The 72,089-nt window shown below is 34.2% G+C and overlaps 3 protein-coding genes across 3 annotated transcripts; 1 reads left to right on the forward strand and 2 right to left on the reverse strand.

Moving 5' to 3' along the window:
- Positions 1-28,052: 28,052 nt before the first annotated feature.
- Positions 28,053-33,264, forward strand: LOC114195226. Its single transcript, XM_028085622.1, has 3 exons — positions 28,053-28,142; positions 31,293-31,438; positions 32,689-33,264. Exons 2-3 carry the CDS (start codon positions 31,389-31,391, stop codon positions 32,921-32,923), a joined length of 285 nt encoding a protein of 94 aa, XP_027941423.1. The 5' UTR covers positions 28,053-28,142; positions 31,293-31,388; the 3' UTR covers positions 32,924-33,264.
- A 1,009-nt stretch (positions 33,265-34,273) lies between these two features.
- Positions 34,274-38,314, reverse strand: LOC114194038. Its single transcript, XM_028084070.1, has 7 exons — positions 38,154-38,314; positions 37,939-38,074; positions 37,758-37,859; positions 37,008-37,132; positions 35,350-35,636; positions 35,187-35,271; positions 34,274-34,803 (listed from the first exon to the last, which is right to left on the reverse strand). The coding sequence occupies exons 1-7, from the start codon at positions 38,265-38,267 to the stop codon at positions 34,366-34,368; spliced, it is 1,287 nt and encodes a 428-aa protein (XP_027939871.1). The 5' UTR covers positions 38,268-38,314; the 3' UTR covers positions 34,274-34,365.
- Positions 38,315-38,962: 648 nt separating this feature from the next.
- LOC114193291 (DIS3-like exonuclease 2) lies at positions 38,963-45,262 on the reverse strand. Its single transcript, XM_028083024.1, has 7 exons — positions 44,667-45,262; positions 43,741-44,132; positions 43,587-43,640; positions 43,408-43,476; positions 40,318-42,591; positions 40,075-40,146; positions 38,963-39,754 (listed from the first exon to the last, which is right to left on the reverse strand). The coding sequence occupies exons 1-7, from the start codon at positions 44,779-44,781 to the stop codon at positions 39,395-39,397; spliced, it is 3,336 nt and encodes a 1,111-aa protein (XP_027938825.1). The 5' UTR covers positions 44,782-45,262; the 3' UTR covers positions 38,963-39,394.
- Positions 45,263-72,089: the final 26,827 nt, after the last annotated feature.

The raw sequence follows: 72,089 nt of genomic DNA on the forward strand, positions 1-72,089 counted from the left end.
CAAACACTCTCTTAGAACAACAGTAGTGCTCTGCTAGGATTTGAACCCCATTCGTCATCAAGCTAGCTTAGTCTCGTTTTCTAAGTCACGTAAGTGGTTTCTGTTCCTGCTCTTCCTCTCTGGTTTAGTTCTTCGTGATTACTGTTAGGGTTCCCTGTAGTAACATCGTGTTCCATCTGTATAGTGTTTCCAGCTCGCGAATCTGCCTAGAGAGCTATCGTACTCCCTTGCTTAGGTGTCAGAGCATTATGCTAGCATTTTTCCAAGTAAGGGAAGCTAGGGTTTCAAGTTTGGATGTACTTTGCTTGTTTTTCAACTCTGTTTCGTGCTTATGGTGTTTGTATGATGCTTAACATGATATGAATATATATTTCGCATTTCTCTAGATGAATCTGTGTGTTGGCCTGCGTGAACAATGGAGGAAATTTGATAATCTCACCCAAGCGAGTGGAGCTTGCCTAAGCAAGAGTATCAGAACCCTCTCAGATGCTGCGCGAGTTGTCGCTCAGGCGACGAGCTCCTGTTTTGAGCGAGAGTTCATCTCGCTCAGGCGAGGAGGTATCGCCTAAGCGAGAGAACGTGACAGCACCACTGTTCCACTTTTTGAGATATCGCCTAGGCGAAAGGAGCTCGCTTGAGCGAGGCCTTTTAGCCTGAGCGAGAACTGGGCGAGAATATGCTCAAGTGTTGTTTTCTTCTCTGTTCTTGGATGTTTGCCACATGTTTGGTTGAATTACTGTGATAAAGCATGAAATGAGTGATTTTGCATGTGTTGAATGGGTTATGGGTTGGAATTGATGAGTTTGGGATGATCTTGGCATGTAACATGAATGGGATGGTTGGTTATAAATGTTGAAGTGAAATTGGTATGGATAATGACTTTATGTTGGTTGAAGAAACATGATGTTGGTGTGGTCAGGACGTAATTCCACGAAGGTTTCGTGGTGGTGTCTCATTGGTCAGGACGTAATTCCATGAAATCTCTAGGTGAGATCTCATGGTGGTGCCTCATTGGTCAGGACGTAATTTCACGATGGTTATATGGTGGTGCCTCATGGTCAGGACGTAATTCCATGACCCCTGTTAGTAGGAGCTCATAGTGGTGCCTCATACTTAGGACGTAATTCCACGAAGTTCGTGGTGGTGCCTCATTATATAATTTAGTAAGGATTCAAGTAAGGACTGCATCCTGACACTCTAAAGAGTCAGTGAGTCTCACGTAGAGCGTACTGACTCAACTGGTGTGAGTAGCAGAAAGCCCTAGTCTTTGGCAGGATAATGGCCTTAGATGTTTGAAGGCTAACCTTGTGAGTGGTAGGGTGAAACCCATTGGCAATTGGCTCTGCAGAGCAGTAGAGGCCACCACAAGTGCAAGCATTCGGTGAATCCGACTAATTATATGTATCCGGATAAGTCGTGTCTTGAGTCTTAGTGTCTTGTTTGTGAGTCATCACATGTTTGGTTTATGAATGAATCTTTGGTTATCAAATTGTATGTAATGGTATGATAAATCATTTTCTAGTTTAGCTTACCCTTTCTGCTTTTCTTGTGTGTTGGGTGTATTTTCTCTTTTTGCGATGGTCATCAATTTATTGATGTGAGCAGATGTGAGAACTCCTTGTGGTCGTCAGGGCGATGGAGATTCCGCTGCATAGCTTTGACTTGAATCCCATTTCTTCGAGTTTCTTTTAGGGTTGTAGCCCATGTATTGTCTTGTCTGTGAGCTTTATTTTGAATATTGTTGATCCCTTACTCGATTTTGTATTGGCATCGTGGTGTGCTTTAGTTTCCTTCCTAAGTACGTTGGATTATTGTAAGGAGTGACAATATACTCTATGACTTTGCTCTTAATATTATTTTGTGTGACGTTGCATTTAATTAAGGTTAATATTTAAATGTGACATTACAATTACGAAATTACTTTTATAGACCTTCTATAAACCTCTTCCTTACCGAGAAAAATTGAGATGCACATGAAATTTTGATTTTTCACCTATATCAAAACATATCACAGATCTCTTGGGGTGGAGGGAGACAGTCTCCAATTGAGTAAGTTTCGATCACAAGGATTAATTATCGAGTTGTAGTTGAAGATTGGGAAGAAATCCAATATCTTCTTATGACTTGCACAAGTCGGAGGTTTTTTGTGACTATTGTTGAGACAAAATTTGTTGCATTTTCATGGTTTTGTCGCATCATTTCATTCTCCCACCTTAGCTCCTTGACACTTTGCATAATTTATTGTAGGACAATGATACTTTAACCCATTTTTTTTGACCCACTTTTAACCCACCACTTTAATCACCATTAGATCATATATCACATCACTAAAAAGAATAAAAAAAAGATGATCTAATGGTAATTAAAGCAATGGGTTAAAAGTGGGTCAAAAAAAGTGGGTTAAAATATCATTTTCCTTGATTGTATGACTGGTCCCTCCTGTTCCTCCTATCATTGCTCTTGGTATTCCTAGTGATCATTAATTATTGGTTGAGTGAAGTTCTGATCAAGTTTTACCCTGCATGGTAAACACCAATTTGTTTCAGTATAAATATGAGTGAAGACAAAAGAATAATCAAAACCTATTTTGACTCGAAGTTTATTATCTTTATGCCAAAATTAGTTTTGTCCCTTGATTATGAGAGTAATATGAGAGTAAGTATTTTATTCATAAACAAAAATGTTTTTATTTTCAAGACAAGAAAATATTACATTTATAAAGATAAAGATACAAAGACGTATAAGATGTCGATTTTTTTCCTTTCTAGCACATTTTTCCATAAAATATACCAATATAGCATATTGTGCGTAATATTTAAGAATTAGCACATTTTTCCTTTTTTGGTCAGAATTTGGTTCTTGGGAAACTGAATTCTATCCTTTGTTGGCCTTTTATTTTGCTTTTTTACCCGTAGGAATTTGGTTCTTGAGGAATCGAATTTTGTACTGATTTATTTTCTTTTACTTTTTAAATTTAATATTAAAATGATACAAAATTTAATTTGAATTGTTTAATTTGATTTTTTATATTATAAGAATTTATGTTGTAATAATTTATAATGTAAAAATATTTTTTGAAAACAAATAAATTCCAAAAAGTGAATATTAATATTTTGAAGTAAAATACTTTTGATACCTGTAACAATTTTTATTAAGAAAATATATTTTCTCTTCGATTATAGTTTATAAATTTCAATTCAAAAACACATATATTAAAAACATATTTCAAATTACAAGAAAACTAATTTATGTCAACCAATTTTTTATCAATTATTTATTACGATATTTTAAAAGTATAATTTTAAGTTTATATTTAAAGTTAATAACTATTATTTTATTTTTCAATATAACTATAAATTTTTCATTATTTATTTCTGTCCAAACCAAAATACTTTATCAATTTGTAACTTTAATTTAAATTTTTTTAAATATTCAATAAACAAAAAATAAATTATAACACCACCTTAAAATCAATATTATAATTTGTTATTTCTATTATAACTCATAAAAAAAATCCTATCTTCTAATATAAAAAAATAATACTAAACAAATTACAAATAAAATCTTAAGATTTAATTTTACATTTTCAAATAACACCTAAAAAAAATATTAATATATTTTTAATGCATCAAATTTTTTCCTCTTTTAATTCCTCCAATTTGAAAAAAAAAGAAAAAAAAAATCCAGTTCAAAACTCGGTTTCCAGAAACCAAATTTCGACTAAGAAAAGACAAAACTCAGGTCAGAATTTGGCTTCCTGAAAACTGAATTCTGACATGCAAACCAAAATCGTGCTAGTTATGTAAATATAAGACACATTGTGATAGTCCTGTATTTTTTTTGTCGTGAACTGTGCTAAAGTGGAAAAAAAATCATAAGATCTCCCTCTTTGTTAGTTAATCAGATTTTTTTAAACAAATAGCACACTCCTATTTAATATTACCTACATAGCACACTCTAGATAAAATTTACAAAGACAGCACACTTTTGGTTTTGTGTTGGGAATTTGATCTTAGGGACTAGAGCAATGACTAGAGCAATTTTTTTTCAATTCAGTAAATGACTAGAGCAATTTTTTTTCAATTCCGATTAGAATTCGATTCTCAGGAAAGATTTTTTTTTTAAAAGAGCACTGTTCGCTCCTTTATTTACCAGCATAGCACATTGTACCTTAATTTTATATACATAGCATTGTTTTTATTGTAGTTGGGAATTCGGTTGTTCGGGAGCTGAATTCCAATAGTTAATGTTTTATTTTTTTTTTTTCAATTCCAAGTCAGAATTCGGTTCAGGGATCTGAATTCTGAACTTGGTTTTTTTTAAAAATAAATTAAAATTAATATTTTTAAATTTTTTTAATAAAATATATATAAGAGTTATTTTTTGTTTTCTTTTTGTAAAAAATGTTACATTAAAGGTTAAATAATTTTTTTTTTAAATAGATGTAGTACTGTGTTTTTAGTTAATTTAGGTATTATTTGAAAGAAAAAAATAATATATTTTTTTTTTGAATTTGTTGATTTAAAAATAGATTTTGTATTGTGTAGTAAGTTTTTTATGTGTAATTTGAAAATATAAACATCAATTTAATTTAATTTTTTTATAATTTGTGTAGTATTAATTTTTTTAATAGGAGTAATTGGGTGTTGTGTTTGGAATCTTTCCTTCGTGAACTTTCATTTCATTGTTGGTTCTGTATGTGGGGAGTAATGCTGGAATAAGTGGGGAGTTTTTCTTAATATTATGAACATCGCTAACAGTTTTGTTAATGTAAAATATGAAACTTGAGTGTTAAGACAAATGTTCGTTGTCATTGTATCATAGAAAAAAACTATTTTCATTACCACGAAATTGAAAAGCAGCTTTTTTGGATGGTGTAATGAAAAAATGTCCCTTAAAGTATGTATGAGGTATGTGAGGAGTCTTGTTGGATTAAGTTGTGAGTTATTCTTATTATTTTGAACATCAGTTGCAGTAATTCAATGGAAAGTATAAAAATGGAAAATATAAAACTTGAGAGTCAAGAGAAAAATGTTCATTGTAATCATATGGTAGCACAATAATATTTCTAAGACTACTAAATGTTAATTGGATAGGGATAATGGAAAAAGGTCTCATAACTAATGAATGAGGTAGGTAGGGACTAATGATGGATTAAGTGGGGAGTTACGATGGACATTTTGATCTTGAGTTATGAACAACAAAAGTAAATTATTTCCATGACTACCAAATTGAATAGTAGCTTATTTGGATGGTGAACATTACAAATTATCCCATAAGTAACGTAAATGGTATGTGGGGAGCCGTGTTGGATTAAATGGGGAGTTATTGTAAATTTTTTTATTATCGGTTGCAGTAACTACAAATATGAAACAAAAACTGTTACTAATGACCAAAATATCCAATATAACTTCCCACTTAATTGTTCTCCACTCCTCAATTTCAAAGATAGTGTGACTCAAAAATTCTAAAAAAAACCCCGTGGCCATATCACCCAACATTTAATGTCATGGTCATGGAAATAAATTTGTACTATGTTAAGGTTAGTGTGAGGATATTATGTTCACAATGAAATTTGATTTTTATATAAAAATTGGGTAATGAAGACCAAAATAGTCATCACAACTCCCCACTTACTACCTCTGTACTCCCCACTTACAAACAATATCAGTATTAGCACAATTTCAAAAAGGTCCACCGTCCACATAACCTAGTAGTGAATGTTGTCATACCGGCTAAATTTTTTAAGTACATAATGTACCATGCATGAATCATTCCATAAGTGGTGAGTATAAAGTAGAATAATGGGGAGTGGTGATGAATATTTTGGTCTAATGTGTACGGCTAAATTACAGGGTGAGAGTAAATTCCTGAATTATGTATCTTTATGAAGTGGTAAAATTATGTATCTTTATTCGCACACTATCCCAATAGCGTTGACAAGTCTTGTCCAAATTACAAGGTGAGAGTAAATTTCTGAATTAAATATCAGCCTTGGCACCTTCCAATAAAGTTGACAAGTGTTATCATAATTAGAAGGTGCAAGTGAGGCCATTTATTTCAAATATGCATAAGCTTTTACAGTGGTGAAAGTAAATTTCTGAATGGGCACGTTATCCCAATTGGAGTATCTTTCACCTTTTACAAGAGTGATATAATAAATCAGCTTTGGCACCTCCCAATATAGATGATAAGTCTTGTCATAATTAGAAGGTGCAAGTGAGACCAATTATTTGAAATATGCATCAGCTTTTACAGTGGTCAAAGTAAATTTCTGAGTTGGCACATCCCAATTGATGTATCTATTACCTTTTAGAAGAGTAATATAATAAATCAGCTTTGGCACCTCCCAATAAAGTTGATAAGTCTTGTCATAATTAGAAGGTGCAAGTGAGGCCAATTATTTGAAATATGCGTCAGCTTTTACAGTGGTCAAAGTAAATTTCTGAGTTGGCACGTTATCCCAATTGAAGTATCTATTACCTTTTAGAAGAGTAATATAATAAATCAGCTTTGGCACCTCCCAATAAAGTTGATAGTGTAACATCCCGGTCGGATATTACTAATTTAAGTAATAAAAATTAAGAAATATGATGAAAACCTCATTTATTATACTTCGCTTCCCAAAAACGCGGGAAATTTTATAACATTTATTAATCGGATGTTATCCAAAAATATCCATAATTTATGAAACTCCAATACAGTATCCAAATTCACAAATCAGTAAAACACTGTTTACAAATTTCATAAAAACAATAATGATAAAACTCCAGTACAAGCTTTTCCTAGTTAACTCTCTCTCCGATGCTATGCCTCATCAGCACCACCTGCAACATCATCTGCTCCCGTGTAACGCATTACACGATCATCGCCAAACACAAGCAGATAGGGTGAGCTCATAAACAATTAACATATAAGTTGATAAAAAAGTCAATATACACCCATATATTTTATTCTAGTTAATTCTTGGCCCAGACCTTAATCCCCAAGGCTTTTCAACCCTTAAAACAAACGAATAGTTAGTCTCGGATTCAGGGTTTATGATGCTCACACGAACCTGCCCGCTCGTGGTCATACCTCTACGAACCTTCCCGCTCGTAGTCCTGCTCTACGAACCTCCCCGCTCGTAGTCTTGCTCTACGGACCTACCCGCCCGTAGTCCAACACACGTGATCCACCAGCTACGTACCTCCCCGCACGTAGCATCTTTCAAGTGTGAGCACGGAACATACGAACCTACCTCGCTCGTATCCCCACACGAGAGTAACATGATATGAATCCCCCCGCTCATATCATCACGTGTTCACCACCATCCATGAACCTACCCGCTCATGGCACAGCATCCCCTGATCCAAGTTTCACATCACAACATGATAACGAAAACAAGCAAAGCACCCTACACAAGGTACATACTCAACCTGGTCTTAGGGATTCCAATGCTTCCACGAACCTGCCCGCTCGTGGTCCAACTCTACGAACCTCCCCGCTCGTAGTCCAACACACGTGATCCACCAGCTACATACCTCCCCGCACGTAGCATCTCTCAAGTGTGAGCACGGAACATACGAACCTACCTCGCTCGTATCCCCACACGAGAGTAATAGAATATGAACCTCCCCGCTCATATCATCACGTGTTCATCACCAGTCATGAACCTACCCGCTCATGACAACATCAAGCATATCCCAGACCAGGACCCACACCACAAACCATGCAAAACATATCACAATGCACCCTAGCACTACACCATCGCCTAGCGTAGCCTAAGCGACGTTGGCGAAATGGTAGTACAGACCGCCTGGCGGTTCCACATCACCGTCGGGCGCCAACACTTATAAGACATTCCTGTTTCATACTATCGCCTGGCGGTTCAGTCTACACCGCTAGGCGCTACACCAGTAATGTGACACTACTGGTTTTAGGTACTCTAATTCATTTCCTAGAATTCAACCATTTAATTCTCAAACATCCAGAAATCAACATACACATTCATATATTCCAAATTACAACATCACAACACATATGCATCTTTCAAGTATAAGCACACATTCCTCTCTTTTATAATTCATATATACTTACCTCTTAAATCAATTCCAACACACACTTTATTTTCCCCTTCTCATTTTTCCAACCCTTTGCATGCTTACAATTCCATTACATTTAAAGTATGATTATCATGTTCCCATACTTTTCCAAAGCCCGTCATGATCATGCAACACTCGATCATAGTGATATCATCAATAGTGGTCTTATTCCCACACTTATAACATCTTACATTTGAGCTAACATATATAGGTTCATATATTCAACATGTCTCAGCAAGCACTACCAAAAACATAGTCATCAATCATGCATCAATATATTTATATATATACATTCACCAATCAAGGCCATACCAGCACTTGATCACACTTAATCATCCATTAGTAATCATACTATTAGGGAATTCAACAACCAATCATGAGTGACGTATATCTCCCTCTTCAGGCATCCAAAATGAATCTCCACCGTTCAAAGTGAAGAACAACATGTTGTGAAACACCTTACAAAATTTCACCTAAATCAGACGGTTAACGAAGCGGGAAATGCAGTTTCACAAAAAATGCGCAGACCCGAAAAATCGGTGGCACCTGGCGGCATGAAACTACCGCCGGGCGGTTCCTGTTCCACGAAAAGTACGAAAAATAGCGTTTTTCGTGAATCAGACACCATGTCTCACTGGTATGGCGCCTGGCGGCCAAATGGGTGCCGCCAGGCGGTTCCTGCACCTGCGAACCTTACCCCCTTCACAACAACTCTAATTTCCATCAATTTCTGACTCTATAAGATCCGATTCTATCTCTTAGGATTACAATTCATCTCTAACACTTTCCATACCCGAATTCATTCACATTTTTCCATTTAGATGTGTGTCGTTTTCGAAATCCCAAATTCATCAACCTAAAAAGGGTGTTCTTAACAGTTCTCTCAAATTAACTCTAATTGATAGTGAAATTCCCCAATTTCTTTAGTCAAGTATTCAATTAAAAGTTAATGATCCCTTTCCTTCCATTTAGAATCCAATCAGAACACTCAAAACACCAAAATCGAACCAAAATTGGTCCGCGTCGCCTGGCGGGTGTTCATCACCGCCAGGCAGTTCAAGCAAAAACCTAGAATCTGGGTTGGTCGTCACGCGTCGCCTGGCGACACAACGCTCACCGCCAGGCGGTTCCTCTCTGGAACCCAAGAACAAGTAAAAGTTGGATGAGTCGCCTGGCGGCAGTTCATCGTCCGCCAGGTGGTTTCTGGAAAATTCCAGAAACAGGAATTATACACAGCAGGGCATTGTACATGCATCAATTTAATCATACAGTTCATGAAATTAAACAGTACGCAATTAAAGGTACAATTCCAGCTCCCCTAACCTCTGATCCTCGCTTCAAACACGGATTGCACGTGACTTTTAATTCAAACTCACCCTTGCTCTTACCTCACTCTTCCATAATGGTTTCCCACTCCAATTCTCCTCTACAATTCGTGCCAATCGCCCAGAAGTCTGTGATTCCGTATGCACTCTCCTGTCTCAGACCCTTAATCCCTTAATTATCCTCTCTCACTCTAATTCATTCCACCCTTAATTTAACTTAACCTTTTAAAACGAAAATTACAATAAAAGTGTGTGTTAATGTCTACTCAATATCCCTCACAGTGTATTTTCCAGCACTCACGGCTGCCTTCTTGGCTACTAGGTTTTCCAAACCTACCAAAGGAAAAACTGGCAAAAAGAAATTATTTAGTTCTCAACAAGGTTTGAACTCACGCCCATGCACATACCAAACCAAGGCCAAACCATTCAACCAATCTAGATTTCATGATAACTCCTACAATTCTATGAATTTATCATCACCCCATGCATTCAATATATAAACACACAAAAACGAATAATTTAAATAACACCCAAGTGGCACACATAGGACTCGAACCCAAGTCCTCACACACAATAAAATACTCTCAACCACTTGAGCTAGTACTTTTCCATATCATAGTTCCTGACATTAATTGCTTTAAATGTTTCTATTACCCGCCATAATTAAATAATTATTTAAATAACTATTTAATTTTCTCGGGTCTTACAGATAGGTCTTGTCATAATTAGAAGGTGCAATTGAGGCCCTTTATTTCAAGGATGCGCCAGCTTTTACAGTGGTGAGAGTAAATATGTTTCTTTGAACGCTATCTAGGTGAAGATAGTCAATTCTATTTAAGGTTGTGGTTCCTTAGTTTGAAAGTTGTGGAGTGCTCTAGTATAATAAGTAAAAATGGTTTTATTTGAGGAGCTGAATGCATATAATTCCTTTAATGCTGCTATTGATTTTTAAGATGGAAGGTTCTCCCTATGTTGACTTCCAAATGGGGTTACTCTTAACCATATGCACATCATCATAAGAAGTCATTTGATGGGACCATCTGAGCCCCCACTAAGCCATTTGTGGTACCATGTCCCTCCTGAATTTGTTGCGGAAGGCATTGATGAGTTCCTTTTTGTAAGGAATGACGAAGATCTTCAACATGCCATTCAGTGGCACTCAATGATTGTCCCTACGGTGACAATATCTTTTTATGTCAACTTCATGAAAGTTGAGAAGTGTGACAACTTTGTACCTATTTAGTTTTTTTTTTTGTATGTTGTAACATTGGTGTTTAAGATCATTGAACTTGTTGAGTTTATCTAAAGAAATTGTTGTTCACTATTTAGCAATGAAGCATTTGCAATTATAAAGTTTTTTCCATTTTTGATCTTCGAAATTGTGTTAAACATGGTAAACTCTTACAAACACATAAACACAACTTATTTCATATGTAATAAAATATTAAACTACATCTTTGTCCTTTTAATCATCGTAGTGGTGTCCAGTTCCACACCGTGGTCGACGCCTGTTTCTAGTGGGGTTCCTCCTACACACTTCAGGTCTAGGTTCTTCTACGTGTGAAGGTTGTGGTTCATGTTCCTCCTCAGGTTGATGATCATCATGCGCAACAGATGATGATGCTTCTGCATATTGAATGTAGAAGTAGTAAACTGAGTCTTGTTGAGGCTGATCCAATCCTTCTAAGAAATTTGGACTTTGAGGATATGTACGCAACCACGGTTGTGCAGAAGGTGGTGTTTCATCATAAGTTGCAAACATACTTCGTATGTCTAGTTCTGAGTTTGAAGAAATTGAATTCCTTCTTCCCTCCATACCTGATGGTGGAGGTGGAGTGTTGAAGTCATGCCTAGTTTGTTGTGGTGGAGGGACATTTACTGATGTCGATGCACGATGCATTCTAGAATTATTTAACATTTATGGAACTGACAAATACAAAAATGAGTTTAAAATGTACCATGACATGTACTCAATTGTGTGTTGAAGTGGCCCAAACATCGGTAATCCATTCAATGTTAAGTCATGCCGGTTATTCCAAACCTCTATCCATTGTGCATGTCTAGTAACTCAATTCTCATCTTGTCTCCCCCTCATGTCTAATTTATGTAGATGATCAAGGTTGTTGGGTTCTTCAGGGATCTCTTGTGATAGTCAAAATTGTAACTTCACCCTGTGTGACTGGTGCCACTCCACAATGGCAAAACAAATTAAAGTTGTGCATGACGTCCATATTGCTTGGTGCCGATATGCTTCAACATCAATAATAGAGCCCAAACCCTCACAAGGAACCCAAATAAACTACAAAAAAAAATTGAAAATGTTAGTCATTCATTTACAACCATTTATCAATATAGAAATGGTAAATGTTACCTGATTTTGTTGCATGTGATCTATCCTTGCCCGGTATCCGACTAAATCATTGTGGGGGACATTTCTGTAGTTCAATACTCGACCGCCGCTCCATTGACAAACTAGCGGGAAAGTTGGTCGAACTCTTGAAATGGGTGCAATAAAAGGGCATCTAAAGCCATGCCCATGATTGTAACAACGAAGCACATCCACTCATAGTCCTCGCATATACCTGATTTTGTTGCATGTGATCTATCCTTGCCCGGTATCCGACTAAGTCATTGTGGGAGACATTTTTGTAGTTCAATACTTGACCGCCGCTCCATTGGCAAACTAGCGGGAAAGTTGGTGGAACTCTTGAAATGGGTGCAATAAAAGGGCATCTGAAACCATGCCCATGATTGTAACAACGAAGCACATCCACCCATAGTCCTCGCATATACCTGATTTTGTTGCATGTGATCTATCCTTGCCCGGTATCCGACTAAATCATTGTGGGGGACATTTCTGTAGTTCAATACTCGACCGCCGCTCCATTGGCAAACTAGCGGGAAAGTTGGTGGAACTCTTGAAATGGGTGCAATAAAAGGGCATCTGAAACCATGCCCATGATTGTAACAACGAAGCACATCCACGCAATGTCCTCACACGTCCATCCGTTGCTCTGCACATCTCCCTATACAACACAGCCAAACACGTTGAACCCCAACTATATCTCTTGGTTCTTCGAAGATTAGTCAAATAGTTCAAGTACATTAAATGTACTTTATTCCCAGTCTTATCGGACATTAAAACCCCTCTAATAAGTCCTAATATATAAGCTCTAGCATGCCAATGAATGACCTCAATACTGGAATTTTCATCTATAGGAAACAAATTATCCCTTAACCATTTTAGTTTGATCATAGAACCGACAATTGATTCTCCCTTAACCGATATTATACCTAATAAGGTTTCACACATCTCGTCCCAATCCAACATAGTTGGACCAATGATAGGGGGTCCATCGACAGGAAGCCCCAATTGAAGTGAGACATCTTGCAAGGTTATGGTGCATTCTCCAGTTGGAAAATGAAATGTGTGTGTTTCAAGCCTTCACCTTTCTTCCAAGGCAGTCACTAAACCGTGGTCAACCTTTAGATGTCACAATTTAGCCACACCGCCAAACCCTGCTTCTTGTATTATAGGCACAATACTTGGATGAGGTTCAGGCATGGAGTGACAGTAAGACGACACAATGCTCCCTTCTGTGTCCTAAACAAAGAAGTAAAATATGTGATTACATAAAAACTTATGTGTGTTAATAAGAAATGAAGTTGACATACCCGAGAAGAAATGTATGCAGCCATATGCTCTTGTTGTCTCCATAGCAACATTTTTTTTTCACTCTTTGTAGGTTTCTGTCGATAGCAAGAATTGAAAATAATAACATTAAACATTTATAGACAATGCAAGACTTCATGAGGGAAAACATAGTCGTTGGATTACTCAAAGGAATGACATCCCTTAGATTGAGGTTGATGCATTGTCATGTCAATGGTCATTAATGTGAATCTGACAATCTGTCATGTGCAAAAACCTTTTTAGACATAATCTTGCATGTTATTTGCACAACATGATGGTGACTACAGCTTGTATGAAGGTGACTACACGGTGCACACACCTTTTCAGAATTCGGGTTCAAAGATCAAAAAATTCGTGAATACCAATAAATTTTATTCATGAGAAGATAAATTAACCAGACAATAGTTTCTCAGTTGTAAAAAAGGGTGGAGAATGAAGTAAAGTGAATGTCTTTGACAATTTTATTTGTGGTCTTAATGATGGGATAAATATTTTTGTCTGTTTAATTTTTTTGGAATAGAGGACCCAAAATTTGAACATGCAAAAGTTTTATTTGGATGACATTGAACATAAAGGTTGAATATTGTGTTGGGGGGTCATCCGTAAGTGGGGAGTCAACCATTAATATGTGGGGAGTGAAGTTGAAAATTATGTTCCAAGGTTGCAGTTTTTTAAAAAATTCAATAATCAAATTACGATCACGCAATATAGTCAATTACTCAAATTTTGTCTTCCAAATTCCATGACCTAAACACTGAATATTGACCATCGTGGGTCTTTGTGGCTATTTAAAATTATCAAAATTTGCAAGTCATCCGTAAGTGGGGAGTCAACCATTAATATGTGGGGAGTGAAGTTCAAAATTATGTTCTGAGGTTGCAGATTTTTAAAAATAAATAAAAATGGTATTACAATCACACAATTCAGTCAGTTACATAAATTTTCCATCCTACAATTTCCATTCACTAACAAGGGTTTTTGTCTTACTTAAAATTTGTCAAAATCCTCAACTCATCCATACATGGAGAGTCAAGTATTAATATGTGGGGAATAATGTTGTAGATTCTGGACTGCATCTTTTTTAAAATTTGAAATATCATATTGTCATCACACAATGTAGGGATTGATACACATTTTCCTTCATACAATTTCCATAACCTAAAAACTGAATATCCACCATCAAACGTGTTTCTGGTGCTTCAAAATTGTCAAAATCTTCAACTTATCCGTAAGTGGGGAGTAAAGAATTAATATGTGGGAAGTACCATTGTAAATTCTGGACTGCACGTGCATATTTAAAAAAAATTTAAATATGGTATTGTGATCACACAATTTAGTCTCTTAAACAAATTTTCCATCATATAATTTTTGTTATCTGTCGTGGGTGCTTGTCTTACTTAACAATTGTCTAAATCCTAAAGTCATCCGTAAGTGGGGAGTCAAGAATTAATACGTGGGGAGCAGTGTTCCAAATTATGAATTGCATTTGTAAGTGGTTAAAAAAATTAAAATATCATTTTGTGATCACACAATGTAGTCACTGACACACATTTTCCTTCATACAATTTTCCTAACCTAAACACTGAATATCCACCATCAAATGTGCATATTTAAAAAATAAATAAAATAGGGTGAACTTTTGGTGGTGACATTTAATTTTTTCTTTTTTTAAAGTACTGCAACTGATGACCAAAATATCCAACATAACTCTCCATTTCAACCATCACAACTGCCCACATAAGTCATAATTAACTTATGAGACTTTTTTTCATGTACACCATGCAAAGAAGATGCTATTAAATCAATGACATAAGTTTCAAATACGATAACAAATATTAATCCATACATAATGTCATCGAAAAATAGTTACTTAGTACTTAAAATAAGTTCAAGTAAACACAAATACTTTGTTACATTGCACACACTAAAGTCGTTAATGGAAATTAAGTACTAATCATAAATATTTCTAAACACACTATTCAGACTTCCCTAAACACATAAAGAGCTAAGTTTTAGTCATCGATATTATTGCCTGCAGCTGAGTTTATTGCATCCATGTTGTCACTTTCAGGAGGATGTAAGGTCACTGAAAGCTTCATTGGGAGATCATGTGGGAGTGGAAGGAAGAAGGCAACCATGTCGCGAACATCATCATCTGTGAGGAGCTTAATTGTTTCATACTGGTCCCCTTCTCCTAACACGGGCTTGTGAAACCATACATCTTTGACTCTTCTTCCCTGACTGCAGCAACGATAGCTTGCAATTTCTTCTTTCAACATCTGTAAATTCATAGTAGTAGACACATAAAAATCACAATTAATGCGACCTTCATAGTTAACAGCAACAAGAAAACTATTGTGAATGTTATTCTCGTGATGGATCACCATCCTTGTTTTGGTAATAAGCAACTATGGTTATGAGTTGAACGACCTAATAATTTATAAGCGGATTGGTTACTTGATAGTCAAAAAAATATCTTGACCCCTGCATTAAAGTGGGTTCACATAACAAAGTAAAGTGGGATAAAGCCCGATTGACATTCATCGTGCAGTGTGTATATTAACTATGCATGTGATGTCGGTATCACGTGATGACATTGACTAAAGCCTACCACTCATCAGGTCCAGTGCTTTTAATTTTAACCTGACATATCACATGCCAAATAATTAAAGCTGCAACACATAGGGAAAATCACTACATCACAAACCACTATGAAAAAAATCCAAGGTTGTTCTGCAAAGTGGATCTAAATCTTGTGCGTTCGATTAGTCTACTTTGAATCTAAACCATTAGCATAAACAAACAAAAATTGTCATTGTTGTAACCCACACTGAGCCATTCAGGCTATAAATAATGCCCTTCATCAATTCATTCATCAATCTAATCAAGTCAGTGCAAACTCCTACCCCCTAATGACATCTACAACATTCACTGCGTTGGTGTACTTCAATGGCAGCATCTATGTTGAAGATAACTATTCCGATAAATTCATTAGCTCCAACACGGCATGGGTGACCATAACAAATACCATGACGTTGTCCCAACTTAAGCAGGCAATCCTCAAGGAATTCAATTGTGCAACATTGGACGACTATGAAGTAGACTTACGTTATAAGTTACCGATCTTCATATCGGGCGACATTACACACTACTGATCTTGTACGATGTGTGGAGATGACGATGTTGAGTCCATTTTTTACATGGGAATGAACAAAAGCATGTCATCTTCCAGTTGAGATAATGGCATTTATTACAGCAAGGCAAAAAAAATGCAATCCTTGACAAAGTTTATTTTGATTTTTCTAATAACTTCAACATGTCCCTCAACTTAGATTGAGGTTTATATTTTCTTATTTGAAGTATGTATTTTTATTTATGATGTTCTTCATCAAATGTTTATGCAGCTTTTAATTTCAATGAATTTGAACATACAAAATGGGGGTAATGAAATGTTAATCTCTTATAAAATGTAGTCAAGTCACATGTTAACATTAGAGGTCGTGCCAGTCACATGGGTTCATAATAATTTGTGCCCCTCACATGGGTACATAAGAAGTCGTGTCAATCACATGAGTACATAAAAGCTCGTACCACTTACATGATAACATTAACTATCGTGCAAGTCACATGTTCACATAATAGAAAGTGACATGATAACTTTAATTTTGGTATAAAAGACTACCCTCACTTTCTAAACTCACAATCTTAATCTTGCAATTTCTCTTCGCTCTGAAAAATCATTGAAAGTCAGATTCAACCACAACCTCAAATGGAAGGGTCAATGTTTGTCTGTGTATACGACGATGGAGAAATCGCTAGTGACGCTCAAACTGGTGTCTACTTTGCATCTGCAAAGACAATCATGATCCGCATCCATAGAGGTTTCGGCTTGTCTAAACTTATTCGCATAATAATGGACAAGGCAAATAGAGATCCAAGGGATGGAGTTCCACTTATTCACTTCAAATTTCCGACTAAAGTTTGTGGCCAACATGTGACATACACAACCACTCAGATCCAAGATGACGACGACTTAGACGGCGCTTTCGAAATGATATAGGCCACCCCAACTGTTACATCTATAAAACTCTGCACCACCTACAACTCAGGTACGAGACCTTTTGAAAATATTTCTTTAACACATTTTGATGCACATCATCCACATCCAAACACCGAACCGCACCAAGAACTATTTGACTTTAACACTACCTACCTAGGGGATTGAGGAAATGATATACAGTCATATACCAAACTACTAACTGGTCCGTCTACCTCAAATATTTTTCAAACTCCCGCACATCACAACACCCAAAGGTCCTCTCCTCCAGCAATCATAGAAGTTGAAAACCTAGGTCTACCTACAACATCCTTAGACGCGTTTAGCGAAGATGAAGACAATATACTTTTTTATCAACATGATGACCATGACCAAACCCTAGATTGCCACCCCACACAACAACAACACCCTCACCCTCACCCTCAGACACATGTCCCCTATAACCCACCACAACACTTCCAATTATATGAAGAATACAATCAGACCCCACACCAGGAATTCCCAAACGCTTATGACCACCACACAATGTTGCATGACAACTTTGAGCATGATGTTGGTACACTGACCCAAGGAATGAGGTTCCAAAACAAACCATTGCACCTATAAAACCACACACTCAAACACAACAAGGTTGAGGGTGCAATGTGTGCAACACGTGTGTCCTTGGAAATGTCAAGCAATATTACGTACAAGGGATCAAGTATGGGAAATTAGAAAGGTTGAAGGTGTGCACACATGTGCCACACAACTCATAACGCAAGACCACAGGCACCTGGGCTCAAGAATAATATCTCAACATGTAAGACAAATGGTGGAGTCAAACCCATCCACACCAATTGCAACAATAATTTCTTCCATCCAGACCTCTATGGGATATAACACAACCTACAGAAAGGCATGGTTGGCGAAACAGCAAGCAATTGAATATGTATACGGAAACTGGGAACAGTCTTACAACCGATTGTTGTGCCTACTACCAGCAATGCAAACTTATTTGCCTGGGTTTGTATACAAGTTGAAAACCAGTCCAATTACAAATGGGGAGGAGGTCCTAGAAAACCAACAACACTTCCGAAGAGTGTTCTGGACATTCAAACCATGCATTGATGGCTTCCCATTTTGCAAACCAATAGTGCAAGTGGATGGAACCTTCCTTTACGGAAGGTATAGGGGCACCCTTCTAGTAGCTGTTGCCCAAGATGGGAGAAATAACATTTTCCCCATTGCATTTGCTATAGTAGAGGGTGAAACCGCCGAAGCTTGGTTTTTTTTGTTAAAAACCTAAGGACACATGTTACGCCTCAACAAAATTTATGCTTAATGTCAGACCGCCACAATTCAATCAGTGCAGCATTCAACAGACCCAGTAGTGGTTGGATTGAAGGGAATTGTGTGCAGGTGTTTTGTATTCGACACATTGCATAAAATTTTACAAAAAGATTCAAGAATACAACTTTGAAAAAGGACCTCGTCAACATGGGTAAGTTATTACATGTAAATTTGTCTTTTTCATTTTTTTGGCTGTTAATTTTTCACACTCATTATTAGAAAATAAATTCTTCTTATAATTATATTCGTAGTGTACGCATTGACGGAGCCACGTTGTAACTACTACAAAAACATCATTAGAGAAGACAACCCAGAAGCAGCAGCTTGGGTAGACCAAATTCCAAGGGAGCAGTGGTGTCTTGCATATGATCAAGAAAGAAGGTGGGGTCACGTAACAACGAATTTGGCTGAAGCAATAAATTCTATCCTGAAGAAGACAAGGAATTTGCCAATTTCATCCATAGTATTGGCCACGTACACCAGGTGCAACACATACTTCATAAAAAGAAGTAGGCAAATAACTACAATGGTCAATGTTGGTCATGTGTACTCTGAATATGCGACCAACTTCCTACAAGATGCGGACTCCAAGTCAAACACGCACCATGTCCTTGAATTTGATAGAAATACCCCAAGATTCAGAGTGGAGGAGATGGTCAATCCTAGAGAAGTACGTCCTGCAGGAAAATTTGTAGTCAGATTAGATGAAAGGTGGTGCGATTGTGGAAAGTTTCAAAAAATACATCTACCATGTTCACATGTTATTGCAGCTTGCAAGCATGCACATCACGACTTCAACATGTACATAAGTCCCCATTATAGGCTGGATGTCATCATGAAAGTATATGACAATTTATTTGGTGAGTTAAGACATGAAGAATATTGGCCACCATACCACGGGCCACAGGTTTGGCCTCATCCTGCCACAAAAAGAAACGAGAGGGGTCGTCCTAAATCAAGTAGAATTAGGACTGAGATGGACATTAACGAAGGAAGACAATCAAAAAAGTGTTCCTATTGTAGAACTGAAGGACACACAAGAAATCATTGTCCTAATAACCCTGCACTTAGATGATCCACATCAAACCACTTAGTTTATGTTGTACTTTTAATTGTGTTCAATAAATTTGTACTTGATTCAATTCAATGGTACATATTTTCTTATTATCTTTTATTGTTACTTATTTTACATAAACTAAAAACAAATAACAAAATTATTTAAAATACAATAATGAAATGCTTTCAAATTATTTTACTTATTTCCATCATTTTTAAAATATTTTTTACAAATTTTCAAAGTTTATAATATACAATTTTTTAAAATTATCAAAAATTAAAAGATAACTGTGATTTCAATATTTATAAACATCTATTAAAAAAAATTAATACTACACAAATTATAAAAAAAATTAAATTGATATTTTCAAATTACACATAAACAACTTACTACACAATACAAAATCTATTTTTAAATCAACAAATTCAAAAAGAAAAAAATATTATTTTTTTTCTTTCAAATAATACCTAAAATAACTAAAACCACAATACTACATCTATTTAAAAATATATATATATATATATATATATATATATATATATATATATTTAACCTTTAATGTAACATTTTTTACAAAATAAAAAATAAAAAATAACTCTTATATATATTTTATTAAAAAAATTTAAAAATATTAATTCGAATTTATTTAAAAAAAAACCAAGTTCAGAATTCGGATCCATGAGGACCGAATTCTGACTTGGAATTGAAAAAAAAATAAAACGTTAACAATTGGAATTCGGCTCCCGAAGGACCGAATTCCCAACTACAATAAAAACAATGCTATGTATGTAAATTTAAGGCACAATGTGCTAGACTGGTAAATAAAGGAGCGAACAATGCTCTTTTGGAAAAAAAATCTCTCAGGAAACTCAATTCTATACTGATTTTTTTTTTGTTTTTTTAAAGAATAGATGAATTAGGATTTTTGAATTTAAAAATAAATAGATTTAAGTGTTATTTTTTATTTTTGTTTTTCCAAAAAATGGTTGAATTAGAGGTTAATTTTTAAAAAAAATAGATTTAGTCTTGTGCATTAAGTTTTTTAGGTGATATTTGGAAAAAAAAATCTAATTTTATTTTCTTTTTGAATTTGTTGAATTCAAAGTAGATATAGTATTGTGTATTAATTTATTTTAGGTGTAATTTGGAAATATAAAAGTAAATCTTTTTTTTTTAATTTGTTGAGTACTATTTTTTTGTAATAGTAATTTTGGAAAAAAAAATTATGAATTATAATAGAGGTAATAATTAATTAATGTATAATGTATTAGGTGGTGTTAGACTATTTGTTTTTTCATGTTTATTGAATATTTAAAATAAAAAAGTAAGTGGAAGTAAGAATATATTTTTTATTTATATTTTTGTACTTTGATTTTTTTTTATAAGAATTTAATTGACAAAGTGTTTGTATTTGGACACAAATAAATAAAGTGAAGTTTATAGTTATATTGTGAAATAAAATAGTAGCTATTAATAAAATAATGCAAAAAGAATACAAAAATTACGTGAAAGGGTATAAGTATATTTATTAAAATACAATTATGTGAAAGAAGTAAAAAAAAAAAAAAAACCATTGCGAATTTGTAAACATAACTAAAAATCAAGGAAATTATAAAAATAATTTAAAACTATTGCATTATCGTATTTTAAATAATTTTTTTTATTTCGTTTTGGTTTTTGTAAAATAAGTAATTATAATGTGGGCACACTAAAATGTAATAATAAAAGATGTACCATTAAATTAAATCAAAGCTAAATTTATTGAATACAATTAAAGGTACAACATAAACTTAGTGGCTAGATGTGGATCATTTAAGTTCAGGGTTGTTAGGACAATGATTTTTTGTGTATCCTTCTGTTCTACAGCATGAATATTTCCTTGATTGTCTTCCTTCCCTAATGTCTATCTCAGTCCTAATTCTACTTGATTTAGGACGACCCCTCTAACTCCTTTTTATGGCAGGATGAGGCCAGACCTATGGCCCCCGGTATGGTGGCCAATATTCTTCATACCTTAACTTGCCAAACAAATTATCGTATACTTTCATGATGACATCCAGTCTATAATGAGGACTGATGTACATGTTGAAGTCATGATGTGCATGTTTTCAAGCTGCAATAACATGAGAACAAGGTAGATGGATTTTTTAAAACTTTCCACAATCGCATCACCTTTCATCTAACCTAACTACAAATTTTCCTACTGGACGTACTTCTTTAGGATTCACCATCTCCTCCACTCTGAATTTTGTGGTAGTTTTATCAAATTCAACGACCATGTGCGTGTTTAGCTTGGAGTCTGCATCTTGTAGGAAGTTGGTCGCATATTCAGAGTACATATGACCAACATTCACCATTGTAGTTATTTACCTGCCTCTTTTCGTGAAGTAGGTGTTGCACCCTATGTACGTGGCCAATACTATAGAAAAAATTGGCAAATTTCTTATCATCTCCAGGACAAAATTTATTGCTTTAGCCATATTTCTTGTTATGTGACCCCACCTTCTTCCTTGGTCGTATGCAAGATACCACTGCTCCCTTGGAATTTGGTCAACCCATGTTGCTGCTTCTGGGTTGTCTTCCCTAATGATGTTGTAGTAGTAGTTGCAGCGTGGCTCAGTTAGTTTATACGCTACAAATATAATTTTAAAAACAAATTAGTTAATGATAATGGGGGTTAATAATTAACAGCCAAAAAATGAAAAAGACAAATTTTTACATGTAATAACTTACCTATGTTGACGAGGTCCTTTGTCATAGTTGTATTTTTGAATCTTTTTGTAAAATTTTGTGCAATGTGTCGAATACAAACACCTGCACATAGTTTCCTTCAGTCCAGCCACTACTCAGTCTGTTGAATGTTGCATGATTGAGTTGTGGTGGTCTGACATTAAGCATAAATTTTGTTGAGGCTTAACATGCCTCCTAATTTTTTTAAGGAAAAGAAACAAGCTTCAATCGTTTCACCTTCTACTATAGCAAATGCAATGGAGAAAATGTTGTTTCTCCTATCTTGTGTAATAGCTACTACAAGGGTGCCCATATACCTTCCGTATAGGAAGGTTCCGTCGACTTGCATAATAGGTTTGCAATATGGGAAGCCATCAATGCATGGTTTGAATGTCCAAAAAACTCTTTGAAAATTTTGTTGGTTTTCTAGGACCTTCTCCCCATGTGTAACTGGACTGGTTTTCAACTTGTATACAAACTCAAGCAAATAAGTTTGCATGGCTTGTATGATTGTTCCCAATCTCCATACACATCTTCAATTGCTTGTTGTTTCACCAATCATGCCTTTCTGTAGGTTGTGTTATACCCCATAGAGGTCTGGATGGAAGAAATTATTGTTGCAATTGGTATGGACGGGTCTTAATCCAACATTTATCTTACATGTTGGGAAATTATTTTTGAGCCTAGGTGCCTATGGTCTTGTGTTATGAGTTGTGTGGTATATGTGTGGATGTGCTTCGTTGTTACAATCATAGGCATGGTTTCAGATGCCCTTAATTGCACCTATTTTAAGAGTTCAACTAACTTTCCCGCTAGTTTGCCAATGGAGCGGCGATTGAGTACTAGACTATAGAAATGTCCCCAGAATGATTTAGTCGGATACTACACAAGGATAAACCACATGCAATAGAATCAGGTAACATTTTACATTTGTATAGCGTAATCTAAAAGGTAAATAACTTACTAATATTTTCAATTATTGTTGTAGTTTATTTGGGTTTCTTATGAGGTTTTGGACTCTGTTGTTGACGTTGAAGCATATCGGGACCAAGCAATATAGACGTCATGCACAACATTAATTTGTTTTGCCATTGTTGAATGGCACCAGTCGGACATGGTGAAGTTATAATTTTGGCTATCATAAGAGATCCATGAAGAACCCAACAACCTTGATCATCTACATAAATTAGACATGAGGGGGAGACAAGACGAGAACTAGGATACTAGACATGCGCAATGGATAGAGGTATGGAAGAACCAGCGTGAGCTAACATTAAATGGATTACCATTGATGGGGCCACTTCAACACACAATGGAGTACATGTCTTGGTATATTTCAAACTCAAGTTTATATTTATCGGTTCCACAAATGTTAAATGATCCTAGAATGCATCGTGCATTGACATCGACAAATGTTCCTCCAACTAAACCATATGCGACGAGGCATGACTTAATAAAACTCCACCTCTACAGCGAAGTATGGAGGGAACAAGGAATTTTGTTTCTTCATACTTAGAACTAGGCATGTCAACTATGTTTGCAACTTATGCTGAAACACTACCTTTTGCACAAGTGTGGCTACGTACAACAATCAATTTACTACGTCAACAATCCATATGCAAAAGTGTCATCATTTGCTGCACATGATGGTCATCAAGCTGCGGAGGATCAAGAACCACAACCTTCACACCAAGAACAACCTAGACTTAAAGAGCAAAGCAGGAACCCCACTAGAAACAAATGTCGACCATGGTGTGGAACTGGACACCACTACGGTGATTAAAAGGACAATAATGTAGTTTATTATTTTATTACATGTGAAATAGGTTATGTTTTGTGTTTGTAAGAGCGAACCGTTTTTAGCATAATTTTGAAGATAAGTAATGGAAAAACTTAATCATTCTAAATGCTTAATTGGTAAATCACTAACAATAATTTCTTAAGATAAATTCAGCAAGTTAAATTATCTTAAAGACCATGTTAAAACATATAAATAAAACTAAATAGAAATAAAGTTATCACACTTCTCAACTTTCATGAAGTTCACATAAAACGATATTGTTGTCGTAGAAACCATCATTGAGTACCATTAAATGACATGCTAAAGATCTTTGTCATTCCTTACAAAAAGAAGTTCATTAATGCCTTCCTCAACAAATTCAGGAGGGACATGGTACCACAAGTGGCTTAGTGGGGGCTCAAATGGTCTCATCAAATGACTTCTTATTATGATGTGCATATGTTTAAGAGTTGCCCCATTTGAAATTTTACATAAGGAGAACCTTTCATCTTCGAAATCAATAGCAACATTAAAGGAATTATATGCATTCAACTCCTCATAGAAAACCATTTTTACTTTTTATACTAGAACACTCCACAACTTTCAAACTAAGGAACCACAACCTTAAATAAAAATAAATACCTTCAATTGGGATAACGTGCCAAGGAAGATATTTAATTTCACCACTGTAAAAGTTGACGCATATTTTAAATACATGACCTCACATGCACCCTGTCATTATGACAAGACTTATGAACTTTATTGGGATGTGCCAAGGCTGATTTATTATTTGACCCCTGTAAAAGCTGACAGATACTTCAATTGGGATAACGTGCTAAGGAAGATATTTAATTTGACAACTGTAAAAGTTGACGCATATTTCAAATACATTGCCTCACATGCACCTTGTCATTATGATAAGACTTGTCAAGCTTTATTGGGATAGTGTTGCAAGCCAGATTTAATATTTGACCACTATAAAAACTGAGATATACTTTAATTGGGATAAAGTGCCAAAGAAGATATTTAATTGTACAACTGTAAAAGTTGACTGATATTTTAAATGCATGAGCTTATGCAATGTCAAAATTGACATATGCTACATTAAATGGGGTTATGTTGAGTAAACAAATAATGCCATCAACGGCACCCTGGCATTACGATAAGACTTGTCAATGCTATTGGGATAGTGTGACAATAAAGATACATTATTTGACCACTTCAAAACCTGACAGATACTTCAACGCATGGCCTTACACAGTGTAATCATTAATGGTATCACATGTATCATTAGTGTCACCTTTATTGGGATAGAGTGCCAAGCCTATTACTAACTTCAATTTTTGAAGTTAAGTCGTCTTACAATGCATGACCTGATTCACACTACATATTAATGGGATCATATGCACTTTGGCCCTATGACAAGATGTATCACCTTTAATGGGATACTTGATCATATAGACCTTATTTGAATCCATAGCAAGACCCACAACTACTTCCCTTATAAATATAGAAACTCCAAAAACAACTTAGTCTACTGTGGTATTACATAACACTATCAAAACATCAACACATCCAATTCTTTGACATGGAACACTTTGGCATCAACACCCAAGAGAACTATTCAAATTCCTTCCTTGTAGCCTTGTTTTCCAATGGCCAAATGATGCAATGCGAAGATAGTGTGAAGTTCCATTGTGAAAGTCCAAAACTCTTTCGCATACTAGAAAATTGCGCATTCAACGTTTTGATCCTGAAAGTATGCTCAACTGTAGGGATTCCAACCACCGCATTCATCAATAAGTTGTACTTTAGAAGGTCTACATTGAATGAAGAAGGAACTATTATGTATGATGCTCTTCAAATTTCAACAAATGATGACATTGCAGAAGTCATTCATTATAAGTCTCATCTACCTATTAACATAATAATTTAATCATTTGTTACGTTTACATGGTTTGCTGACGAAATACTTAGTCTTCTACAACTCCCTCATCCTCTTCCACAATCCTAAATCTTATCTCGCGTTCACTAGCAAAGTTATATTATGAAGGACCTTTTAGACGGGCAAGCATAATAGATAGCCCATATGGTTATGGGCTATACTTTAGATTAAACACTACTTTGACGATGTCAATCCCCCACAATTTCACCTTTGATGACCTTCTACAGAAAATAATACAAAGAACGCATTGTGAGACTCGTTTCATAATAACTCATATTAACTACCTTCGTCCCATGAGGATAGTCGACAAAAAACTTATCCATGACACAACATAAATCAAAATAGATAGTGATGATGCACAAATAATCAAGCGATGGAAAGAAGTTCAACGTTTGGACCCGTCCATGGCATGTCCCGACGCTTGACAATATATTGAATTGTTCATCCAAGCAACAAATTTACGTCCACCTAATAGAGATCCATTTTTGTGTTAAATTAAAAATTCATTCCATCACTACTAGTTTAGTTAATTTTATTTTTAATTATGTCAATTATGGTACTTGTAATGTCTTCCATTAAATAAATATATTTTTTGTTCAATTATAATTTATAAATTTCAATTAATAAACACATATATTACAAAAACAAATTCCAGTTAAAAAAAACTAATTAATTTCAACCAATTTTATAATCGTTTATTTATTACGATATTTACAAAAATTAAGTTTATATATTTTATTATTAGCTACTATTTTATTTCACAATATAACTATAAATTTTACATTATTTATTTATTTGTGTCCAAACACAAACACTTTACAAATTAAATTCTTATAGAGAAATCAAAGTACAAAAATATAAATGAAAAATAAATTCTTACTTTCACTTAGTCTTTTTATTTTAAATATTCAATAAACATGAAAAAATAAATAATCTAACACCATCTCATACATTATACACTAATTATTTTTACTTTTGCTACGTCTATTATAATTCATAATTTTTTTTTTCAAAATTACTATTATAAAAAAATAATACTCAACAAATTAAAAAAATAGATTTTCTTTAATATTTCCAAATTACACCTAAAATAAATTAATACACAATATTATATCTATTTTTAAGTCTACAAAATCAAAAAGAAAATAAAATTAGATTTTTTTTTTCTAAATAACACCTAAAATAACTTAATACATAAGATTAAATTTTTCTTTTAAAAATTAACCTCTAATTAAACCAGTTTTTGAAAAAAACAAAAATAAGAAAATAACACCTAATCTATTTTTTAAAAAAATTTCAAAAACCCTAATTCATCTATTTTAATAAAAAAACAAAAAAGAAACCCAGTATAAAATTCGGTTCCCTGGGATTGAAAAAAAAAATGCTGCAGCCATCACAGGATTGGGATTCCTGTGAACCGAATTCCTAACACAAAACAAAAGATGTGCTATTTCTGTAAATTTTATCTACAGTGTGCTATATAGGTAATATTAAATGGAAATTGTACTATTTGCATAAAAAAAATCTAATTAATCGACATTTGAATTATACATTGTTTTTCATGAATTTTTAGCCGTCAATCGAATTTTATGTTAAATCGTAAGATTTATAACTTGTATAAAAAGTAAAATACACAAAACCCTTAAACAATCACTATTTTTTATAAAAATGTAAAGAATATAATAAAATTTGTATATTAATGCAAATTTATTTTCTTTTCAAAAATATTAAATAAAAAATATTTAAATAACGACTAAGTTAATATAAAAAATATAATAAAAAATTTGAGAATAAATATATACTGATTTAAATTGAAATTTTGTTATAAAATAAAAAAATTAAAAAGAAAATATTAAACAATAACTAAACAATATAAGAGCACTTAAATATTAATTTAGACAACGGCTAATTTTTTGAAAGATAATATTAATTCTTTATAACAATCAGAATAAAAAATAAAAAATAAAAAATAATAACATTGTAAAACATAAAAATATGCTAGTATGATTAATGTTGTTAGATAAAAATAAAGTATGAAAAAGTATGTTATATTTTAAAATATTACTCTGAGAAACCTCAGCGGAACTCTCTCACAAGACATCTTCCTTCCATGGTCATATTTTCACTTAATCTTCTCCAAGGTTGATTTTCTCCCTTTCCTGTTCATCTTCTCTCATCTTCTCCTTCTCACTATTCATACTCTCCCAATTTCGTTTTATTGTGTCTCTTTTGCGGTTCTATTATCTGGTTTTCATCTTCTCCACTGTTCATTTCCTCAGCTGTTTATCTTTTCTACTGAACTGAACTTTCATCTTCGTTGAGTTTCTTTTCCTATCTGTTTCTTTATGATTTTTTCAGTGTATGTTCCTTCATCACGAATCTTATGTAACGGAAACGAATCACACGATTCACATCCGACTCGGCGATTCATGTTCCGAATCAGCGTTTTGTAACCAATCACGATTCAAATTACGATTCTAACTACACTGGACTTGTTGATAGGGTTGCATCATCTTCTGATTTTAACTCTTGTTTCTGCACATCAAAATCTTAAATTTCCAATTTAGTTTAGTTCTAGCATTTTACCGAATTGGGGATTTTTAGCTCCGTTCAGTTTATGCTTCAATTAGGCATTCTTAGCACCAACTCATATTACATTGAGCTTGCATTATTAGGATACATTAGACATGATTTCATGCGTTGATTCTCCACAATTCTCATTTTTAGTTCTTAAAGAACTTTCTTGGAACAGTTGTAAAAATTGTTATTCTGCATTGTTTTCTGCATTCTTAATAAACTAGACACATTTCATTGCATCTCCACATTAGAATTGGGTAATCAATTTCTATTTCCGTTCATTGCTATTAACATTTTCATTGCATTAGCCATCCTTTGTCTTAATTAGGAATAGTTCTTGCATTTTAGAATAGTTTGTTAAAATCTTAGTATGACATGAGGTCATGAGCTTCACTCTACTTTTTTTTATCAATTTAGGTTGGTTCAAATAGCTTTGAACATCTCTGTTAGACTCCTTAATATGTAGTATGATTCTAAACAAGGTGAATATGAATAAATCTCTGTTAGACTCCCTAGAATTTGTAGTAGAAAAGTGTTGAATGTATAGTAATGATCACTCTTAATAAAGATGCAAAATTAAAACAATAAATCAAAGTTCAATAGAAGAAGTTGTTAGTTATATGACAATAAAACATGTGACACAATCAATCTGCTCTAATACTACTGCAACAGTTTGCAGATATTAATCTAGTTTTTGAAAATTCTATTTAGGAAGTAGGCAATGTTGGAATATCAAGTTTTGTCAAGATACGTAGCTGTCCCAACCTGTGGTTGATTAGCTTCATATCCTAAGTCCAGTACATAAACTGAAGTTTCAATTTTGATCAATTAATATAGGTCAGGTCTGGAGCATGTGAGTAGTAGTTAGTCCCACCATTAGAAAATATAGGTCAGCTCTGGAGCATGTCTCAGATTTCCAGATTTTGGTAGTTAATTCTCGTTAGTTTTAGTGCTACCAACTATTGTTTGGTTTGAATACCAATTGTTTATTTCTGATGCTTAATTCAAGCTCTGATTACTGTTTCATGTTTTTTCTACATTAGATTCATGCCTTTGAACTCAATTACAGGTTTAGTTCTTAGTTTCCAGATCTTACACTTGAGTTAGGTTTTCTAGTTAGGTGATTTCTGAATTTTGGGAAGTTTGGTCTGCACTTCTTCTTTTTGTTAATTCTTTGTTTAATTGATCAGTTAGTAATGTTTTACACTTGTTTGCATGTTAAATTCATGTTTCCACTCATTGGCATTACATATGAATAGAGTCGTAACAACAGGAACACATTCTGCATTTGCTGTGAAACCTGATTTACAGAACCAGTTTTTAACTACTGTCAGCTTTGCATTAAACTGTGATCTGTGAATTTAGAGTTATTTAACGTTTCTACATATTTCTCATGCATCTTTTTAGTGATTCAAATTGGTTCCATTCGTCTGCATTGCATATAAGTAAGTTTTGCATATCAGAATAAATGAACTTGGGGATGTCACGCTGAATAACACTGATTTGCTGTCAAATCTGCCAAAGTAGGTTTCTATAGTGATTTGGTGCATTTTGAGTTATTAGATAGTTCTTCATGCATATTATATGTAGCTTTAGGTATAGAAACTTGTTCCAAGTCTTAGTTCTGCATAATCCAAGTCTTCAACAACATGGATTTACATGTGTATTAATCACTCTACATGGTTGGTTGTTCCATGTACATATTGTAGTCTGGTCTTGATAGAGTGCATTCAATCAAGTTTGACATATAGTAATATATTATTAACACATAATTATACTAAATCCCGGAAAACAAATTATGCTACCAAATTCTAATATATTTTTACTGCACTATTAAAACAAAAGTTGTAGGATAATATCTTTATATATTAATAATTTAAAATTATATGTCATTGATTCGTAATCAATTAGATAATAATCATAACTATTATCTTTTTTAATGTTAAATAATAAATATTTTTCTAATAAATATCATACTATGTGATAATTTAAGCAAACATACAATAGTATTAAGCGAATAAAATATGTATATTATTTACTAGTTTTTATAAAGTACATTTCATATTACTATTATAGAAACCAGTGAAAACATATACATATTTACTTTTTTTATTATAATAAAATACTATCATATAAATTATAAATCAATAAGTAGATTAATCATCATAACAATAAAACCATAAAAACAAATCAAATAAAAAATATTATTTTTATTAATTTTCTATTTATTTTTATTCAACATTAAATAATAAAATTTTAATTAAGATTTATGAAAATTTGTGAATTGAGTTTCTCTTAAATCTTTATGGTCATAAAGTATTATTAGAAGTTTATACTTTGAACATCTTTTTATTTAATTTCTTTGTTAACCGAGTAACCTAGGTGCTGCGATTGTTATCTTATATATCACCTTATTTAGTATTGTTACATGTAATTTATACTAAATAAAATGATAAGACAAGATAATATTTATATCGTCTGACAAAATTTAAACAATAGATTCAATGTTAAAATATATAATTTTTCTAAATACTTAAATTTATTAAAAATTTGATTAAAATTTTTCAAATTTATTAAAAACTTAAAACTTAATTAAATTCATAATAATTATCTTTAGCAAAAGAAAATAATGTCAGAAAACTGCAATTTTGATATATTTTATGACTGCGTCTGCAAAACCGTATTTTTTTTTTCTAACTGGTCCTTCTTAACAGACACCTCTCTCTTTGGACTCGACTAAAAGTCGAAGCGAAGTGAAAGGCAAAGTTTTTATTCCCTTTTCCCTTCCCCGTTTATAGTTTCTGCCGAAAATGGGAAGCGAAGATAATGTGAAGCATCTTGAAGACTGCTCCGTTTCCAAGTCAGTGACCCTTCTTCTTTATCTGTGGTTTTTGTGTGACAGTTTTCTCCTTTTAATGTTTACTTTAATTCGTAACCCATCTCACCTATTAGACTGATTCTTAGAAATCTAGTATTGGTTAGATACTCGAAACCATCTTTTTGAACACCACATTAATAGGGAAATCAAATTTAGTTTTAGAAACTAGTTAGAAAATAGGAAAAGTAATGAACTTTGGGAATTAGGGATCCTAATTTGCACTCACCTTTGTTATGGGACAACTTTGTTTCCTTAAAGTGCTGAAGGAGATTATTTTGGACATTACATTGAAAAAGTGCTTTGTTTTTGAAACTTAGTTATTGAAAGGGACACTAGTGATGTTTTATGATTTGTTTACTCCTCTAGCTTTTGTGACATAAGGCAGAGTAAGTGTTTGCTTGGCATGGTTGCTCTACGGTGCTCATTTATTTTCCTAATTACAGATGTTGTTTGTTTGCTTAGTGTTTGTATTTTAACGACTTGTCAAATATTTATGCTTGGTTGCGATGCAGTAACCAATGAGTGTTTGACAATTCATGAAGATATTTGTACTCAGGAATCAAGAATATTGAGTAGACAATATGCTTCAATAAATTATGCTGTAAATAATCCAGTTGATCATTCAAAGTTCCACGAGTCACCATGTTAAGCCTCTAAAATAAATTGTTCCAAATTCTTCTGGCAAAGTACAGAAAGTTCACCAAGTTCATCCTTTTTGTTTCACCATTTTGGTACTCTTGGGGACAAATTTGATGATGTTTTAAATCTTTGATGTAAGATTCGAAGTAAAAAGTCTCTGAAAAGCTAACTTGGTGGTGACATATGCTCAAGATGAAGTTGAAGATTTACACTAAATTAGTCTACTGGATTGTCAATAAGATGGGTTTTTTTGTGTCAGCAAGTCCCTGTACGCCTAAGTTGCTTGCCACTGGACAACAGTTGTATCTTAGCTGATATCTATCTACTAAAACCAGTGAGAAAATAATTTGGTTCCAATTTAAGTATTGCAGGGAAGGTTCTTAACACATTGCAATGTCCTCGTTTGTAATTATTTGGTTTTCTTGTGACTTGTGAATTGGGGTAAGGTTGATACCCTTATAAACGGTTTATATTTTTTCTTGTGTGGAAATCTTTGGTTTCTTTGATGTTTAAGTTTGTCTAGTTCAAGTGCCATTTTACTATTTTCAAAGGTGAATTTTGTTAAACACTTACTGAACATGGAAAGTCTGCAGTGCATTGGGCACTTGGGTGTTCTCAGTTGCAGGAGCATTGCTGGCTATACCAGTTGGGATAAAGCGCAAATCTCTGGCACCCCTTGTATTTTTTGGCACCACAGGTACTATGTTGGACATTATTATGGGGATCACTGCATGCGAAAGGGAACACGCAGAGCGCCAAATGAAGTTACTTGAAGCACAAAATGCTGCTGCCGAGTCTTCTTTGGGTGAAACAGAAATTGATTCATAAGCCGCAATCTTGAAGTTTTCAGCATTGTCAAACTTGTTTGGGCATGATTGTAACAAACTAAATGCACTTTTCTGGTAGCCCCTAGTCAAATATTCTTCGACTTGATGCTTTTTGTTATCCTTTTATGGTTTTTCCTCCGGCGGTGTTTACAGAAGAAGCTGGATATGATGGATTTCTGTGTTAATTCATAAAGATTTCAGGAATGTTTGATTACAATAATGGTATTTAAAAAACGCCCTTCTTAGATTCTTTTTGGGACTTTTGAGCGGCAAGCTGTACATGAATAATTGGAGCAGTGTACTCCTTATTTTGTTTTATAAAATTCCAGTTTACCTTGATCATGAGCTATTGTCACAATTTTGTTCACGATAATGTAATATTGGATTGTTACATGCAAGATTTACCAGACTAAAATATTTGTAGTTTTCCTTTGTGTACAATTATTGAAGAATGCGTATCGACAAGTTCTGCCCGATTGTCTGTTCGCTTGTGCATGTCATGCTTTTTTCTCTAAGGTGTTTTCAAAGAATACGAGAAGCTATCTTCGATTAAGCTTTCCATTTAGTTATTTCTAAAATTTAAAATTTTGTAAGATTCCAACATAATTTAAACTCATGAAAATATGAAACTCTTTAGTTCTTATATGAAAATAATATTTGGTTCCTATCCTTAAAATTACAAAAGACTTGATCAGTTTGGTATGGATAAATTATATTATTTATGCTTATTGTAAATATGGTGCTCCAGTTTCTTAAGTCCTCTCGTCCTAATCTTTGGTTTCTTAGAAAAATATAGGTAAAATGCAAACAAAACTGTAGAGCTTTGAACTGAGACAAAGTATATTACTTTAGCTTAAGGTAAAGATTCTACTCTTGGCAAAGTCAAGCTTTATTGTCTCGATTTCTTCATTGGGTTTTAGAAGAAAATGAATAAAATACAAAGGTGTAGAACTTTAGACTTTCAAATGTCTCAATTTTCATAAAGGTAATTCCAGTATAATAGTCTTGCTAATCTTCGGATTAGTAAGATATTAGACTTTACCTGATTTAAACTTTTTTTTTTATTAGTTCACACTTCTTTCATAATAGATTTCAATTTCTTGATTTTCGTTCTGTATAACTATTTGTTTGTTGGGGAGTCTAGTTATATGAACATGAGTTTGATTTGATTTTCCATGTGTCTGTTTATTTTTCTCTCTTATATATAGTTTTCCATGTAATGATATATTTAAAGTGTTAGATAAGCTTGAGATGTCAAGGTTTACAAGAATGCCTAACATGTGAAATTTTAAATAAAAACATTTAAATTGAAAACTTTTTGGTAAAAAAATAAAAGTTATTTACAACATATAAACTAATTTTTAAAAGAGGGAATGGGAGTGTTCAAGAATTTGCTGTTTGAAAGATGCGTAAGCAAATATGCAAAGTTCATGACGGGTGAAATCATTTGGTTCCAAAACAAGGCATCTTTGCAGAAACCATTTCAAATTTTCCACTTTCGATATCTAAGCTAGGATCAATATTAATCTCAAATTTCAGAGGACTGTTCTTTCCTTGCTTCAGCAGCATTTTCAGAAGAATTAACCAGACACGGTAAAAGTTGAACTTATCAGGAAGATGCTTATCCTCCGATTCCAAGCCCTTATCCACCTCTAACGTATTGGCACTCTTAAGTCCTTCACCAGAGGGTCTTGGGTTAATAGCAGGTCTTTCACTGGCATCTTTATCCTTGCATTCATTTCTTGGACCAAGATTTTGGTTATGCATTTGTTCTTTATAAGCTGAGTATACTTTTCCAGCCTTTATGTTCCCAAACAAGATTTCTGCAGTCCTATTTTTAACGAGAACTGGCATGTAATCAGACTCGTCCCACAAGTATAGCTGCCAAAGATTGCATCAATAAGCAATGGTAAGCAAGTCTATGATTATAAGTTTATAAGAATAATCTAAAATGTCAAAATTAATATGCATAACTAGACTTATCTTTCTCGGGCTATCTGATATCTTTAACTATGAAACAAATAGTGGCACCAGACACGTTCAAGTATACTTCGAAATTTATACACTTGAAAGATGCCTCACATTTCAAGTACATGGAATTGTGATTTGTTCTTTGACAAGAAGACATCTTTCTACTTTCATATGAACTGTGATTATGAATGCATAATAAATACAGCACAAATATTAATCAAACTCTAATTGGTGACCAGATAAGATCTAGGTGACCAGAAACATATGAGCAAGATGTGTGAACATGTAATTACCATGAAGGGTCTATATATCGAGCATATTGAGTGAAGGCGGGTTGAACTTTTCCAACAGATCAGTGGAACAGCACTTTGCTCAAGTCTGAAAGAAGGGTAGAATTATCACTCATCATAATGAAAGGCACAGCACAAAGGCTTAATTGACCATATAATTTAGTACTTTGAATCCAAGGGTGAACCGCAGAGCTGGCAGCCAGTGCATATGAGATCATCGACCAAGTTAGCATCCTTAGTTCTGTAAACTCTCCTACTAATGAAAATCTTCTCGTTCTTGGTATCACCAAGAGTCCTGGAGGTATGCAGTGGAACAATTTCACCAATAGATGCACAGACTATCGCCTTGCAGGATGTTGTTAGCAGAGAGACTTCTATGAGTGAAAAGCAGTCCCTAGGTCTTTCCTCTTCAAGAACCGTCCAGTTTCTTGGCAGACGCTCTATTTGCTGCGTCTATCACATTCAGAAGATTCATCAGTATATCTTAACGTATGGAAGCGTATTTACAGTTTTTTCAAGTGAGAGAAGATAACTTGTCAATGACAACCATTTTCGTAAAGGAAATTAAAATCTAAAATATGAAATCAACGTGATATAATAATCTCAATAATTGAATTACAATGAAACCAGACAGGTATATAACATTAATGACATGTACAAACAGATGTCCCTTCTCTATATAAAAATAAAATAAAAAGATTTGTCAGTAACTTGCACAATTTAGACAACTATGCTGTCAAATGATAAATTTTAATTTTTTTTTATCAAAAATAGAGTATGCAAAAGCATCTCCTATAACATTTGATCCCAATCAAGTTGGCAAAATTGTCATACATATAATCTGCAGTATTCCTAAATAGTGTAAACATAAATAAAAGAAATACAGAACCGTAGGAGGCTATACCAAAACCTACTCAAGAAACAAACCTATAACAAGGTTGAGAACACCTATTCCTAAAGAATCATATCTAAGTAAACCCACCACTGATTACAATTTTCTTTTACACCAAAGCATGGAAGCTTATCACCACAATGACAAATTTTTAATTGAACTATGGTGGATGGATTAAAAGTAAGACTAGTTTTCATCCACCCACTTTCCAGAGCAACTGAATGTGAAAGAAAAAAAAAACTTGGATAAGTAAAAGAAAATACATACTCCAAATGATTAATCACTCGGGATCTGTTAAAAATGTATAAGAAAAATTCAATCCCTTCATGACTCCAAATGATTAACCAATCATTTTAGAAATGGATAGTCAACTCATCTATTTAAAGTATATGATACTTTATTTTTTTCAAAAAAATTATAAATAAAGTTCAATATTTATATAGTCTCGTACACAAACACCACATGCTCTACCAAAAAACAACCAGAGTTCAAAACTCATCCCTCAAAGACCTATGCTGAAACAATGAACTTTGAACTAACCCAATGAATTGCAAAAATGTTAGATCATTGTCCATCCAATAACAAATGGTGATCTAATTCATTGTTTTTTTATTTTTATATTGGGAGGGATTGGTTGGATTTATGCATGAATGAATTGGATGATTAATAGTAGACAAATGGTACACTCGTCTTACATAGCACAATCATCCAATACTAGACATGAATTGGACAGACAAGAACACAGATTTGAATCTTGTACTCTTTTTTTTCTTTTGAATACACCTATGTGACTTAATCTTCAAAGAGTGAAACCAAAGCCGTAGGATACTAGGATGTTGTATGCTAATGATACTGTTATGGTTCCATGAGGTATTCTCACACCCTTGTGAAATTATATAATAGGGGCAACAGTTACAGGCCAAAGAGAATACTTGATTGGAGTGCAACTTGATGTTGCAAATAGTGGAACGAGACTGCTGCACCCACTTTATGACCCTCCTAAGCTTATCCTTCGTTGTTGCGCCAACACGGCAACCTGTTACCAACTCTTCAACAGCTGCATTGAACCAAATTATAAAAATCAAAACCTTTTAAAGCATAGAGTAACAGATTGTATCCGCATTCAATAATTCTGCACATCAAATAGTATCTCACATCTACATGGGAGAGTAGAGAGTTCTAGCAGGACTAGCTCAACCGAATGGTAAAAACTGTGCACACGTGATGTAAGGTAACACGTGTAATTTGCGGGCATCATTAATAATTAGCACGAGAAAAGACTTATATGTAAGCAACAGAAAACTTAGGTTCAGTTCAGTACCCTAGAATTGTTTTGCAATCAAAATTAAACTTTCACTTCTGTAGCCCATGCAATGAAAGTTGACAGTAAAGTTAGCATGGTTTTGAAACTCTAATATGAATTATAGAACAAAACTAAAAACACTTATAGCATATCCATTGGTACAACCATGGTGAAGTTGCCTGAATCACTTTTGACTAGCCCTACACCGGCACACAAGATTGAACATGAAGAATAGAAGGTGTGTTTTGCTTGCTTCGAATGTATAAAAATGTAAAAACAAATCAACAGACACAAATGTGAGAAGAATTATGAATAGTGAAGATAATAACTTAACCAAACAGATAAAATAACAGAGAAAGAAGAGAAGTACAGAACAGACCCTTGGAGAGAAGAGAATGGCGAGGGTGGACCAAGGAAATCAGAGAGGACCACTGAACGGTTCTGGCCTCAACAGCGTCGCCATATTTCGCAATCTTGAAATCTGCCACGTGTGCAACCAGCGTTAGTTAAGGGCGTCAACTCAGCAGATACAATACAAGTTTGGAAGAAACGGAATTTACTCTGTAACAAGAGGACATCGCCGGCGGCAACCATGGACGCCATGTTTTTCTGCCAAAGAGAAACTAGGAAATACGGCGTCGTATCGTCACCGACTTCAATGTCGGTTCGGGTTGTTACTCGTTTGGAGGACTTGCACTGGTGATGAGAGAGAAAGGGACGCAATTAAGTTAACAGTAAAAGAATGAGAGATCGAGTAGAGGAATGAGTAAGGGACCTGAACGGGGAAGGAACGGTGAACGAAGACGAGAAGCTGAACGAAGTCGCCGATGTGAGAAGAGGCTTTCGAGAGATCGATGAGAGGACCGAACCACCCAAATGCTGAAGCCATCTTCTATCGCGGCTATTCTTCTTCCTCTCTTCTTTTGCCGCCAAGAAACAGTTCATTTTTAAAGTAAATAAAAAGTATTATTACAAACGTAAGATGCGTGTGTATGATTTTTTAAATATGTATAATGATTTTTGAAATATGTATAATATTAAATTAAATTAATAGATGATAATATTATAATTTTGTTAAGTTAATATATAAATTAAAATTATATTTATTAAAAATAAAGTAAAATATATTAAAATAAATTAAAAAAGAAGTAATAGTTAATTTTATAAAAAATTTGTAAAAATAATAATTAATTTTTAAAAATTTAATAAATTATTATATTTAAAAGATAAAATTGATATTTTGAAATATAAAAAAAAGAATTTTCTTTAAATTATCACATTCATCACTTTTTTTAAGAAAAAAATCCTTTGGTAGTTTGATATTAAATTTAAGAGAATAAAAACAATTACCACTTTTATTTTATAAATTTATAAGAGAACGATTTCTTACAAAAAGAATCAAATTCGCTACAAATGTTTGAAAAAGAAAAATATAATGGACGTCTATAATTACATTAAAATTATCTAAAGATGATTACGATTGAAAAAATTGTCGAAATCCCCCAAATAAGAAATAAAAATGAAGAAAAACTTAATTGAATTTCCATGACTTTTGGTTTATATTGCAAATGAAACGGGAATAAGTAGGGTATAACACAAGATTATTCAATTTCAACGTTGAGCAAAGTCAGAAAGTAGCATACAAAAATGTTTGATAAACCAAATGACTAGTACAAGTGATGACCCAAAATAAAAAATTATTGGGCTGCAAATAGAAAGGGGTTGTGAGCCCCAATTAGAGAAGCAAATACGTGCAAATAGTAAGTAGATGGAATGGGCGGGCCAACAAAAACAAGCGCCAATTCCAATAAGAAGGTTCTGTTAGAAACAGGCCATGAGGCAAAATCTATAACAGAACCTCCTGCTTTTATCTACACTCTCCTACACCCAAATCTCAGTTTTAAACAAGTTCATAGTACATTCGCAAATTTAGACAATGAAATTTTCCCACCTACGTCGAACTATACACTATTCCACATTTCATCCAATAAAAATCTTCGGTTGCAAACTACCAACTCACCCAAAATAAGAGCTCATGTAGAGTCTTACTCCAATATCAAGGGGCCCATCATCACCACCAACAGCATGAAGAGCCACTGGAATTGTTGAAAGAACATGCACTGTGAGCGGAAAAACTAAGGGGGCAATTTCAGTTTCCGTTTCCGCATGACTCTGGTTAGAATTATCCGTGGTAATTTTCAGGTTATATGGACAAGAAAGCAGTGCAACTTCTTCAATCGCCCTCCACTTGTTAGACCAGCCCCTCCTAAATGTACACCTATTAGTAGTAGACATGCTGAGCACCAATGTGGATGTTGTTTCAAGCCATTCTGCATTCAAGCCTTCCACATCATCATAATATATGCGTCGCTCAATCTGAATATCAACAATGTACAAAACAATCATAACAATGCCACCAGTTACTTGTTCCATGATGAATAATGTAATGTCAGTACACAACTTATTCAATTAATACCCAACCTCTTATCATAAGTTTTCAAAACATTATCATTGCCTACAAGAAAAAACGGTTATCTTTGACAACCATCAATACCAAATAGAGATCAGATAAGCCATTTTCTTAGTCCAGTGATGTGAGGAAATTTTCTGCATTAAAAACATTTTCTTCTGAAAAGACACATTGACACCTTGACTCTAGCGCACATTACAACTGCATATGGTCAGAAGTTACTTACAGCTAGCTTTTGAATGTAAATTGACATGAATCTTGGGCCAAGTCCCATAATTCTAGCATCTGACAATAAGACCTGCACAATAGAAGTTAGACTTTAAATGCAAAGGAAAATATGAATTCGAGACCTAAACTTGAAACATAAGAAGAAGCAAAAGCTTTCCCGAAAACAAAAGGCTATGAGAAAGTTGCATGATGACAGTCTCATTCACAACAACTCTAAGAGAATGATTTAGAATAATTATACCTCCTTTTTCTTCAGGATAAACCACATGTAAAGTTTATCACAGGCATCCTTAACATTTCTACTAGCTAGCTTTCTCTCATTGCAATGAGCAGCAATACTTGCAAGCATTTCACCACCTGGAACACTATACTTCACAGCTGCAGCTGATAGCGCTTCCCTACCCTTGATGGATTCTGCAGCACTTTTATCAAAATTGATACCAGTGAAACATCTTTTCTCCATATCCATTTCCTTATGAACATGCAAAGCCTTTTGATGCTTCATATACAAATCCTCAGCCTCTATGGTAGCAAGTAATGTCCTGTGAACAATAATATCTGGATACCGACGCAGAGGTGATGTGAAATGAGTGTAAAATGGGACAGCCAAAGCATAATGACCCCATTCATTTGCACTATCCTTTAAATCTCCACTACAGAAGTAAGAAGCCAACTGCATGGGCTTAGTAGCATAAGAAATAAGTATATAGTAAAGCACAGGATCACCCTTGAGCTTTTCCCTGATCTGCTCTAATGACCAGTGGAATTGACCAGAGGAAGTCGTGTTCAATTCTAAACCATGCTTCTGACAAAATGCCATAAACTCTCTCATCTTTCGCATATTAGGTTCAGGATGCCTCCGTAACAATGCAGCATCAGGATAAGCTCGACATATGACTTCAGCAGCAACTGTATTGGCCAAAAGCATATATTCCTCTACAAGAAAATTTGATTCTTTTCTTTCGGAAAGCTTACTATCATAAGGAACTCCATTCTCATCAAACAAGATAACAACCTTGGGGTTTTCCAGCCGTAGAGCCCCATCAGTAAACCTCTTGCGTTTCAAGACATTCGAAATTTCATACAGACTCTTCAAGGACATAATAACATCAGGCCATTCAAAATGACCATACACTTTGGGATAGCCATCTTCAGTATTCTTTAAACCTTCAAAATCAAAACCCCTGTCAATGATATCCTGGGCATGGTCATATGAAAGCTTACAACATGAGTGTATAACAGCACGACCAATCCAACGATCTACAACATCCCCCTCACCATTCACATCCAGGAGCATAGAAAGAGCGAGTCGATCCACTCCAGGACTAAGTGACCCAATATTCTCTGATAATAATGGAGGCAACATAGGTAACTTCCTTTGCAACATATATACACTTGTTGACCTAGACTGAGCCTCACTATCTAAGGCTGTGTCAGGTAAAACAAAATATGATACATCGGCAATGTGGACACCTACTCTAAAATTCCCATTAGGTAACTTCTCAATTGACAGAGCATCATCCAGATCAGTGGCAGTTGAAGGATCAATAGTAAATAAGCACAAATTTCTGAGATCTTTTCTACATTGAATTTCCTTCGGAGGTACCTCCCAAGGAACACACGGCAGACAGGACAGAGCTTCTGGAGGAAATTCAGAAAAACAGATTGCATTCTGAAACAAAATTGCATCTAAATGGGTCTGAATTTCGCCACCTCTTCCAAAAACGTGCAAGATGTGGGCCTCGGGAAAAGGATTTTCTTCAATCCAATCATCAATTTGTGCAGCTACCAGATCCATTTCAATTGTCATGTCACCACTTTTCAACCTTTTCATAATGCACTCAGGTAACTTTCTAACAAGAAGCATCATATTAGGAAACTTTGGATCAGTTGGTATTAGCTGGATGTAATCATTATCAGAAACCAAGTTCCTATTCTTCTTGACGTCCCTTTTGGTTATTTCCTTATAAGAAGCCCATTGTTTCACATTAAGATGACCAACAATACCCTCCCGACGAGGAGATCTCTCGATAATAGAGACCACCCTGCCAGTTGGTCTTTTTGAAGGGACAGAATTAACCAACATACACATATTTTCCACGGCATTAACTACTTCAATGTGTCCACTACAAGAATTGCTCTTTAAGGAATCAGGAGTAGCATGGTGATGTCCATTAATGCTGCCATGGTTGGCTCCTCCAAGTAGATCTAAATGATTAGTAGAACCCTGGGGGGTATTATCATCGCAGACAATTCCTTTTCCAGTCAAAGAATCATTTTTATATGAGATGGATTGTTGATCAGCATCCTCGTTTTGACCAGGATAGCTTCCGCAAAGGCCAGACCAATGATCAGCATCTACCTTATGTTTCCCTTTACCATCCACATCATTATCTTCTGTAGAAAGGTTGCAACCTTCCAGTGTTGAAGTGTTGTTACAAGGCCCATTTGGTCCTTTCATTTTTGTCCACAACGGCAAGGGATCAATCTTAACTGCAACAATATCACCTTCCACCTACACAAAACTATCGTTAGATATACATACAGTAATACAAGGCACAAAGAGCAATTTCAGTTATAATATCAACTATGAAAGAAACAATGTGTTAGGTTACCAGATAGAGGAAACCAGGAAAACCAATGCAAACACCCAAACTCACTGAATAGATCCTGTATTATTGATTATAGGAAACAAGTACAGCATGAATGCATCCAAGGGACAATGTTCCCTTCACACAGGATGTCAATGATCCTGTCATCAATTCTCCAAGCATCCATAAAAATGCCCCACATATAAGGACCCCCCAACTATATATAGGAAGTCTCACTCAACCTAACAACCCGACCATAACTACTTTTTAATGTTTCCTCCTAACATACACATTACATATCCTATCACAATGCATCTAAATCTAAAATCCATGCAATTAGAAATAAAAATTGCATTTTCCAACTAATGGAGAGAATTACTTCAATCACACATGCCCAAAAATTGTAGTAGCTAAACATCTTAAAAAAATACTTCAGATCCGCTATCCACCCCATAAACCAGCAGACACAAGCAACAAAAGCCTTATTTGATTAGGTGAGGTCAACTACATGGAACAAGAGAGATCAACAGATATAGTCTAGGGAGATAATCACATCAATCCATGCAAAAAGTTAACATGAAAATCAGATAATCTTAATGAAGATATAAAATGTATAAGCAAAATGACCCAGCTAAAAGCAGTATAATAATTCACAGTGATTTGTATATGATCATTAGAAAACAAAAAATAGGCAGCTTTTTCCATTACAAACATTGGAAATATATTACATTCATACTTACAGCTCTATTCTGGGCAGGAATCCCACTAATGAGGACATCAGTTGGCATTCCGTCAATTTTGCAGTAGGCCTATAAGTCCATCGAAAATTTTAAACATCAATTACCTCCACCCCCAATCTCATAACCAAGAAACTAAAATGTAGCAACAAAACACTGTAAGATATAAGTTAGAGAACAACCTCAACTCGATTGTGAGCATTGACATGAAAGAGAGCTTTAAAAACATCGCCCTTCTGCAAGCCAAAAGAAGGTAACCAAATTTTATTTCATAACAACGGTAGCCACATTAAATTGTGTGCACACATGCAAGTAAAATAATACCACATTACCAACCTCTAATGCCTTCTCAACAGCCTCTAAAGACAAGTGTGGACTAAAAATACATTTTTGGCCACAATTCCGAATTGGACCACAAGGAACTGTGTCCTTGTTTTTATTAATTCCCGATGACCCTCTGCAACCAGCGGGCTCAGAAAATGATTTAGAATCAATTCCTCCACCATACACGGGCACAATTCGCAAATCAACAGATTCCACTTGCGCATTGATATGCATGGGGGGCATTGATGTAAAAGCGATATTTGATGCATTGGATAATCCTTGCTCATTAGAAGAACCCACATTGATCTGCTTCAATGAACCCTCCAAGGAAGTGGATGCATGAGTAGGTTTTTCAATTTTCCCTGAATCTGGCAACATTCCCTGGGCCTCACTCACTTCAGATACTATCAAATAACAGAAAAAAAAACACCAAGAATCACACAAGAGAAAAACTGAACACTTCATTTTTTTCGCATTTACTACACTCAAAAAAGCCGCCTCAAACCATTTCACCTCAATTATAAATCTAAAACCTTCAAGCATAAAAAAAATAAAAATAAACAGTTGATCACAGTCGCAGGTAAACCAAACCACCACGATACATTTTAACATTGATTAAAAGAATCAAAGACCGTCCCAACAAAGGAAAAAGTAACAAAGACAAGACCAGTAAAACGTCGGAACCATTGTTAAAGAACAGCGGTTGGTTTTACAATCAGGAACATATCAATCGGCACACGCTTTCTTCTTCGCTTTGACTTGTCATAAACAGAACAAGCACACAAGAGCAACTTCGACACACACACAGAACCAAGTCCTCATAATTCACAATATCCACAATCAATCCAGTAAAAAAGATTGAATTTTGTCTTCCGGGCAAGAAAGAAAAATCCCCAACACCCAACAATAATTAAAAAAAGTGAATGAAATTACAGTACTTGTAGATGAGGAAGTATTTTGCTTGGATCGACGATTGGATCGGCGCTTCTTCCTCTTCTCCTTTTCGCCGTCGTCGGACCTCTCTACCAAGGATCCTTCGGCCATGGCCCTCATCTCTCGAAATTAAAAAAAAAAAAAAATGGAGAAAAAAATCCTTTCTTGAAATAAAATGAAAGGAAGGGAAATTCAGGGAACCGAAACGAATGAGGATTGAATATAGAAGAGAGAAAAAGAAGAGGAAAACTAAGCTAGAAGAAGGAGATCTTCCGTATTTTGGAAAAAAATATAAATGGGAAGAACCCGAGAGAGAAAGAGAAAGAGGTGGAGTGAGAGATAGGGTTTTAAGATTTACCTAAGAAAATGAAGATTGTTTATTGGTTAGAGAAAGAAGGAAGAATGAAGAAGAGTAGAAGAGAAGGAGAAGGAGAAAGAGGTGGGTATGGTATGATGAGGTTGAAAACGACGTTATGATTGGTCGGCGGGGACAATGGGCGCCGACTCTCCTTTTCTTTCTCTCTCACTTTTTTCTTCCCAATTCCTCTTTCTCTCTCTCCACTTCTTCTTTGTTTTTTCTTCTCTCTCTTCTCTTACCTGCTTCCTACTCCACTTCAATATCACCCTCTTGTCTTTTTTTTTTTTTTCCTTTTTGTAAAAAATCTTCTCTTTTTCTTCACCCAATAATCCTGCGGTGGGCAATGGAAACGTTTTAATTAATGCAGGAATGTAATACAGAGACAGCTTCGATTCATGGATTATTATGGGTTGGTTTTTTAATTAATGAAGGAATTCTAATAGACACGCGCAGATGCCAGAAAACCTATTCCCCAAAAATTATTTCATTTAATTATACTAAAATTATTTAATTTGATTATATTAATATGTGTTACCATCATTTGTATTTGTTTCTCAATTCAGAATAATGAATTTGAGTGAGTTTAAAAAGAAAGAAGCGAAAGTTTTTAGTTTAAGGACAAATTTGTAAGAAATGAGGACATTTTGAAAGAAAAAATTATGCAAAGATGTTAATGATGGGATATGTTTGATGAACTATGTTAAAATTAAGAGATTATTATTTTATCATTGTAAGTTAAAATAAAATGATAAAATTATATTGAAATAAATTAGGATCAGTAAAAATTAAGTTCAAATAAATTATATGAGAGATTAATATTATTATTATGACATGTAAGTTATTATTTAAAATGAAAAAATTAAAATTGATAAAATTATATTAAGCATAGAGCTTAAAATGTATGGTCTAGATAGAAAAAACAAAATGGCATAGAGTTATTTTTGTAATTAAGCATAAATTTAGCCTAAGTTGTATCATTACTTTCATGTGAATAGACGTAGCTAACACTTCGTTAAGTTTATCAATTTTTATAATTTTTTAAGTGATATTCATTTATTTATTTTTACTGTTAATAATAATGTTAATGAGAAGAATAGCTCATGTGAACTGGATATTCAATTGAACAACCAATTAGAGAAGATGTGAACTGGATATTCAATTGAATATTTTGAGAGAATACCTGAATCATTGTTATAATATTTTGAGAAGATGGGAGAATATTTTGAGAGTTAAAAATGTTATAATAACATTGTTTTGGATAATATGTGAATCATAACTCAGCTTATATTTCTCTTCGTTGAAAATAAACCCCAAAATAAATATCAAAATTATTTATTATAAATAAAGAAATTTTAAATAATTAAAAATAAATAAATTTATATCATTAGAAATATGAAATGACTTATAAAATTGACTATATATGATTTTTAGGTGTTTTATAATAAGGACTTAACAAAAGTAGTTATTTCTTACAATGTCTTTCAAGGGTTTTTTACATTCTTGATGCAATTTAGATATGAAATTCCAAAAATTTCACATTTAAAAAAAAAAACAAATTCATGCAGGGAAAACCGTAGCAATATGGTACGATTTCATTGTAAAGAAGTCGTCCCAAAATGATTAGACTTCAATTAGAATTAGTTGAAATCGTGCCAAAATGGCAAGACTTTGGTACAAAAAGTGAAGTCGCCCCATCTTGATACGACTTCAATTAAGTTAATGATATGTTTAAGCAAAGTCGTACCATGTTGGCACGACTTCATTATTGGAATCGCTAGGCGGTTTGCACTAGGATTTCGCTTGGCGGCGCTTAGGCAACGCCAGACAATAGTGTAGGGGCAGTGTGTCTTTCTTAATTGCGTTTTGATGTGGACTTGGATCAGGAGATGTTTGATAGTGTCATGAGCGGGTAGGTTCATGATTGGTGATGAACACGTGATTAATATGAGCGGGGAGGTTCATATTAATGATGCTCTCGTGTGAGGATACAAGCGAGAAGGTTCGTAGGTTTTGTGTTCACATTTGAGGGCTACTGCGAGTGGGGAGATCCGTAGAGTTGGACTACGGGTGGGGAGGTCCATAGAGTTGGACTACGAGCGGAAAGGTTCATATGGGCAGGACCACAAGCGGGCAGGTTTGTGGAAGCATGTTATATCCTGGGTCCATGGTTGGTATAAAGTGTCTGGGTTAGTAGTTTCATTTGTATAATGAAACGATAATCAGAGAACCTTGGGGCAATAGGGAGTTCAGTTTTAAGCATTGTATTGAATAATATAGCTCGGGTGAATCTCTTTATTATTAATTTATATGCTTATATTGTTATGATCTCACCCTTTTTGTTTATGTTTGGCAATGATCGTGTGACTTGTCACACGTGAGCAAATGATGTTCTAGGTGATGTTGGAGACTCGTAGAGACGGAGAGAGGACTACTATGGGGATTTTGTTATGTTTATCTATTATTGTCGTATTTATTTCAGTTGATTTTGGAACTTGTATAACTATTATGGTTTTCGTGGATTTGAATTTAAGCGCATTGGTTAAATTTTAAATTTTCCCGCGTTTGTGAAAGAGTATTTTATGACGAATGAGTTTCATTTATAAATTATTTATTTTATTAAGTAATTTCCAACAAGGACGTTGCAATACCCCCTAGCATGGCGAAGCACTTTCATGAAGAGATAGAGTCATCTTTGCAAGATGAAGCAAAGCTCTTTTCCTTTAGGCCACAATGGAGTATCTTTAGTAGATCAGGAATATTTAGCTCTTGTATTAAGGGCCAAGTAGTGTAGGTTTCTTTTAGGCCTTGTATTAAGGGCTAAATAGTGTAGGGTTTTAAAAACAATCTTGCTTAAGTAGGGAGCATCATATGGGCTTACTTAAGCAACTATTTGATGTTTAATTATGTTAATCAAGCTAGCTTAGGAAGGGCATCCCACTTGTGTCACATGGCAAGCTCTTTAATGGAGAGTTCTCTTACATAGGTAGTGGCCATGTGTCATTATCCTATTGGAGAGACTTTTCATAAAGTAGTTTTCCACATGGCAACACCTGAGTGGTTTGTTTTGTGAGTGAGGATTGCCATATGTCAAACTCTCCTTCACCAAGATAGCATTTTTAGGGTTTTGGTGCATGTTAGCATTCTAGGGTTTTAAACCTTTTTGGAGACACCTTACTCTATAAATAAAGGTGTTTTCCCGATGTATTTCTCACTTTGAGAATGATAATGTTATGCTACCCAAATTATTTTTGACTCATACTTCTTCTCTTAGTCACTATTAGAGCATCCCAAGAGGCCCCTCTAGCACTCTTTTCTCTAGAGTTGGCCTAACCTTTCCTATATCACCATAAGCCATCCCACCATTAAATCACCAAAATCGAGAGTCATTTTCTCTCAATACCAAGTCTCCACGCATCCACCATCCACCATAGTCACCATTTCAAGCTTTGGCCCAACCTAGCTTGAGGAGGAGGCTATCATTTGAGATTGAGCTCAGGCTTGATTTTGAATTTTGCTGTCTTTAACTTTCACAAATTGTCTTGTTAAGGAAACTTTGTGCAACTTGATTTTGCATTTAAAACATTATAGCAACAATATCTTTCATTTAATCAAATAACTCATTCATCATATATTTCTCAGTATTAATTTCATTTGAACGTTTGATTAAAAAGCGTTCTTCTTCCAAAATGATAGTATTCATTGTAATTCATATCATTGAATCTCTATTTCAAATACTTGTATCAATATGTTAATTTGCATGAAAAATAAAAGATAAAAAACCTATTTCATATTATCAAGACATATTTTAAAAGTTTCACTATCAAAGGTCATTTGACACTCAGGTTGTCTAATGACTTAAACTGCTTTGGTTATCTAATACCTTGGTCATTTTTCACCTTAGTCTTCTAACACAAGGACTTAGGTTGTCTAAACACTTAGTGTAACATCCTAGTCGGATATTACTAATTTAAATAAAACAAATAATATAGAAAAACAAAACTACATTTATTATAATGTCTTTCCCTAAATGCGGGAAAATTCAAAACATTTATTATTGTGCCACAAATCAAAATCCATAAGTTCCAAATAACTATTACAAGCTCATGGTCTAGTAAAATAAATGTTTACAAAAACATTAAAATCTATAAAACACAACCTCCATACTAGTCCCACTCCGGCTCTATGCCTCACTAACTCCATCCTGCAACATCATCTGCTCTCGTGTAACGAGTTACACGATCATCGCCAAACACAAACATATAGGGTGAGCTAACAACATGAAATATATATACATATATATATATATATATATATATATATATATATATATATCATCACAAATAAAGTATACACACACGCACACACATTCATAAGAGAAACTCTATCCTCCGAGTTCAGAAAACATGGCCACCACCATGTCTATCCACGTTCTACATCCTCGAATGATGACCTTAAGATGTCTTTTTGCTACCACAAGCCACAACTCGTGGTTCCCCCATCTACAAGCCACAACTCATAGAAACATGTGCAAGGCTGTCTTGTTACGAACCACCATGTGTAATGATATGTGGAGTTTTGAATACGAAACGTAATTTGTACTCTCAACACAAGATTAGTAACACCACTGGCCACAACCCGTGATTGCCCAATCAAGTGGAGACCCTTCATACGAGCCACAACTCGTATACTCACATTGGTTAGCAATGTCACCAGGCCACAACTTTAGGAATGTTTAAGCAAACTCCATACTTAAGACATCATCCAAAGCCTTGTAGGCCATGCACCCATCCAAAGCAAACAACGTCATCCATTGCGTTATCGCCTAACGCTTTCTAACTGATGTCAGGCGAGATTAAGTTGCAGACTGCCTGGCGAAAGCCTATCGCTGCCAGGTGTCAAGCTCTCCAAAGGTCTTGGACCTCAAGTATCACCTGGCGGGACCACCCTCACTGTTAGGCGCCACGCATTCTAGTGCCACTGCCCACAAAGTTTTCGTCTGGCAGAATTGTCCTCATCGTTAGGCGCTAAGCGCTTCAAGACCCCTCTGTTTTTGTAGCTCTCACCTGGCGGTTCAAACCTTACCGCTAGGCGCTACACCAGTACAACGAGTTTACTAGTTTAGGCACTACATAGCAAAATTTTACTCCCAATCCATGCATCAATCACACAATATCATTACCAGTTTCATACATCCCATTTAACGATCCTGAAACCCACAATTTTGATGCCCTATTGACATACCCATTTCCATATATATGTTCTCTCTCTTGACTATGCCAAATCTTTGCAATAACTAAGAACAAACCATACTCCTCAACCAATTATTGAAGCCATCCATACTTAACTGAACCCCATCATTATACCAAACATCATTGTAAAAGCCAATCAATCTAATGCCACGTATCACCTACACCATTTGCATCTCCACAAATTCAAACACTTATAAATAGGACTTAATTAACTACTATTCCCGCTCTAAGAAAAAGAAGAACCACTTTATGATTAATACTTAGACCCATTACTACAACGAATGATGTCTCATGCCACCCCATACTACTATCATCCATCCTGCACTAGCTTCCCTCACTTATTTTCACCTTCTACTTTTAATTACACCACTTTGCCAATCACTTTGATGATATAGGGTATACAAGTTATCAAGGCTCCATTCACGCCTATTTCCCACATTTAATTCCACTTGAAGCCCCAAAGGAACCCCTTAACTCGAACCTCACAGAATCAACTCCAAAGTTGTTGTCACCACTATACCAAACATCACTTTTCTAGAAAATTCCATATTGGTACTACACCTGCGCGAACCCTAACTCCCTAAAATTCATTCTATTTGCCCAATCTCCCCTTTCCACCATTCTTTAACATGTGTGACTCCACATATCATTGATTAATAGTCAATTGCCCAGAAAATCACCACCAAATTCCAATCCAAATCATACTATCCAGAATTTCCCAAATCAACACAAATCCTTATACTAAGGAAATCACTAATCCATCCAATCACCATAATCAAGGGTTCACATCATACAATATATATATATATATATATATATATATATATATATATATCACACAATTGTCCATGATCCAAAGACCCCATGATAACCCACAAACATATCATATAGAGCACACCAACATGCATCGCTTGGCGACAGTTCATCACCGCCAAGCGGTTCAAAGCAGAAACCCAGAAACTAGGTTTGTTTAACATGAGTCATCTGATGGCTTTGAAGGCCCGCTAGGCGATTTCTGGAAAATTTCCAAAAATCCAGAAATTCGAGCCTTTGTAGTAGGAAAGCATATACAATTCATATCATACATCACACAATTAATTATTTAATTTTCTTGGGTCTTACACTTAGGTCGTCTAATGCATTTACCTTATGATTTCTACTATGAAAATCGTCTAACACATTGACCAGTCTAACACTTAAAGTTGGCCTTTTCATTAACTAGACTTGTCGATTTTTCTTGATACACGTATTATATGAGTATAAATCAATTAGGCACATGCATGCAATATGATAAAGGACTATCTCTTGATCTAATACAACAGTGAAGGAATCTTTAGGTGACACGAAGCTGAGGACAACTTTGATGTAAGAAGAAGGATATGATAGAGAATTATCTCTAGAATATATACAAGAAGAACTTGAGGAGTAGCTTTTAACATTAAAAGGACATGAATGAATGAATATCCTATTATAGAATAATTTATATAATTAAATTTAATTATGTAAATGATCCAACTTATCTTTTTTTTTATCTTTTAATATTTTTGTTATCTTTTGATATTTTTGGATATCTTTTGATAGTTTTTCCATTTTTATCTTTTATCTTTTAAGACTTATAAATACCAAGGTCTACAACAATTGTAATAAGTTTTCAATCACTAATAAATTTATTTCATTAAAGAGAGGATTCTCTAGGTTCTTGGTTTAGGCTTCAAGGTTCTTATCAAAGATTGAGATCTTTGTAGCGAATCTTCCTTAACTTATCAAAGGCGTCAATATTATTTAGTTCTTATCAAAGGCATGGGTCTTTGTGGCGAACCTTCCATAGACTTATCAATCTCGTTTGTGGCGTTTGTCCTTTTTGTTTATTGGGTCCTTATGAAAGAAGGATCTCTTTGTGGAGAATGATCTTCCTTAGCTTATCAATATGTTAGATTGTGACGAATTCTATCTTTGTCTTTTTTTGCGTTCTTTATTCTTATTCTAATTATTTCTTTACTAAAGAATCCAAATTCAAAAAAATTGCCATATTTCCGGTAAGGATCATATCACAATACTACACATAATATATTTTGATCTTTGAACAATATTGATCAATTTCTTGTTCTCGCTATTTCCATTAGATGCTATCTCTTAGTTGTCTAATTATATTTTCACTTTTGAATACAAACTTACACGTTTGGTATAATATTTTGTTATCATCAAAACCTTATTGATTATTGGGGCTGATATACTTTAAAATCTTGAAATGAGTTATGCCATTATTTGTACATATTGATGATTGAATTTTGTTTATGATGTGATCATTACTTCAACTATTATTACTTGAATATTTGCTAACCTAAATTTGGTTTTGGTTCTTAATGGAACACATTTTAAGGATTGGAAATAGAACATGGAAATTGTTCGTGGTAACATTGATCTTGATCTTGCTTTAAGGATCCAGAAACCCACTTCTTTTACACACTTTAGTACCTTTAATGAGATGAGAGATTACGAGAAATATGATCGCTCAAATTGCATGAGTCAAATTATCATTAAGCATGTCATTCTTGAGGTCTTTAAGGATATTGTCTTTGAGGAGATAACAAGAGCCAAATATTTCCTTACTGAAATTGAAAAGTGTTTTACAAAAAAAAAAGTGATAATGTAGAAACAAGTGCTCTCTTTCAGAGCTTGATTACTATGAAGTATCAAGGCAAAGGAAATATGAGGGAATACATTATAGGAATGTCAAATATTGCTTCAAAACATAAGGCACTAAAGCTCGAGATGTTTAAAGACTTGCTCACACATTTAGTATTGAATTTTATTCTTTCATAATTTGGTCCATTTAAGATCCTTTATAATTGTCAAAAGGAGAAATGTTCTCTTAATAGGCTCATTTCATATTCTGTGTAAGAAGAGGAAAGGTTGAAGTAACAAAATACAAAAAAAATGTTCCTTTTTGTAACTGCCTCTAAAGTATAAGGAAAGAGAAAGAAAATTGAGGATCCTAAGAATGAAGTTGCTAAGGGTCTAACAGAAAAGAAATAAAAATCAGGACAATTTATTGTTCCTATTTTTTAAAAGAGAATTTATGTTGTTTTTGATGATGTCCATGAGAAAAATGATAACATAGAATTGCTGAAATTCAAACAAGACATATGTGTGTGTGATGGTTAAATTTGTTGTTTTGTTGTCTTGCTAGTTGATTAGAATACTAATCTAGTCAACTAGATTAATTCTGGAACATGAACTTGAGCACTGTCATGATCTAGTCACTACAAAAAATCGTGTATATAACAACGTTTTTAATATGGCGTTTCTTTGAAAATGTCGTTTTTTGCAGTATAATACAACATTTTTAAAACTGTCATATTTTACATGTAAAATATGGCGTTTTTAACTATCCTATTATCAAATGTCATACTACTATTGAAAATTATGTCATTTAAAATTGTCAGTTTTCAATAAATATTTTTTTTACTCTAAAATTTTTTCCCGATTTTTAATCTGTTAGACCCTTTTTTTCTTAAATGAATTCCCTCCATTCCCAAAAACAATATTTTCATTTTCAAAGTCGTTCGCATTGTTAGCCATCACCGTTCACAGACACTCCCTACCAACTATTCGCAGTTGTTCGAATCCTCTTCCGCAAGCGCCTGTTGTTGTTCACAGTCGACCCAATACTTTCGCTCTTGTTCGATTTTCTTCATTTCTTCAACTTCATTGGTTTATTCAAGGTAATGTATTGTATTAGGGTTTTAGAGTTTTCGTTCTTGTTTGATTTTCTTCATTTCTTCAATTTCATTGGTTCATTCAAGGTAATGTATTGTGTTAGGGTTTTAGGGTTTTGAAGGTCAAAAACCATTATGCTCTATTTTTTAGTTCTCTATTATGGACAAAGTTTAGGGTTTTACGGTTTTTATTTTAGATGAATCTTCCTCATATTTTTTAATATTATTTAATTAATTATATGATAATTATAGTTCTGCATTGATGAAATTGAATGTTATGTTAATTGGACTGCCTTTCGGAAGTAAATCTGCTAGCGTTTGGTATCTCACGGAAGTAGAATTAGAAGATATATGTTTCATTAACTTACTTTTGTATTTATGTGAATATAATTTCCACACCCATCGTATGAATACGACAGCAGAAAAAATAAATACAATCAATAAGAAATTTGTGAGGTTGTGAATAAAAAGGATGTAGGTATATATACATATTAACACAATTGGAGGCACTGGTGTTTGGTGGACATCGTTTAGTACAGGCTATAAAAGATTGATAATAATGAACTTGATTTGGTAAACATTCAACAACACATAATTGAATACACGAGAGTTTGTTTGCCTATAGAATTTGGACAAAAGACATCATAATTATCATCAAAACTGCAACTCTAGCACTTTTCATTGTATTTTTCCCCATAACTTTTCCCCAAGTCTCTACACTCTAGCCCAAGATTTTGTATAGATGCGAAATTTTAAGAGAATGAATATAATTTTATAGACACATAACACTAAGGGTCATATCAAGATATTTTATGGTTTTTACTTTAGATGAATCTTCCTTTGTTTTCAAATCCTTTATAGCATCATTATGTCAAGCTATCCTAAACTATCCATTGCAGTTTCACGATTCTATCAAGCCATTCTTTTTTAAAAGTTTGAAATTATATAGAAATACATGTAAGTGCTTTGTAATTTTAATGGAAAAGATTCATTAACACCAACTATTTTGACAACTCATGTGAGAGGTTAAATGTTGATAATTCAAGGTAACCATAAATTTTGTTTTTGATGCAGGTAAAATGGTGACTTAACTAAGGGTTGTGAGGTATTCAAGAAGCAATTGGTGCTGTCAAAGTCTAAATTTTCTACACTTGGAGATGATTATCTTATCACGGTAATTTCATATTGATTTCATAAAGCCAGATTCTGTGTCATTACTAATAAAGAAAAAAAAAAGAATGAGGTCCACATATTTCTTGCCTCTGGTTTTCTTTGTTCAATGTATTTTTTTTTTGCTTAAACAAAGAGAGTGGTGTCTATATGTATATTTTTTGACTTTACTATTTATATATGGTGCATGTGGGTTAATTTACAAAATGTTGTGTGCTTTTTCTGTGGTTCTGGGTGCCATGGGTGTATGATGAAGCCAAAAATTGTCAATGTTACTCACCTTCACCAGAACTAATTTTTTCTTCATGAACGAACAGTATCTGTGATTAATCTTAATTTTTGTCATGTGGAAGGTTAAAGCTAGATTCCCTCACCTTTTACTCACTTCGTTAGGAGGCAGCCAAGTCATGTTTATATTCCCTGTTGCACGTTAACTCTTTTACTACGAAGTATTCATGGTTTCAAAACAATGTAATTTATGCTAAATCAGTATAAATATATAGATTAATGCTAACAAACCTTGATCAGATTATGGAAAAATTTTCTTAGTTTATAATTTACTTGTACACTTTAAGAAGCTTCTGATGACTATACTATAAGTTAAAGTTTATGTAGTGTGGAGATAAACATCAGAACCAAGTTAATATTCTAAATAATAATGCAGGATAATGCGGTGCCATACATTATTAGTTATAATTGATTTTACTATGTATATGTGGTGCACGTAGAAAATTTACAGAATGTTGTGTGCATTTATAGGTGCATCTTAAGGTTGAAGTTTTTTATTGTTGTAATTGTAATTTAAATATGGTGACAAGAGGTGGCGAGAACTGAAAATACATTGGGATTAGTGGTGATAGGTGAAGATGAATAAAGATGGATGAGTAATGAGAATGAATCCATTTTTTATTTTCACAGGACAAAGTTGTATTCAACTTATTCCCTACAAGTAAATTGATGCTTGTTAAACCAGTAAACTAGAGGGTTAAAGTTATTCCAAAATTAGATTGACACATTTTATGATATAAAGTAACAAATATTAATAAAAAATCCTGCTCATAATTGGTATTCACTGACCTATTATATATGTATGATATAGGTATAATATAAGTGTATTTATTAACATTGTTAGGAAGAAATGATTCGTATCTATCAACATCAAGAAACATAAATATTATTTTATTAAAAATTTAAATAAGGTGAATATCTATAGTAGAATTAGAAGCATTTAAAACCTATTTTTAATTAATTAAATAAATATATATATCCAAATGATCCGATTGGTGTTATATTTGGAAAAGAATATCCAGGTCGGGTTAGAGGTCTTTCTTTTAGAGCTTGTCCTACACTTGCTTTCAAGCAATGCCCAACTGCAAGATTAAGTGGAATCAAGTGGAACTTCATCAAATATGGATGACAAGTTTGTAAAGATGGAAAGTGAGCTTGCAACTGTTAAGAATCAAATGAAGCAAATGCAAAAAGTGCTTGCCTACATTGCTTCTAGAGAATATATTCTTGAACCTCTTGCTGCAATGGTTGCTGCTTTGGTACATCTGTCTGGTAACGAGGTATTATAATTTACTTAAGAAAATTAATTAATTTTATTGTATTTCTATTTTAAAATTATTCAATTACTTATATTTCTTATTCATTGAATGCACAGGATGTTCAAAGTGGTGCACCGTCTCCAAATGATGTAGTACGATCAAGTGGTGGAAGCGAAACAAATTAGGTTTAGGTTTAAAAGTATAATTGTATTCCGATTTCAAAATGACTTTTAGTATTGTCTATTTTATGTTTGGATCTTTTAACTCTTCAACACTTTGAAATTGTTTCCTGATCAATGAAATTTCTTCTTTTGTTCATTTTATTTGTATTCTAGCATAATTTCTTATAGAGTTTTATAATTTTTTTCATAATTTAACTTGTCATTATTAAAGAAAAAATATGTTGAATATAAAATTATAAATATAGGTGGATAATAATAATAATAATAATAAAACATTATTGAAATATGAAAATATAAATATAAATGGATAATAATAATAATGCAATATTACTGAATTATGAAATTATAAATATAGTGGATAATAATAAATAATAAAATATTTTATTAATTTTTTTTATAATATATTATAGTGACATTTATAAATGTCGTCATATAATTAGAATTATGACATTTTCAAGTGTCGCTATTTTCATTGGATTTATTTTCGAGGAAGCAAATAACATCATTTTTAATTGTCGTTATTTACCTCTTTAAAACGTCACTTTATACAATGTATAAAGTGACGTTTGTAGCGGCGTTTGACATGAAAACGCCATATTATATTTTGTGGCGGCAGCAATTACGACATTTTCAAAAAGCGTCACGCGCGTAAATAATGACGTTTGAAAACGTCGTAATATACAAAAATAAACGCCACAACTTACATGATTTTTTGTAGTGAGTTGATTAGCTAGATAACCTAATCAACTAGATAAGCCTGAAAACAGCCCTACTTTAAAAACATATTACTGCACCTGTTTGAAAAGGCTTTTTTGAGACACCAAAGAGAAGAAAAAGATTGTTGGAGAGTTCTTGGAGGAGATCTACATTGGCTCTTCATTTTTCTCAAGTTGTTCATCAAGATTTCAAGAAGATTATGTGATTGTGATATCAAAATTTACATAAAATCAGATGTATTCTTTCTATCATTAGTCTTCCATTGAAACACTGATTCTTGACTACTGAATTTCTGGTTTCTTGTTATTGAAACTTGTTGTTCTATCACTGTGACTATGATAGGTGTTAGTAACTGCGTGTAGCGCTATTGGTTGCATTTCTTGAAGGGTTTTTCAAGAGTGTGTATCTAGGGTGTAGGAAGTACATAAGTGGATCTTGTATTGTCCTAACTGTTGATGTTATAGTGAAATTTCTAGTGTGGATAGCTAGAGACTGGATGTAGATTCAATTGAATTGAACCAGTATAAAAGTTTGTGTCTCTTGTGCTCTCTTTCCTTTATCTTTTACATTTTGCTAAGTATAAAGGTTAAACAATATGCATTCTTAAACTCATCTTGTCAATTGATTAAGGATTTCATTTAAAATTGTTTTAAAGTGAAAAGAATAACAAAAGACTTGTGAAACCAATTCACCCCGTCTTGGCTGTGAAATATTGGTGCATCAAATCTAACACAATTTTTTCTTTGTTAGTAAGCCTGTACATACAAAGAAGAAATATACCAAATACCAAATACCCATCTATAAAAAACATCAAGAAATTTTAAAGCAAGAGTGTTATGTCAAAGAGAAACAAAAGAATATTATACAAACAAACATCCAAACTATAGGTATAACTTTGACTGCCCATAGGGTTGTTAGGGATAGACAAATAAGTTAAGTTATGTGCATATATTTCCAATCTTGTGTCCTCTTTATCGGTCATCCTTTATTTGTCCCATTGTTGATACCATTGATCCCTGATGAAAAAGTCTTCTCTAGGCAAAAAAACAAGGAAAGACAAGTTAGTATATTTTTCTATCGCTTTCTATTCTTCTTCCTTTTTCCCTTTTTTTCTTCTAGGGCTTCCTTCTCTTGTTTTATCTTTTAGCTTTTGCTCTAGTATTTTTTTTTCAACACCCCCAGTTTTTGCAATACCCTCTTTGCTTTCTCTTCTCTTTCTCTCTCTTCTTTTTCTTCTTTTTCTCTTAGTGTTATCTCTCTTCTTCTTTGGGCTATATGCTCTTATTTTTCTCTTTTAAATGTACCCACAAGACATGCCTTATACATTTCCACATTACCATATCCTTAAAAGTCATATTTCATCTTTCAACCACACCATTCATGTTAGGTGACCTTGGCATGGCGTACTATAGAACAATTCTACTTTGCTCTACGTACTTGACGAAAGGTCCCGAACCTTGTTCTTCTGAACTGCCACATCTACCAAAGTATCCACCACTACATTCAAATCTAACAATTTTAATTATTTTTATTAAGATGATTTTGAACTTCAACCTTAAATAATTTGAACACATAAAAAAAATTGGGACTTTTTGTGTATAAGAAATAGGTATGCATATCTAGAGTAATCATCATTTATGAATGATATAAAATATTGTTGACCATTCCATGAAGGTGTGGGAAATGGCCTACAAATTCCCATATGTACCAATTCTAAGATGTTTGTATCTCTGCTTACTCTCAAAGCACCATTGAAAAACAAATATCAAACAAACTTGGCTAGTCTCTAGAGCCAATAACCAAACCAAAACACATGCAAATCAAGATCAGAAGGACTTTTCAAGGTTGTAATGGGGCTGAGGACAAGGTGTGGAACATATGCATAAGTGGCTAAAAAGAACCAAAGGAAATAGAGGAGTAAAGGGGAAATACGTCAAAATCAAGCATGAAAGCAATTCCAAACTCCAACACTTCCAGATTCAATTCTCACACAATGCTCAAACCCAAACCCTTTCTTTCTTTTTTTTCTTCTTTTTTTTAATTCTTTTCATTTTTTTAGTAGAGAAACAACTGTTTTCAAGTCCGACATAAAATGTACAAATGAGCAATCCATGAACAAAACAGGTGTGCGCACAACCACACTTAAAAGATAACACATATTCCCAAAACAATTCCAAAGCTCCAAAATTTCCTAAGGCAGGATGAATCATGATTTTCAGGCTAAGGGCTTGTACTGAGTTGTAGAACAATGAAAAGGTATGCAGGCTCCAAAAGGGCTATGAATGGAAACAGTCCAAGGTCGGCTCATCTGACTGTAGGCTCATAAGAACAAAGTTGCCTAAATCATATCCACACATGCATGTGAATCAGAAAAGCATAAGAAAGAATCAAGCCAAGGCCATTGTGCAAGCATTCAAGAGGCATATATCACACAACAAAGAACAGAGAGTGGCTCAAATCCTCACACAGGGTAAAACAATTCAAAAGCAACTTGACATGCAAGGAGAAAGCAAGGATATCAATCCACAGAACAACCAACAACTCATCCTCCAAAAGTGAAGTGAGTGTCCCAAACAGAAAACAAAAACATAACACAACTTAACAAAAAGGAAACAAACAAAAGGAAACAACAACAAACAGACTCTTCCCACACTTAAACTACACATTGCCTCAATCTGACTCAGCACAATATCAACCAATCAAACATCAGCAGATGGGTCTGGACAAGTGTAATAAAAGTAAGGAAGGAGAAAGAAAACTCCTTAAATCATGTTGAAACAAAAGTAGAGTCAAGTAGGGAAGTCTCTTCTACAATAGTATCCACCAAGGCAGGGTTGTTGAGGAATTGCTTCAGACGATGCCCATTCACTTTGAAGCTCTTATCAGTGGATTGATCTTGATCTCAACTGCACCACAAGGATAAACATTAGTGACAATGAAAGGACCAATGCACTTTGACCTTAATTTACCACCATTGAGTCCAAGTCTAGAGTTGTACAATAACACTGGCTGACCAACAACAAACTCTTTCCTCGCTATGGAGCTATCATGGAATCTCTTGGTTTTCTCTTTGTAGAATAGAGAGTTCTGATAAGCTTCTAGACGGATCTCATTGTTGGTATCGCGCAGCGAAATGTTTGAGCGTGCGGACAAAACCAAGAGGGGGGTGAATTGGTTTTTAAATAATAAAATTAATACTTTAAAATTTTTCCAAAATTTATCAATTAGATCAATAAATAATTTCTATAAACATAATAATAGATGAAATAAAGAGATAGAGAAGAATATTGAACACAAGTATTTGTACTGGTTCGGATCAAAAGACCCTACGTCCAGTTGTTAATCTCTTAAAAATGAGATTAACTAAATCACTAATAAGTAACAGATTTACAATCAGATATTAAGAGTGTAAGGAAAGAAAACACCTCTCTTGAGTCACACAAGAGATGAAAACTTCTCTGAATCACACAGAGAACCTTGACCTTAGCTTTCCTAGCAACAACAGCAACACTCAATCATCTCCTAGAACACCTCTCAGGAAAAGTTATCGCTCTACCCACACTAGGTTTTTCAAAGCTTCTATTGAGAACACTCAAAGAACTCTCTTGCAGTCACAACACTAGTACTCTAGGTTCTCAAAAAGGTAAGTGAGAAGTAACTCTGAGGTTCCTTAAATAGGGGTTCCAGAAATTAGGTCAAAAAGCTGAACAGTCGCGCCCAACAGACCAGGATAATCGATTATCACTAGTGATAATCGATTATTCCAGTGTGATTTATGGAAAACAAATTTTTGAGCAGATAATCGAATATCAGAAGTGATAATCGATTATTCCAGTGCTTTCTTGAAAAAATTGGTTCAGCTCAAGATAATCGATTATTCTAAGTGATAATCGATTATCATTTTGATTTTTTGAGAAATACTAGAATTTTCTTGTACAATACTGCTTCTAACTTAATCTAATTACATTTTACAAGATAGCTTTAACATAACAACATATGGTCTTCATATGGTCTTCCAGATGGTTTTCAGGCTTCTTTTATCATCATCAAAATCTTGCTTCAGCATTTAGACTTGTATTGCTTTTGCCAACACTCATCTAACTCATTTAGCTACAACTTTCTTTCCTTCCTAGCTTGATTAAGTGAGAAGTTGCATGATTTGACAGCCTAGTAGGCTTGATGCTCTATCTCCACTAAAAGGTGGCATGGCTTACCAAAGACAACCCGATAGGGAGACATCCCAATAAGTGCCTTGTAAGCAGTCTTGTGAGCCCAAAGAGCGTCATCTAGTTTGTTGCTCCAATCTTTTCAATTGGGTTACACAATCTTCTCCAAGATTCGCTTAATATCCTTGTTTGAGATCTCGACTTGCCCATTAGTTTAGGGGTGATATGGTGTAGAAATCTTATGCATAACCCTGTACTTCCAAAGTAAAGCCCCCATGGACCTGTTCAATAAATGGGTGCCCTGGTCACTAACGATAGCTCTAGGAATTCCAAACCTGCAGAATATGTGAGACCTAAAAAAGTCTATAACAACTCGAGCATCGTTAGTCCTGGTGGCTTTAGCTTCCATCCACTTTGATACATAATCAACAACAAGTAAGATATAAGTGAAACTAAAAGAAACAAGGAAAGGACCCATGAAATCTATACCCCAAACATCGAAGACCTCATAGAACAACATGGGTTGTTGAGCCATCTATTGTCTCCAAGAAATGGCCCCTCCTGCTCTTTGGCATTGCTCACATGTGCTGCAAATCCTCCATACATCCTTGAAGATGGTGGGCTGGTAAAATCCACAATCCAGCACCTTACAAGTTGTCCTCTATGTGCTAAGATGACCACTAGGTGCAGATGAATGACAAAATTGAAGGACCAAGTCAATCTCGTGGTTCGGGATGCATCTCCTAGTAACTTGATCACTGCACATCTTCCACAAATAGGGGTCATCCCAAATATAATACCTAGCATCACTCTTGAGTTTATCACATCGAGCTCTGGATGCTAGGGGAGGAAAAATAGAAGCAGCAAGATAATTCACAATGTTAGCAAACCATGAGGATGGAAAGGAAGCAAAGAGTGTCAACAAACTTTCATCGGGAAAGTCATCCCGGATAGGGGAAACATCATCAACAAACCTCTCTATCTTGCTCAGATGGTCTGCAACCAAGTTTTGTGATCCGCTCCTATCACAGATCTCCAAATCAAATTCTTGGAGCCATAACATCCATCTAATCAACCGAGGCTTGGGATTCTGCCTTCTTCAACAGGTACTTCAGAGTTGCATGGTCAGTAAACACAACAATATGAGAACCAAGCAGATAAGATCTAAACTTTTCAAGTGCAAAAACAACCGCAAGAAGCTCCTTCTTTGTTATGGTGTAGTTTGCTTGGGCAACATCCAATGTCTTGGAGGCGTAGTAGATTACCCTTGGCTGCTTGTCAATCCTTTGAGCCAGAACAACTGCCAATGCATAATTGGATGCATCACACATCAGCTCGAACGGGGCCGTCCAATTGGGCGCCTAAATGATCGGAGTGGCGGTGAAAGTCTTCTTGAGGCAATCAAAAGACTTTTTGCATCCTTCATCAAAGATGAAGTCAACATCCTTTTGCAACAACTTGGATAGTGGAAGGGCCTTCTTGCTAAAATCCTGAATAAAGTGCCTATAAAACCCTGCATGGCCAAGAAAAGAACGAACCTCTCGCATAGAAGAGGGGTAAGGCAATTGTGAAATAACTGAAATCTTGGCAAGGTCAAGTTTGATGCCCTTACTCGAAATGATGTGCCCCAAAACTATGCCTTGTTCTACCATGAAATGACATTTCTCAAAATTGAGAACAAGGTTAGATTGGATGAACCTATTCAAAATTTTGTCCAAACTGTCTAAACATGCATCAAAGGAGGATCCATAAACAGTAAAATCATCCATAAACACCTCTATGCAGTTTTTAAGAAAATCACTAAAAATGCTAAGCATGCACCGCTAGAATGTTCCAAGGGCATTGCATAGGCCAAAAGGCATCCTCCTATAAGCAAAAGTGCCAAAAGGGCAAGTGAATATGGTTTTCTCTTGGTCCTCAAGTGCAATATGGATTTGAAAGTAACCAGAAAAACCATCAAGAAAGCAGTAGTGGGATTTACCCGCCAAGCGCTCAAGCATCTGATCAATAAAAGGCAGGGGGAAGTGGTTTTTCCTGGTTTCTTGATTTAGTCTTCTGTAGTCGATGCAAACTCTCCAACTATATTGCACCTTGGTTGGAATCAGCTCCTCTTTTTCATTCTTGACTATAGTGAGGCTTGTCTTTTTGGGAACCACATGGATGAGATTGACCCACTAAATGTCTGAAATGGGGTAGATGATCTCGGCTTGTAGAAGCTTGGTCACCTCCTTCTTCAAAACCTCTAGAATGACAAGGTTCAGTCGCCTCTGTGGTTGTCTGACTGGTTTTGCTCCATCCTTCAATAAAATCATGTGCATGCACATGGATGGGTAATTCCAAGAATGTCAGCCAATATCCACCCAATGGCTTTCTTGTGCTTCTTTAGCACTTCCAACAACCTTTGCTCTTGCTCAATAGTGAGGGAGGTGGAAATGATGGCAGGCAATTTCTCCTCCTCCAAGTAGACATACTTGAAGTTGTCTAGTAGGGGTTTCAACACTAGAGTGCTGGATGCTAGCTGAATATCAGGAACCAGAGGGGAGGGAGAAATGGGTTCCATAACTTGTACCTCAGCATAACAATCAGATGCATATGTATTTCCTGCAACATGGTTAGTGCAATCTGATTGTATAACATCAAAGTCAATAGGAACAACACCTAGAGAGTCAAACTCAGCAGATTCAACATTATCCATATCATATTCAGAATTAGAATCAAGAATATCAATCCATGCAAACTCAGATATCTCAGACACAGATGAATATTTTATGCAATGCAAGGGGTGGAAATCATAAATATGTCCATCAACAACATGATCAATGATGTCAACGTGAAAAATAGAGTGATCCTCAAAACGATGTTTCATGGTATCCAAAATATTAAAACGCACCACAATGTCATCAAACTCCATGGATAAAGTGTCAGCATGGACATCAATCTTCGTTCGGGCTGTCTTTAAAAATGGTCTCCCTAAAATGAGTGGGGCAGAACCACGGGAAATTCCTCTTCCATATCAAGAATGTAAAAATCAACAGGAAAAATTAGTTCACCAACCCGAACCAAGACATCTTCAATGAAATCGGCAAGGTGGGCAACACTTCTATTTGCCAATTGAATGGCCACACCCGTTAGTTGCAATGTCAAAGAGACAGAGAATTGAAAATAGACAGAGGCATGACATTAATCGAAGCACCCAGATCAAGCATAGCATTCTCAAACTTAACATTACTGATAATGTAGGGAACACATAATGTACCTGGGTCTTTACACTTCTCAAGGATTTGAGGAACAAATTTACCTATCAGTGCATATACGTTTCTCCCCATGCTGATCCTCTCATTGCCCTTCAACCTCCTCTTGTGCATGCACAGCTCCTTCAAGAACTTTGCATATCTGCGGTTCTGTTTAATGGCATCTAACAGAGGTATGTTCACCTCCACCTTCCTGAATGTTTCTAAGATCTACCTGGCAACGACACCAAATTTGATCGAGGTTGTACCCAATAAAATAAAAAAATTAAATGTAGTATGTGAAAGTTGAACCAAGTCGTCTCCCAACGACCAATATTTTCGTCCACAACTTAATTTCTAAAATTAAACACAACACCAAAGGGGGGGTTTGATGGATTCACACAAAATTTAATTCATAAAATTGCAGAGAAATTTAACAGTTATATAAAAACACAATGGTTCCTTGATTCAATTGAAAGTCCACCAATCACAGATTACTAAATTACTTGTTCTATTCGAATTTGCTCTCATGAACCCTAAGTAATCAACTAAGCGAAAATTACCATGGATTCATTATCATTAAGCACAACAAATTTCAGGCAGTTAACACCCACAGATTGAAGCAAGCTGTGACAGAACCCATAAACATTAAGCATGAATAGAGCCATGAATGTGCACAAAACATGAATTTGAGATTAAACATGCATAAAAAACGTATGTATCATCAAAACACAACCTAAAACAAAGTCAAATCTGAATACAACCCAGAAACGACCAATAATCTCATGGTTTCATTTCAATTTTGTCAAGGAATCAATGCAAACGAAAATTAGCTCCTCATGGAATTCGAATTAGGGTTCAACAAAAATTGAGATTCAACCATTCAAATGAGTACAAATTGGTGCAGAAAACCAAGAATGGTGCAGGAAACGAAAATGTGCAAGGAGAGAAAGGGGAAAGAACGAAAACGGTACTGAAAAACATTAAACGCTTCAATATAAATGTTACCCAAGGTGTAGAAAATGAGAATTTTAACAATGGGTGTTGTGCATGACTCATAAAACGTGAAAAATTAGTGCAAAACGTGAAAATCAACATGTGCTTTCATAGGTCACCTTCCAAGCTTTAAAAACCTAAAAATGGAGAGTGGAAAAGATGATGGTAGCTGAAAACGAAAAACTCAACCCTTTATACGTGGTCACATCACCACAGATTCACATAATTACAAAAATGCAATTTTGCCACTTAAAATTACAAAAATGTCAATATGGGCTGAAAATGCTGACCCAATAACGTGGACGGGCTGACTAACATGGCGCAGACGTGGCAATGATGTGGAAATCACGTGACAACTTCCTCTTGACCTTAAAATAAATGTTCAAGCTCCAAAATTGCTCCACATAATACCTAAGAACAATTACAAACAATAAATTAGACCAATTAATGCCAAATTATTCAAAATTCGTAATAATGGCCCAATGAAGCCCAATTGAGAAAAATGAACTAACAAAAGACAATGAAGCACTAAACAACTATCAAATGGGTACACAAAGGCTAGTGGAATGGAGGAAAATAATGACTCATCAATCTCTATATGCACCCAATTTCTTTGTTTTGATTTGTTTATCTTTATTGCATTCAACAAAAATATCAAATTGTGAAGTTGATGGAATTCAAGATCCCATTTGACACAAGTCGTTCAACTTTATTCTTAGATATATGACCTTGGCGCCTGTGTCATAATGCTCTTGAGTTAGTTTGTCAATTTTATGCTTAGTACCACACGGTTCCATATTAAAGGATTTTCTATATGCAACTATAGTGTCAAACAAATATAGATTATCATAAGTTAAAAGTGAACTAGTTCCAACAATATATGAATTTAAAGACAAATTGAATACATTGTTTCCAAATGAACATAAATAATTGAATTTGTCCAAATAAGAAATTGAAATCAAATTTCGTCTAAATGATGATACAACAAAAGTGTCTTTTAAATCCAAATAAAATCCAGTACTTAATAATAATAATAATAATAATAATAATCTAAAATGCATTATAGTTTCCACCTCTACCGATTTGGTATCTCCGACATAGATCCATGTTTCAGTCACAATCGACTTTCGGTAGCTTAGGAAACCCTGCATTGAATATATTCAAAGTCTAACCACTAACTGTTTCTAGGTACTAGAGCTAAATTGACCTTAAAACAAACCAAAGTAAGAAACACACCTTTCTTTAGGTTATGTGTAGATTATCGTCAATTAAATAAATTTACCATAAGGAATAAATACCCCCTTCCTAGAACAGATGACTTGATGAACCAATTAAGAAGAGCATTTGTATTTTCTAAAATAGATTTGAGGTCAAGATATCACTAGATTAGAGTGAAAGCACAAGATACACAAAAAATTGCATTCAAAACTAGGTATGGTCAGTATGAGTATCAAGTGATGCCTTTTGGTGTGACAAATGATCCTGCAATATTTATGGATTATATAAATAGGATTTTCCCTTTTTTAGATCATTTTGTACATACTTTTATAGATGACATTATTATTTATTATAAAGCTCTAGAAGAGCATGTGAAGAACCTTCAAATTATTTTGTAGATCTTGAAAGACAAAAAAATGTATGCCAAGTTGTGTAAGTGTGAATTCTTGTTAGAGAAAGTGAAATTCTTAGGACATGTGATTTCCAAAGAAGGAGTGTAAGTTGATCCAACCAAAGTATAAGCAGTTTTACAATTGAAGCCACCAAGATCTTAGGAAAATGTTTTGGTGGCCCAAGATGAAGAAGGAAGTAGCATAATATGTAGCAACATGTTTAATTTGTCAAAATATTAAGATAGAACACCAAAAGCCAATAGGAAAGCTACAATCCTTAGATATACCTAAGTGAAAATTGGATAGTATAGTAATGGATTTTGTAGTTGGCTTGCAACAAACTCTTCAAAAATTTAATTCTATATGGGTTATCATGGATAGGTCAACAAATTCTGCTAACTTCTTACCTATTAACATTAAGTATTCATTATAGATATTAACTAAATTGTACATAAGAGAAATTGTGATGTTGCATGGAGTTCCAAAAAATATTGTACCTCATAGGGACCCTATATTTACTTCTATGTTCTGGGATAGTTTACATCTGAAATGCAAAAGTAATACTATAAAAAAGAATTACTGTTAACTCACTTTTTTAGTCGCTTTTGGATTTAAACAAAACCTAAATAATTCCCCCTAACAAAGTATAGGGAAATTGACACAAGATCGAATCCAAGGAAATGGTGTGTGTTAAGTCTAGTTTGCGTAATTTAATCTCACTAAAAAGAAAACAAATGGGGAAAAAGAAATTTTAAAACTAAGAAGATTGAACAGTTTATTAAATTTAAACTAAGTTAAATGCATGAATGCAAATATACCGTGATATTCATGAATGCAATGCTAAATGCAAAATATGAGATGGAATTTAAATAAGAATGCTGAATTGATTCTAAAATGGAATGAAAGTGAAAGATGCAGTGCCAACTTAATGAGAATCAACGTGAATATACTATGGCAGTAGCAATTCAATGGCTACAACCAATTACTCAGCATGAATTTCAAATGCATGTAGTGTTCCAAAGTTTATCATGAAACTAGATTACCCAAAACAGAACACAGAATGCTATGCTTGCTTCTTTTTTTCATGAAGGACTGCAATGATGTGCAATGGTGAATTGAACTATATGCATGTGCAAAACCTATTTATGCAGAGCTAAAACAGAAATTCAGACCCAGAAATTATCTAACAGTAGTGAATATTCCCTGGTATGTGACAACAATGATCAAAATGTGATATGCAAATGCAGATAACACTAAATATGAAGTCAATTGCATCCTAATGCAATGAAAATGTCCAATGCATTCCTATTCACTAACTAGTGTGCTCAATGCTAAAAAACATATTATGAATGAAAGACATGCATGAGAATGTGCATGGCAGTATCAACTAAGAAAATGACAGCAACAAAGTTACTTATTTATCTCACTCAATTACAAATTCCGTATATGGCAGAGATATATATGCATGTGCAGTATTTATTTTAGCAGAAATTAATGTAGCAAAGAAAAGATAACCACACACATAAATCAAATCCATTGCTGAAAATGTGGCAGCATTTAACATACAACTTGGATTGCAGAGTTTTGTCCGTGACAACATTTAATTCAACAATAAGACGCAACAGTGAATTTAAACCAAATATGCTGAATGTTCAATCTCTTACAAGTAAAAGATGCAAGACAAATTATGTGGACAAATTTTAGTTCCCAATTGCAGCTCAATCAAATAAGTTCCCATCCAAACAATGCAAACATGATAGGAACCAATGGTGAATAATGCAAATGCACAAAACTTAAATTTAGGGCATAATCACAAAACAGAAATATGCCAGGACAAAATTAAGCATTGCAGAATAAACATAAAATTGAGAGTTATCGTAGTGAATGAACAAGGATCCATCTACACTCGAGAAGACATCTCAATATTATGTGTCCACTTTAGGGTCACTTGATTTGCAAAAGGAAACCTTAACTATGCAAACTATGAACCCATGGTCACTACACTAAATTAAGAACACAATTGAAATAAAAACTGAAAACAATAAAGGAATTTAAATTGGTGCAATACATAATTCAAATGCTGAAAACATAAATTGCAATTGAATCATGAACAAACAAAACTTGCAAGCTGTAAATCAGAATTGAAAGAAAACCGTGGTGGTATTTCATTGGAAAATCAAAAGCGTACAAGAGATAAGAAAGTGCTAGAAATTCAAAAAAGGAACTCTCTTACTCCAGTCCCAGTGTCTGTTTCTAAGTGGGTGAACTAAATAGAACCACCTGCCACACTAGGGAAATCCCAATCTCATGAAGGATACTATTTTCCTTCATCAAATGTGGAGAGAATCCCTTTACATTACACTTCCTCTCCCTTGCTCATAGGAACTCAAGAACATGAAACCTAGCCCACAAAAATTTCTCACTCTTGCGCACACACCAAGGCTCGCCTTCAAAACCTAATTGTTCCCCTCTTTAAACCCCCAAAAGAATCGAATCAATAAAACACAAAAAAAGCCTAACTTATTTCCTCATTCTTGAACCAGAAATGCGACTCTGAAACCCAATTTTTGGCCTTTGATCAACTTGGATTCTCTCTTGTTCTTCCATCTCCAATCAGCCATGCTCTCACTCCATTTTGATCTTTGAATAATCTCCATCCATAACTCTCACGCACCTAACTTGGTTTCTGCCCAATTGATTTTAGCTTGTGATCAGGGTTACTCTCTCTTTGTTGTGCATCAAGGATTGGTCACGAATGAAAACCCTTGTGTCTCTCTTGATCACCGTCCACAATTCAATCACTTTAAGTTAAACACATGTTTTGATGAGATAAGGGTTGGTCAAAGCTTTAGTGACCAAGGCAACAATGACTGATATGTAAATAAGAAAAGAAACAAGTTAGGGGTTCAAAATTGAATTTCAGCAAAGTAAAAGGGTATCCTGGCAAACAAATTTTATTAAAAAGGGAACTTTTAAAGAAACAAAACTAAATACAATAAAAGACTACTAAACTATACCTTTTTAGATCATTTTAATAAAAACTCTATTTTTCTAGACTAACAGTAAAAAGTAATTAATTAAAGACAAACAAATATTTATTTAAACTAAAAAGAAAGTTTTAGAAAGAAAAAATAAGGAAAAATGGAGTGTTGACAATTGCATACAAGAGTAATTTATGTCTTTGTATGAAGAGATAAGTCTCTAGTTAATTTTACACGATAAGATACATTGAATGAGAAAATTTATTGTATAAATCTTTGGTTCAAATCTTCGAAGATAATACGCATTAAATGAGGAGAATAGGGGCTGGTGGTTTAGCGAATGGAGAAAAAAAAAAGAGAGAGAAGAATACAAGGAGCAGGTGACGAGCAATTTAAGAGAGAAACTTGAGCGATGGAGAGAAAACAAAAAGAAGAGAATAATAAACAAGGGAAAGAGCAAGAAACAGTGTCAAAAAGAAGAATAGAGTAATTTTTCTATAACTACTAAGATGAAGATGAAGAAAAAATTATCATTTTTATTTTAGATGTATTTTTTTTCTTATTTATTTTCCCCAAATCAATATTTTCTTACAAAAATGGAGACCAAAGACATCATTTAACCATATATATATATATATATATATATATATATATATATATATATATATAAATAAAGATAAATGTATTATTATTTTATTATGTTGTATGTATGATAAAAATATTATATTATACTATTTATACGTACATATAGAAGCTCGATGAGTATGATCTTATTGACAACTTCAGCTTGTCCATTGGCTTGGGGATGCTCTACTGAAGTAGTGACATGTTTGACGTGAAACCCTTGTAAAAATTCGATCAGGCCTCTATCCATGCATTATCTTCCGTTATCAATGACAAAGGAAATCCAAAATGATAGATTATGTCTCACCACATAAACTTTTGCACTTGTTGAGCTGTAGTCATTGCGAGTGGCTCTACCTAGGGGTGGCAAAACGGGCTGGACCCAACGGGCCAGCCCGTCAGCCCGTGCTAAAAGGAACGGGTTGTTTTGAAGATTTCAACCCGTCAGCCCGTTCTGGCCCGTCTCGTCCAGCCCGTCAAATTGACGGGCCAAAGTACGGGCTGGCCTGTTTTGGCCCGTTGGTCCGTTTTAAAAAAATAAAATAAAATAAAAATAATTTAAAAGATTAATTTTTTAGATTATATATTTTAAATGTAGAAATATATAATAGTATTGTAATTTAAATCATTAACACCTATAAATTAAGTTTGAATTATTAGTTATAATTGAAAAATTTAATATGTAAATTTAATAATTATTTTAACTTATCTAATTAAAAACATTAACTAATCAATTAAAAGTTAAAATAATATTTTATTTGATTAAATATGACTTTAATAATAATTTATATGTATATATAAAAAAATTAAAAAAATAAAACAGATTAAAAAAATTTGAAAACTAATTAAAAAAATTAAAAAAAGTAAAAAAAAAAAACT

The sequence above is a fragment of the Vigna unguiculata genome, chromosome 8 (genome assembly GCF_004118075.2).
Source record: "Vigna unguiculata cultivar IT97K-499-35 chromosome 8, ASM411807v1, whole genome shotgun sequence".
Lineage (NCBI taxonomy): Eukaryota > Viridiplantae > Streptophyta > Magnoliopsida > Fabales > Fabaceae > Vigna > Vigna unguiculata.

What these genes read in the sequence shown, in the direction of transcription:
- LOC114193291 (XM_028083024.1), bottom strand. Translation starts at nt 44,781, where the DNA reads ATGAGGGCCATGGCCGAAGGATCCTTGGTAGAGAGGTCCGACGACGGC. An exon ending in TTCCTGCCCAGAATAGAGCT is followed by an intron (nt 42,592 to 43,407) that starts GTAAGTATGAAT and finishes AGTTTTGTGTAG; the next exon opens with GTGGAAGGTGATATTGTTGC. An exon ending in TTTACATTCAAAAGCTAGCT is followed by an intron (nt 39,755 to 40,074) that starts GTAAGTAACTTC and finishes GTTGATATTCAG; the next exon opens with ATTGAGCGACGCATATATTA.
- LOC114195226 (XM_028085622.1), top strand. Translation starts at nt 31,389, where the DNA reads ATGGGAAGCGAAGATAATGTGAAGCATCTTGAAGACTGCTCCGTTTCC. An exon ending in GAAGACTGCTCCGTTTCCAA is followed by an intron (nt 31,439 to 32,688) that starts GTCAGTGACCCT and finishes GAAAGTCTGCAG; the next exon opens with TGCATTGGGCACTTGGGTGT.
- LOC114194038 (XM_028084070.1), bottom strand. Translation starts at nt 38,267, where the DNA reads ATGGCTTCAGCATTTGGGTGGTTCGGTCCTCTCATCGATCTCTCGAAA. An exon ending in CCATTCTCTTCTCTCCAAGG is followed by an intron (nt 37,133 to 37,757) that starts GTCTGTTCTGTA and finishes GGTTCAATGCAG; the next exon opens with CTGTTGAAGAGTTGGTAACA. An exon ending in CGATATATAGACCCTTCATG is followed by an intron (nt 34,804 to 35,186) that starts GTAATTACATGT and finishes AATCTTTGGCAG; the next exon opens with CTATACTTGTGGGACGAGTC.